This window comes from Hyperolius riggenbachi, chromosome 11, assembly GCF_040937935.1.
Source record: "Hyperolius riggenbachi isolate aHypRig1 chromosome 11, aHypRig1.pri, whole genome shotgun sequence".
Classification (NCBI taxonomy): Eukaryota; Metazoa; Chordata; class Amphibia; order Anura; family Hyperoliidae; genus Hyperolius; species Hyperolius riggenbachi.
This window is the reverse complement of record NC_090656.1, coordinates 28,750,029-28,822,117: the sequence shown is the minus strand read 5'-3', so window position 1 is coordinate 28,822,117 and position 72,089 is coordinate 28,750,029. Positions and strand designations below refer to the sequence as shown.

General features: G+C 46.6%; 1 protein-coding gene across 4 annotated transcripts; it reads left to right on the top strand.

The window, feature by feature from the left end:
* The first annotated feature begins 14,801 nt into the window (after window positions 1-14,801).
* MC1R (melanocortin 1 receptor) lies at window positions 14,802-54,213 on the top strand. Of its 4 annotated transcripts, none has more exons than XM_068260919.1 (3): window positions 14,802-14,956; window positions 21,064-21,411; window positions 52,256-54,213. In XM_068260919.1, the coding sequence occupies exon 3, from the start codon at window positions 52,262-52,264 to the stop codon at window positions 53,213-53,215; it is 954 nt and encodes a 317-aa protein (XP_068117020.1). In that variant the 5' UTR covers window positions 14,802-14,956; window positions 21,064-21,411; window positions 52,256-52,261; the 3' UTR covers window positions 53,216-54,213. The 4 variants fall into 4 exon arrangements, with proteins under 4 accessions (XP_068117020.1, XP_068117019.1, XP_068117021.1 ...); XM_068260918.1 differs by having other exon boundaries at window positions 20,967-21,411; XM_068260920.1 differs by lacking the exon at window positions 21,064-21,411.
* Window positions 54,214-72,089: the final 17,876 nt, after the last annotated feature.

The window sequence follows — 72,089 nt, the reverse complement described above, 5'->3', positions numbered from 1 at the left end:
TACTATCCAATACTCCCTACCTTTTCATTCTACACACTCCTGGCTCCTATATTATGCTCCTCCCATCTATTACTATCCAATACTCCCTACCTTCTCATGCTACACACTCCTGGCTCCCATATTATGCTCCTCCCATCTATTACTATCCAATACTCCCTACCTTCTCATGCTACACACTCCTGGCTCCCATATTATGCTCCTCCCATCTATTACTATCCAGTACTCCCTACCTTCTCACTCTACACACTCCTCTGACATTACGCTCCTCCCATCCATTACTATTCAATACTCCCTACCTTCTCACTCTACACACTCCTCTGACATTACACTCCTCCCATCTATTACTATCCAATACTCCCTACCTTCTCACTCTACACACTCTTCCGACATTACGCTCCTCCAATCTATTACTAATGCTACCCCTTTGCATAGGAAACAGAATGTCCAGTGTGCTCTCCAATGGAAATGAAATACAATATATCAAGTTTACCTAGGCTAGTACTTCACACACACAGCATACAGAACATAGACAAAAGATTTCCCATAAGGTCACACAAGATGGCTTCCATGTTCTGTATACCATTACAGTATGCCATCACACTGCATATATCCTCACAATGATGTCACCGGAAGTGAACCACCAAGACCCGGAAGTCGACGCCTCTAGGTTATCCCAGTGTCCTGCGAGACAGTACAGCAGACGGAGGTGAGCGGAGGCAAAGAGGGGCTACTGGACGAAGCCCCAAAGCTCTCACAACATGATTGTTGCCCGCATTTTCCCCGGAGGCATGAGTAACTTATTGCACACTTGAGAGCGGAGTAAAGGCCCGTTTCCATTACATGTAGTGCGAAAAGCCGCATCGCACTACGGGTGTCCTGAAACCAATGCACGGCAATAGAACAGTTTCCATTACATGCGGAGCGGAGCAATCCGAGAATCTGCAGCATGCCGAGAATCTGCCCCCCATCCCCTCCATACACTTCCGCATCTCCCGATGCGGAAGTGACGTGAACGGCAGCGGAAGTGATGCGATGCGGCGAGGTAACCGCATTCGCATCACTATTCAATGGAAAAGGGCCCTAATCCCATCCTTGCTAATACAGCGGTTGCTTTTTAGCGCACAACGAAGGCCTCACTCAGGGCTGAGGCAGAAGCTAGAGAGTCTCCAGCCCCAGGGCGCAGTGTAATTGTGTTTGAAGCAGAGAGAAATAAGAAAAGGGGATTGTGGCAGTGACTGCAAGCCAGATAACTAGAGATTAATGTGTTGGGGGGGTTGGGGGCCCTGGAGAACCTCTTAGTCTAATAGCAATCAGTGTGTGACGGCTGGGGTGGGAGGGATGGAGGGGCGCACTTTAGTATCTCAGCCTTGGGTGCTGGAGGACCGTGTCCTGGCTCTGGCATCACTTGATACATGACCTCTGCAAGGTACTGTGAGTACCTATGGATTATTACAAGCACTTATTTACATGGTTTATCATACACCATATAAGCCTCAACGGAACTGTATACATTTTCATTGAAACCTTGGAATACCCAATGTTTTTTACCCTACCATGTTTTCTTATTTTTTCCTGTGGGCGCTCACGTCTTGAAACATCAGATGGCTCAGATGTGAATAAAGTATGTATGACAAGAAACCCGAGTGCAATATTATTATGGAGTATACTAAGGTGATGGAACGGAGTACATTAGTATGTGTTAAGGCTTATAAACCGCAACTGTCCTTCTGTATGTAAACACATTTTACGTGATTGGGTAAAGTACAGTGTGTACTTTGTAGCGATATAAATACTTATATTGACTCCTCAGGCAAACAAACTTCAACAAACATCTTATACTTGTGAATAGCTTTTACTTAGTTTACATATACTGTATCTATATATATTTTTTTTTTATGTGAATTTTCTATGAATTAGTTACTGTATTTTTTACATTCATATACTCTGCGAGCAAACAAATACTCGGCAGCCATGCAAATAAAAAACAAACAAAAAAGTGTGCTTGGGCCTACACGCACACACACAAACACAGTGGCGTAGCTCCAAACCTCGGGGCCCCGATGCGGAATTTGGACCCGAGCCCCCCCACCCTACATTAAATAGCCAGGTATAGGTGCCCGCAGAATAGGTAGCCAGGCATAGGGGCCCCCAGTTTTGGTAGCCAGGTATAGGTGCTCCCATATAGGTAACCCAGGAATAGGTGCTCCCAGTATAGGTAGCCACGAATAGCCAGGGATAGGTGCCTCAGTATAGATAGCCAGGAGTAGGTGCCCCAGTGTAGATAGCCAGGAGTACTAGGTGCCTCAGTATAGATAGCCAGGGATAGGTGCCTCGGTATAGATAGTCAGGTGTAGGTGCCCCAGTATAGATAGCCAGGAGTACTAGGTGCCTCAGTATAGGTAGCCAGGAGTAGGTGCCTCAGTATAGATAGTCAGGAATAGGTGCCTCAGTATAGATAGCCAGGAGTAGGTGCCTCTGTCTAGATAGCCAGGGATAGGCATCTCAGTATAGATAGCCAGGAGTATTAGGTGCCTCAGTATAGATAGCCAGGAGTACTAGGTGCCTCAGTATAGATAGCCAGGAGTAGGTGCCTCAGTATAGATAGCCAGGAGTAGGTGCCTCAGTATAGATAGCCAGGAGTAGGTGCCTCAGTATAGATAGCCAGGAGTAGGTGCCTCTGTCTAGATAGCCAGGGATAGGCATCTCAGTATAGATAGCCAGGAGTATTAGGTGCCTCAGTATAGATAGCCAGGAGTACTAGGTGCCTCAATATAGATAGCCAGGAGTAGGTGCCTCAGTATAGATAGCCAGGAGTAGGTGCCTCAGTATAGATAGCTAGGAGTAGGTGCCTCTGTATGGATAGCCAGGGATAGGTGCCTCTGTATAGATAGCCAGGAATAGGTTCCTCAGTATAGATAGCCAGGAGTAGGTGCCTCTGTATAGATAGGCAGGGATAGGTGCCTCAGTATAGCTAGCCAGGAGTAGGTGCCTCAGTATAGATAGCCAGGAGTAGGTGCCTCAGTATAGATAGCCAGGAGTAGGTGCCTCAGTATAGATAGCCAGGAGTAGGTGCCTCTGGATAGATAGCCAGGTATAATTGCCTCAGTACAGATAGCCAGGGATAGGTGCCTCAGTATAGATAGCCAGGGATAGGTGCCTCAGTATAGGTAGCTAGGCGGAGGGGGTTGCAGTGGCATGTGTACCAGCAGCCGCTGAGAGGTCATCAGGGGGCCCTAGGGGGCGCTCTTACTGTGAGCTGGAACGTAAGATAGGTAGAAGTAGATGCAGCGCTTGGATCGAGCCGAAGTGAGTAATTGATGACCTCTCAGCGGCTGCTGGAACATGTGCCACAGCGCTCCCCTATGCAGCACGTGGGGAGAAGAAGCGGGCACCTCAGGGGTTCCGGGCCTGGTCGCACAGGCAACTGCTGCGACTGTGACCCCTACGCCCCTGCACACACACGCACGTATCTACCTGTATATCCCTATATCAAGGAAAAGAGAGGACTTTATATATAGGATATCACAATTTTATTGAAACAGTAATGCACTATTAGGCTAAATTAAAATCAATTAAAAAGATCCTCTATAACAATACCAGCTACAATAGTAACACCACAACATGTATAGTGTAATGATAATCAGGTAGTGTCACTAAATAGGATAATCAACCATATAAAATTATGATATAGAATCACCTGAGATACTCATGAATAGAGTTCCCATAAGGGGCGGAACCATGCTCGAGTTCAGGAAGAGAGTATATAACTACCTGGAGCCACGGAACCACGCTGGAACGCAGAAAGAGAGTATATAACTACTTATATAACTGCCTGGAGCAGCGGAACCACACTGGAACGCAGGCAGAGAGTATATAACTACTTAAAGCAGTGGAACCACGTTGGAACGCAGGCAGAGAGTATATAATTACTTAAAGCAGTGGAACCACGTTGGAACGCAGGAAGAGAGTATATAACTACCTGGAGCCGCAGAACTATGCTGCAATGCAGAAAGAGAGTATATAACTACTTACATAACTACCTGGAGCAGCGGAACCACGCTGGAACGCAGGCAGAGAGTATATAATTACCTGGTGGGGTGGAACCACGCTGAAACGCAGTAAGAGAGTATATAACTACCTGGAGCCACAGAACTACGCTGGAACGCAGGATGAGAGTATATAACTACCTGGAGGGGTGGAACCACGCTGGAACACAGGAAGAGAGTATATAACTACCTGGAGCAGAGGAACCACTCTGTAATGCAGGAAGAGAGTATATAACTACCTGGAGCAGAGGAACCAGGCTGGAACGCAGGAAGAGAGTATTTAAGTACTTAAAGCGGCAGAACCACACTGGAGCGCAGGAAGAGAGTATATAAGTACCTGGAGCGGCAGAACCACGCTGGAACGCAGGAAGAGAGTATAAACTACCTGGAGCAGAGGAACCACTCTGTAATGCAGGAAGAGAGTATATAACTACCTGGAGGGGCGGCAAAACCACGCTGGAACGCAGGAAGAGAGTTTATAACTACCTGGAGCAGAGGAACCACGCTGGAACACAGGAAGAGGGTATATAACTACCTGGAGCAGAGGAACCATGCTTGAGTGCAGGAAGAGAGTATATAACTACCGGGAACGGCAGAACGACGCTGGAACGCAGGAAGAGGGTATATAACTACCTGGAGTGGAGGAACCACGCTGGAACACAGGAAGAGAGTATATAACTACCTGGGTGGCAGAACCACGCTGGAACGTAGGAAGAGAGTATATAACTCCCTGGCGGGGTGGAACCATGCTGGAACACAGGAAGAGAGTATATAACTACCTGGAGCAGAGGAACCATGCTTGAGTGCAGGAAGAGAGTATATAACTACCTGGAACGGCAGAACGACGCTGGAACGCAGGAAGAGGGTATATAACTACCTGGAGCAGAGGAACCATGCTGGAACACAGGAAGAAGGTATATAACTACCTGGAGTGGAGGAACCACGCTGGAACGCAGGAAGAGAGTTTATAACTACCTGGAGTGGCGGAACCATGCTGGAACACAGGAAGAGAGTATATAACTACCTGGAGCAGCGGAACCATGCTGGAGCGCAGGAAGAGAGTATATAACTACATGGAGTGTCAGAGCCACGCTGAAATGCAGGAAGAGAGTATATAACTACCTGGAGTGGGGGAACCACGCTGGAATGCAGGAAGAGAGTATATAACTACCTGGAGTGGGGGGAACCACGCTGGAACGCAGGAAGAGAGTATATAACTACCTGGGTGGCAGAACCACGCTGGAACGCAGGAGGAGAGTATATACAAACACAAACAAACACAGAACATTTATATCGCGTTTTTCTCCTGGCGGAGTCAAAGCGCCAGAGCTGCAGCCACTAGGACGCGCTCTATAGGCAGTAGCAGTGTTAGGGAGACTTGCCCAAGGTCTCCTGCTGAATAGGTGTTGGCTTACTGAACAGGCAGAGCCGAGATTCGAACCCAGGTCTCCTGTGTCAGAGGCAGAGCCCTTAACCATTACACTATCCAGCCACAACACTATATAACTACCTGGAGCAGTGGAACCACGCTGGAATGCAGGAAGAGAGTATATAACTACCTGGAGCAGCGGAACCACGCTGGAATGCAGGAAGATAGTATATAACTACCTGGAGCAGCGGAACCACGCTGGAACGCAGGAAGAGAGTATATAACTACCTGGAGCAGTGGAACCATGCTGGAATGCAGGAAGAGAGTATATAACTACATGGAGCGGCGGGGAAACCATGCTGGAATGCAGGAAGAGTATATAACTACCTGGAGCAGCGGAACCACACTGGAAGGCAGGAAGAGAGTATATAACTACTGGAGCAGTGGAACCAGGTTGGAATGCAGGAAGAGAGTTTATAACTACCTGGAGCAGTGGAACCACGTTGGAACGCAGGAAGAGAGTATATAACTTCCTGGAGGGGCGGAACCATGCTGGAACGCAGGAAGAGCGTATTTATAGATGAAAATTAGGAGGACTTTGTAATTGATTTGAATCTTGCCTAATAGTGTATTATCATTTCTATAAAACTGTGATTTTTTTTGATAATTCATATGTGTGGTGCTATTTGGGCGACATATATATTTCTCTCTTTCTCATATGCTCTCCGCTGCTTGTGTTTTTACAAACATAGATTGCATACTGATTAGCAGTGGATGGAAGACCTTTTTACCCTGTGGGGCCTCCCCTCCATCTGCGTTACTTGTCTCTCCCCATCTCCTCTACTGCTCTCCACCTCCCGTTACTCTCTCCCCATCTCCTCTACTGCTCCCCACTAGAGATGGCTCGAACCTCCACTTTTAGGTTCGCGAACCTCGAACGCGAACTTCCACAAAAGCTTGCATTAGCACGAACCATGCGAACCGCAATAGACTACCCGCAATGGGCAGGCAAACTTTCAAAACTACAAACACTAATTCTGGCCACAAAAGTGATGGAAAAGATGTTTCAAGGGGTCTAACACCTGGAGGGGGCATGGCGGTGTGGGATACACGCCAAAAGTCCTGGGAACATTACGGATTTGACGCACAGCAGGGTTTTCAGAGCAGAAATCACATTGAATGCTAAATTGGAGGCATAGAGTGCTTTAAAACATCTTGCATGTGTATACATCAATCAGGTAGTGTAATTAGTGTACTGCTTCACACTGACAGACAAGACCGCACACTGCTGTTTGAGTAGCGATGGCCATGCTGGACTGGTGCGCACCATGGCGAGAGTGCAGGCGATGGTGCTTTTCAAACCCATATGGTCGGGCTAAGGTAGCTCAATGACAGAACAACAGTGACTGTCCAGCTGATCGAATTTGGTCTGTCCACAATGAAGCAACAACCTTATTATCTTGGGTCAGGTGTGCCCACCAACACACTCCTATAGGTCATTGATTTATTGTGATACGCAAGCCCCTTCACTGCGGCAAGGTAATGATCACGAAGGGGAATTGACACATGTACATACCTTTTGTTTTGTTGTTGCAGCCGCAGTGCAGCCAGAAAAATTAGGCAGGCATGTACACGCACCAGACAAATTATTATAGCGGCCTTAAAAATTCAGGAATCCACCTGGAGTCCTGGACCCTGTTGGTGGTGGTGGAGAGCGGCCTGCAGGCAGAGATGCTGTGTGGGGACCGACTTAGTCTTGGGGCAGGCAGTCACACGGCATACAGGCAGAGATGCTGTGTGTGGGGACTGACTTAGTCTTCGGGCAGGCCTGACCGTGCTTTGCAGACCAGTCCGTGGTCAGATGGACACTTGACCCAACGCTGTGTGCCAGAGATGACACCACTTGCCTTTCAACATCATGGTACAGTTTGGGTATCACCTTTTTTGAGAAATAATTGCGGGCTGGTATCTTGCACTGCGGTGTGTGGCTTTGCTTTTGTGTGCTGCTTTTCCTCAGGTGGTGATCCCATTGCAGTTTGTGCTTTGTCATCATGTGCCTTCGTAAGGCAGTTGTCCCTACATGGGTCTTGGTCTATCCACGGCTCAGTTTTCGGTGGCAGAGAGTACAGATGGCATTGCTCTCACCTGAGGCAGACACACACAAAAATTTCCACACCGCTGAGCCCTGGGATAATGGCACTTTGGTGATGGCTGCCTGAGTGTTGAGTGGGGTGCCAGAATCAGAGCAGGAGGAGGAAGATATGTCACGCTTCCGTGCGGAAGATGAGGAAGATGAGGTGTTCTGTGTGAAATAGTCAAGTACGTCCTGACAATATTTGTGGTTGATGGCACGTGCCTTCTTCTGAACACTGTACTTTGGTCGAGGGCCGCACAAAATCACAACAGCAGGACCTTGAACAGACCTGCCGGGTGGCCTGCCTCTGGCTCTGCCTGTTGTTTTGTCCATATTGGGAGGATGAAGTGAAAGGTATGCACTGACTTGACTAATGCAATGTGCAGTCACACAGATGCAGTGAAAGGTATACACTGACTGCTGGTATAATACAATGTGCAGTCACACAGATGCAGTGAAAGGTACTGACTGCTGGTATAATACAATGTGCAGTCACACAGATGCAGTGAAAGGTATACACTGACCACTGTATAATGATGAGATGAATACACTTGAAATCCTATAACGAGAATCTGTTATGGAGGGCAAGTCTGCCATCCATTCAAGTGAAAGGTATGCACTGACCGGTATAATACAATGTGCAGTCACACAGATGCAGTGAAAGGTATGCACTGACTGGTATAATGCAATGTGCAGTCACACAGGTGCAGTGAAAAGGTATGCACTGACTGCTGGTATATAGAACAGCATGCTGTCACACAGATGCAGTAAAAAGTATGCAGTGACTGTTGGTGGTATAATGCAATGTGCAGTCACACAGGTGCAGTGAAAAGGAATACAGTGACTGGCATACAAAAAAGCGTGCAGTCACACAGATGCAGTGAAAGGTATGCAGTGACTGCTGGTATAGCAATGTGCAGTCACACAGGTGCAGTGAAAAGGTATGCAGTGACTGCTGGTGTAACAATATGCAGTCACACAGGTGCAGTAAAAATGGATGCACTGACTGCTGGTATATAAAACAGCGTGCGATCACACAGATGCAGTGAAAGGTATGCAGTGACTGGTATTATAATACAATGTGCAGCGGTCACACTAGGCACTGAATGTGCTGGGCCTGGCACAGTATAGCAATTAGCAAGGGCCAGCTGCGACAGACAGGGCTGTATATGCAGTGTCAGTGGGCCACAAAAAAACAAAAACACATCACAAGAACATTAGCTCTCAAAAGAGCAGTTTTGTGGTGCTTTTCATGAACAAATATCAGCAGGGAGCAAGCTAAGAGACCTCCTAACTATTGCTTTCCCTATGTCTCCAATGTCTCTCCCTTCTCTCACTAATACAGCAGCACACAGAGTGAGAAAATGGCCGACGCTGCTGCCTTATATAAGGGGGGGGGGGAGGGGCTCCAGGAGGGAGTGCAGCCTGATTGGCTGTCATGTGCCTGCTGACTGTGATGTAGAGGGTCAAAGTTTAGCTCAATGATGTAGTATAGGGGGCGGGTCGAACTCGCATAAAGTTCGCGTTTCGACGCGAATGCGAACCCACGTTGTTCGCATGCAAACCGTTTGGGCCATCTCTACTCCCCACCTCCTCTCCTCCATTACTCTCTCCCCATCTCCTCTACTGCTCTCCACCTTCTCTCCTCCATTATTCCCTCCCCGTATAACTCTCCACACCTCCTCCTCCATTATTTCCTTTCTTGCTCCACACTCTCCTCATGGCGCTCCCCCCCTGTCTCCTGCATTGTTCTCTTTTCCTACCCATCTTACTTCCTCTTCAGATGAAGTAGGTGGAGAAAACAACACAGTACATTCTGTAACTTTTGTTACTCAGCATAATAATATGATTTCATCTGCCTGAAATGAATCCTTTTCATTGAATTGAAGAATTATTTTAGTGACAGCGTTACTTTATCAGTAAGCTTGTTCAGATGATTATCTGCTTTGGGTTTAATGGATGGCTGAATAAATATTTGTTTATCCGTCAGCCCTGATTATGTCCATTCCAATAACGCTGATATCCCCCCATTCCCGATTACCCTTCACTGGCCTGTGTATCCTCTCCACCTGATGAGATGTGCTGCACAGGGCTGATTACCTCCAATGCAGCATCATGCTGGGCAGTAATACTGCTACGCTCTGCTTGACTTTGGCCGGCCTGTGAGAGGGGGGGGGGGGGGGAGGGCAGAGTTCAGCTGGTTCTGTGGTGACAGTTGAAGGTTACTAAGCAGCTACCATACTATGACTAATTAGTAAGATTAACTAGTTACACTGAAAAAGACACCACTCTGTATTCTGTGTCCCATTCCCATCATCTTCTAGATTGTAAGCCTGATGGGACAGGCCATCTTCCCCTCCTATTGTATCCTGTGTTCCCTCACCTCTGCGATTGTAAGTCTGATGGGTCAGGTCCTTTTCCCCTCCTACTGTATCCTGTGCTCCGAAACCTCAGATCCGAGATAAACTTTTACTCATTGCATAATTGTGTTCCTTTCATATAGTTTATAGGGCATTCCTCAAGCCAAATACTTTTTTGTTTTGTTTTAATACTCTAATTCCCTATCACTTAACCCATTCAGGTTCCGCCGTTTTCACGTGAGAAATGTTCACCTCCCATTCATTAGCCTATAACTTTATCACTACTTATCACAATGCACTGATCTATATCTTGTTTTTTCCGCCACCAATTAGGCTTTCTTTGGGGGGTACATTTTGCTAAGAGCCACTTTACTGTAAATGCATTTTAACAGGAAGAATAAGAAAAAAATGGAAAAATTCATTATTTCTCAGTTTTCAGCCATTATAGTTTTAAAATAATACATGCCTCCATAATTAAAACTCGCGTATTGTATTTGTCCATATGTCCCGGTTATTACACCGTTAAAATGATGTCCCTATCACAATGTATGGCAACAATATTTTATTTGGAAATAAAGGTGCATTTTTTCTATTTTGCATTTATCACTATTTACAAGTTTAAAATAAAAAAAATATAGAAATATTTCATCTTTACATTGATATTTAAAAAGTTTAGACCCTTAGGTAAATATTTACATGTTTTTTTTTTTTTTTTTATTGTAATGGTTTTTTTTTTATACTAAACATTTTATTTGGGTACTTTTGGGAGGGTGGGAGGTAAACAATAGATTTATAATGTAAATGTGTGTTAATTCTTTTTGTTTGTTTTTTTCAGGTGTAGTATTACTTTTTGGCCACAAGATGGCGGCCATGAGTTTGTTTACATGACGTCACTCTAAGCGTAGCACGCGCTTAGAGTGACGCATCGGGAAGGAGACGGCCAGAAAAAGCTTAGCTTCCGAGAGAAGCTGTCGCTTTTTCAGCGGGGGAGAGGAATCAATGATCGGGCTCCATAGCCCGATACATTGATTCCTTGGCTACCGAATCCGCGGCCGGGAGTGGGCGTGCACGCGCACGATCGGCCGTGGGGGCGCGCGTTAGCGCGCATGGTTCCTGGCCGTAGAAACTGCGTCCAGGAACCAAAATAGGTTAAACAAGCCTCGCCCATAGCTCCTTTTGTGCCTTGGCACTGTAGCAAGGGCTTATGGGAGCTAAGTCTGGGCAGGAGGAGGAGCAGGTTACTAGCCATTGATTTCAGAGGCAGAGGGGAGGAGGGAGGAGGAGAGGGGGCTGAATTTACACACAGGCAAGCTGATAGCACCTCCAGCCCTCAGCCTGTGACAATGTGACAAACAGAACATGGCTGCCCTCATTGTATAGCAGGAATAAATAATCATAAACTTTTGAAGCTGTTTGCAGCTAGATATGCTGTGTAAACTATCTAAACTGTTGATAATATATATAGAAAAGTCACTTGTTATAGTTAGTTTTTCATCTCAGATCCGCTTTAAGTTTACCTTTAGATGGGTACTCAGAAAGCAGGAACCGTCTTCACTGAAAAGACCAGAACTCACTTAAATGCCAAAAAAGCTCTAAATACCAGGTTTGCATGAGCTTCAAAGGATTTTTTATCTTCAGAATGGGAATACTGACAGTGAGTCACCTGCAGCAGTCAGTGGTGGATCTTGGTACTCTGGAACTAGATAGACTAGCAACACAGTGTCTTTGTTTACCATCGCTGGATAAGAGTTGTGGTTGTTTTTCTGCATTCTTTGCTTGTTTCCTATAATCAAGGCCAGATTTATACTTTTTCCACCCCTAGGCCAAGTGTGTTGTGGATGCCCTTCCAAATGCAGCAGCTCCCCTCCCGCTCCATGTGCAGCCCCCTCTTCCATATGTAACATCCATGTACTGCTGCCCCTCTCTGTCATGTACAGGTCCTTTGAGCATCACCTTCCCTTTTTCATGTGCTGCTCCCCATTCTTTTTCATCTGTAGACTAGATACCCAGGTGCCCTTTGGGATTCATCTGCCCAAGGCCAAGGCCTTTGTATCCCTTCCATAAATCAGATCCTGCCTATAATAAAGCACCTTTTGTTAGTCAGGCCACGAGTCTGAGCCTGTCCATACTGTAGCATATGCTCTGCAGTTGGAGATACTCCCTCAAAATGAATACAGATTGTCCTGAATGTATTGAGCATGCTGCCTGTTACAAAAGTTTCATGGGTGTAGCTAGTAAAGGTAGCCATACATCTAGTGATTCTGATTCAATTGACAAAGCAATCGACTTTATTAAGGAATTGACTTAAAGGATACCCGAAGTGACATGTGACATGATGAGATAGACATGGGTATGTACAGTGCCTAGCACACAAATAACTATGCTGTGTTCCTTTTTTTCTTTCTCTGCCTGAAAGAGTTAAATATCAGGTATGTAAGTGGCTGACTCAGTCCTGACTCAGACAGGAAGTGACTACAGTGTGACCCTCACTGATAAGAAATTCCAACTATACAACACTTTCCTAGCAGAAAATGGCTTCTGAGAGCAAGAAAGAGATAAAAAGGGGGACATTCTTATCAGTGAGGGTCACACTGTAGTCACTTCCTGTCTGAGTCAGGACTGAGTCAGTCATTTACATACCTGATATTTGACTCTTTTCCTTCACTAATTGATCTGAACTGATTTGATTGTGTCTCCATGCTCTGAATACAAAAATCGATTCAGAGTTGATGGAATGACGTGAACAGAACAGTAGCCGATTCCTGTATCCCATATCTTGCATCCTGCTCGATCGATTAAGCTGGTTGATTCGACATGATCTCAGCCACTTTTCATCGATTGGACATACTGGAACACACTTGATTCCCTCCCGATTCTATAAAATGATCGAATCGAGTGGTGGATCGTACAGCCAAGTCTCTAGATGTATGGACACCTTAAGGCTCTCATAGGCTGGTCAAGGTCATGTGATGCTTCTCTTCATTGCTGCAAGTGAGGCGGGTTGTTACCCAGGGTGAAGTATGTGAGGGGGAAGCAGCACAGATGTGGAGGGGGAAAAGTGCTGCCTATGTAGAGAGTGCAGCGGGTCTAAAGCCAAATATAGCCCCCCCCCCAGCATAGGTAGCCAGCTCATGTGCCCCCAGTATTGGGTAGCTAGATGCAGATCCTCCTTAAAGGGAAGGTGCAAGCAAAATAAAAAAATGAGTTTCACTTACCGGGGGCTTCTCCCAGCCCCATGCAGCCATCCTGTGCCCTCGTAGTCACTCACTGCTGCTCCAATCCCCCGCTGGCAGCTTCCTGACCTCGGAGGTCGGCGGGACGCATTGCGTACATTTTTACGCATTCCCGATAGTGCAGGAACATTAACGCATACATTTGTACGCGTTACTGGTTCAATGCGTACATTTTTACGCATTAAACCAGTAATGCGTAAAAATGTATGTGTTAATGTTCCTGCACTAGCGGGAATGCGTAAAAATGTACGCAATGCGTCCCGCCGACCTCCGAGGTCGGCAAGCTGCCAGCGGGGGACTGGAGCAACAGTGAGTGACTACGAGGGCACAGGATGGCTGCATGGGGCTGGTAGAAGCCCCCGGTAAGTGAAACTCATTTTTTTATTTTGCTTGGACATTCCCTTTAAAGAGAACTCAAGGCGGTTCCATGGTGGGCAGATGGGATGCAGAGGCATGTTATCTGCCTTATGACGTGCCTCTGTGTCCCCACACTGCCGCTCTCTTCCCCCTCACCGCCACGCTATGGCCCCCGAGATTATTTGTCTCCATCTATATTTGTCGATATCTCAGAGGTAAACATAGGGGAGAGGGGTTCCCTTTTTAAAACGCCCACCGTTCCTGCTGGGTTTCCAGAGCTGCCATTGGGCAGCTCTCTCTCCCTGGCCGCGCCCCCTGCCGCTCCCCCGCCTTCCTGCACGCTGTGAATGAGAAACAGTCTCTCATCCCTGCGTCGTGACCCAGAGGTCACAAAACTGAAAGTGGGCCAGTGCGGCCCACAGGAGCGGCGGTTTTTGCGGCTACCTGATTCGCTCAGCCCCCCGGATTAGGTAGCCTAGATTTTTTTTAATTCTATGAGCCCACCTCGGGCTCTCTTTAATATAGATAGCCAGATATGACCCCAGGTATTAGGTAGCCAGAGCCCCCATCATGTACGGAGCGCAGTGAAGCAAGGGGTATGTGGCTCACCATCTGGCAACAGGAGAGACGCATGGGATCTGTCTTCTTCTTCGGTGTCCTGGATTCCATGGCTGCAGGGCATCAGTCATCATGTGACCTTCCGCTACCAGTGATTTACGTGATGACCGACAATGCTGCAGCTATTGGAGACCAGGAGGCCTAAGGCTAAGTGCTCACCTTGCGATGCAGGAAGATGTATCCAGCGATGTCTCCCTGACAATGAGCGCTCTCCGAGCCTGTACACATGTCGCGAGATCGCATAAATGACCGGTCGTCAGGAAAATCATCAGAGAAATCGTGAGGTGGGTACAGGCCTTTAGATTTCTTCATACAGTATGTCCATTTTGTCCTCCTCTAGAATCACCCCCTCGCATTCATTGGTATGCAACTCGTTGTTATTGGTTTTACTGGATTTAAAGGAAAAATAACTATGTACAAATAATGTCTAAGTAGCAGTGTAAACATTTTCCTACTTTTCATGTTAAATATCAGAGGCAAAAGCTGTAATTCAATGTGTGAAGGATTTAACTTTATTTGGAATAAATCCGTTGCAGAAAGGGTGTCTGCTTCAATTCACAGCCAGTGTTGCATATCAGACTACAGATTTTTCTCTGAAAGCAAAAAAGTATGAAAAGTTGTGGTGTCAAAGACAATTACAAATGTTTACAAGTTACATTTCCTCTGCTATCTTCAGACACTTCAGTCAGAGACACAGGACACAGCAGCTATAGAAGGGAGTCCCGATCCACCCCTCAGCTCTGCCTGGTACTGATTGGCGGCGATCGGCGGCGAATCAGCGCGGAGCGGCGGCGATCGGAATGCACACGCAGCTAGCAAAGTGTTCTTCATTTCTTTAGGTATGTATTTCTTTAGGTATGTATATTCTATACCCCCCCTCCCTCCCCGTTCCTTTAGACTTCAGATTGTAAGCTCCCAAGAGCCCTCTCACCCTTTTGTGTCTAGGAATTTGTTATTCATCTGTGTCTTTGAATTTGTTATACAATTTAATTATCATGTTTCATTTGTCAATTGTCACTATAATTACCAATTTTGTATTTTGTACCGGTATTTATTTTTGGTGTACGCCATTGTTTTGTTTTATTATGTAGCCCATGTTTGTTTCTAACTTTGCACAGCGCCACAGAATATGTTGACTATTAATAAATCAATAATAATATTATGTAAGTTCTTATGTAAGATCACCCTTTCAAATGGCAAGTAAACTAGGCTGTGAAAAAACACTCACATGTTGATCTAAGAGAACAAGAAATTAGAGCCACTTGAAAAGCAATATCTAACACGCTTTATGACACGGGCATTACAGGTCAGTTTCAAAAAATTAGCATATTGTGATAAAGTTCATTATTTTCTGTAATGTACTGATAAACATTAGACTTTCATATATTTTAGATTCAAATACACACAACTGAAGTAGTTCAAGCCTTTTATTGTTTTAATATTGATGATTTTGGCATACAGCTCATGAAAACCCAAATTTCCTAACTCAAAAAATTAGCACATTTCATCCGACCAATAAAAGAAAAGTGTTTTTAAAACAAAAAAGTCAACCATCAAATAATTATGTTCAGTTATGCACTCAATACTTGGTCGGGAATCCTTTTGCAGAAATGACTGCTTCAATGCGGTGTGGCATGGAGGCAATCAGCCTGTGGCACTGCTCAGGTGTTATGGAGGCCCAGGATGCTTCGATAGCGGCCTTAAGCTCATCCAGAGTGTTGGGTCTTGCGTCTCTCAACTTTCTCTTCACAATATCCCACAGCTTCTCTATGGGGTTCAGGTCAGGAGAGTTGGCAGCCCAATTGAGCAGAGTAATGCCATGGTCAGTAAACCATTTACCAGTGGTTTTGGCACTGTGAGCAGGTGCCAGGTCGTGCTGAAAAATGAAATCTTCATCTCCATAAAGCTTTTCAGCAGATGGAACCAGTGCTCCAAAATCTCCTGATAGCTAGCTGCATTGACCCTGACTGTGGGTACTTGACACTGGACTTCAGGCATTTTGGCATTTCCCTCTCCCCAGTCTTCCTCCAGACTCTGGCACCTTGATTTCCGAATGACATGCAAATGTTGCTTTCATCTGAAAAAAGTACTTTGGACCACTGAGAAACAGTCCAGTGCTAATTTTTTGAAAAGGACCTGTAAAAGCCATCAGAGAAGGATAAAAACACTACAGTGACCCTGAATGGTCCCTAGAGAAGTGCTGTACTTTCTACAGGGCCGGATTTACCATAAGGCACTGTAGACACATGCCTACAGGCACCTGATGATGGAAAGGCGGCTCACTCCCCTCCTTGATGAGAGTGTAAATGAGAGGTTACTCACCCTACTCTCGTCATTCCACTGATAAGATCTCTCTTCAGTCAGAGGCACCTCTAGTTACCTAATATTGAGGATACTTCTGGCTACCCAATACTAAGGGGCACCTGTAGCTACCTGTGACGGGCAAGGGAAGTAAGGGAGAAGTGACCGCTGGGCCAGCCAACAAACTTGCGAAACGGTTTTGTAGGTTCATGGAGGGCGAAGTCTAGGGTGCCAGCAGGGCCGGGCCGAGGCATAGGCTGGAGAGGCTCCAGCCTCAGGGCGCAGTGTAGGAGGGGGCGCAGAATTCATTCAGCTGTCATTCCTAATTGTGTTTGAAGCAGAAAGAAATAAGAAAAGGGGATACATAGCAGTGACTGCAAGCCAGATAACTAGATATTAAGGTGTTGGGGAGGTTGTGGGCCCATGGGGGCCTCTTAGTCTAATAGCAATTAGTGTGTGACGGCTGGGGTGGGAGGGATGGAGGGGCGCACTTTGGTGTCTCAGCCTTGGGTGCTGGAGGACCTTGTCCCGGCTCTGGGTGCCAGATCATCTGTGCCTATAGGCTCCTGTGAGGTAAATCCGGCCCTGACTTTCTATATTTCATATGATCAGCAGTCAGCAGCCATAGGGAAATCCAAATTCAGCAAAGAAAGACAGTACCATACAGTGGAAGAATGGTAGTGTTGGCACATTTGTACAACCAAGTAATCCAAATTGTATAGCATTCCAATGATTATTGTGACATATCCTAGTCCTGTAAGTTGTCCATGTAATCCTAATTTTATCATGGCTATGGATGAAATAATCGTGCATAAAAATATTGACAAAGAGGGTATGGCCAGGGCTGGTTCTAGACTTTTTGCTGCCTGAGGCAAACTTGTGAGGATGCCCCCCCATTTCCCCGATTTGAAATGATCATACAGCACCCAACAATTTACTCTGCTTCATTTATTTTAATGTTCTCACATGACATGCTGCAGCTCAACACAATAGCACACTGGCTGGCTGTGAGTCTGTGACAAACACACTGCTCACCCTCAGCCACTCCATTCCTGCTCAGTCAGGACAGCAGTGCCACCTCCTCCCTTCTGCTGTGCAAGTCAATTGTAACACTGCTGCTCTCCTGCCCCCCCCCCCCCTCCTCACTCACTGTCAGACTCCTCACACAGCACAACAAGCTGCTTTTCCCCAATGATGACCTCTTCACCTCGCTCTCCTCCTACTCTGACTGCATGCTGTTAGTGTAAACAAAATATAAAAATGCTGCCCCTGTAATCTCTGTGCCTGATGCAAGTGTTTCACCTTGCTTCATGAGAGAACCGGCCCTGGGTATGGCATTTAAGGATAATCATAGAAGCCCAAACCCTCCATTATGTTCTTACAACCTGAAATGGCCTAGAAATAGCCTATCAAGCACCCTGCACCCCCCCCCCCCCCATGCTGCTGATAGCTGCTGCCAGACCTCCCTTCATCAGGCTCTAGATTTGGAATAGAAAGGTGCCCATATATTTAGCCAATTATGGGCAAATCGACCTTGAGACAGATCTCCCTCTGATCAGAGAGATCCGTTGCTTGCCCAAACACTGCAGACCGATTCCTGATTATCTGGATGCCGTTTCTACCATCAAAATGTGAAGTGTCCCTCCATGCCCATGCAGTGTAAAATTTCACCTGTCCCGCTGGCCCGAGTCCTGGCCCCATCTGCTGTCACCCCCATGTTTGCCATTACCGTTAGTGCCAGCACAAGGTCACATGTGTACCATGTGGGGCATGTGTGATGTGACACACGCGCCTGGTGCCACGCGGGGTGACATTGGAGGAGGCCAAGAGTTGTACCAGTGGAACAGGTGAGAATTTTACACTTGGGTGGACAGCGATCTGGGGGTCCATTGTAATAGCGCATGCCATTACCGCCATGCACCCAATTGACTTTTCACCTTGATCGAATAATACATTTCACCGGTTTCAGTCCGAAATCAAATTAATCATCAATGAGGAATTCTTGTTGAGGCAACAATTTTAATCCAATTCAGTAAAATTATTGAATGTGATGGTCAACCGGGCAAAACATTCAGTAGATCTATGAGCGCCTTAAGACTGGACGAAGACAAATGCTGTGACCTATTTTCTTTATTTTATAGCGTTTCCCTTTTCTGTAACATAGATGCAACATCTTTTCCAATACTTGAAACTATTTAAAATAATTAAGGCAGATTTCCCTGCTCTGAGTGCAGAAAAGTATTGGACCCTGCCTCTGTAACACTGCCATAAAATCTTGTGCTTCTGCCAGCCCCCTGCAGCCGACCTGTGCCCACACCATTTCAAAACGATCCTCCATTCCCCTGCTGCGGCTCTCTTTTCTTAACATAATGGAAGCCAACTTCTAAGTCGTCATCCACTGAGCCTTGACCACGCGTATCCTCGCACGTGTTCCCGTAGCCAGGAGCATCCTGCGCAGGTGCAGTACGAGAAAATCCCTACTGCGCCTGCGCAGTATGCGCCCGCCGATGGGAGTGTGACTGAGGACGCACGGCACACTGCACTCCAACTGCGTGAAGTGAGAGTGAGCCGTAGTGTGGGAACGGAGGATCGTATGGCAACTTTGCGGGCACAGATCGTCTGCAGGGGACTGGTAGAAGCCCCTGGTAAGTGAAATGTTAGGGAACTTCAGTTCCGCTTTAAGTTTTCTCCTAGGAGATAATTTTTCATCTGTTTTTCAGCACTCTGCATATTAAAAAAGTACCAAAAGAGTAGGTGAAAAGGTACAGTCAAAATTATTTTGAGTATTTTCTTGTTTGCTGGTGACTTAAAGGGAACCAGAGACGAAGACTAGCTAAAAAATGAAAAAAGATTTTATACATGCCTGAGGATCCATTTGAAAATGGCGCCTGCGAATAACGGCGCACGGTGTTGCCGCTTATCAGTTTGTCGCTTATCACTATTTAACATTAAAGCCTTATCGTTATTTGGCGTTAACACACAGAACCTTCTCTGTACCTATCCCTAACCCCTAGACCCCCCTGGTGGTGCCTAACCCTAACCACTTCCCTGGTGGTGCCTTACCCTAACCACCCCCTGGTGGTGCCTAACCCTAACCACCCCCCTGGTGGTGCCTAACCCTAAGATCCCCTGGTGGTGCCTAACCCTAACCCCCCTGGTGGTGCCTAACCCTAAGATCCCCTTTCCCTGTGTGCCATTATTATGCAGTACTAACGATAAATAGCGATAAGCGTATCTTTTTAATGCGGCACCATTCTTATGCATAGGCGCTGTGCGCCATTATTCACTGATCTGATACCTGGGGCTTCCTCCAGCCCCGTCCGCATGGAACGCTCCCACGGTGCCGTCCTCCGCTACCTTTATCGCCGGTACTGGGTGCCGTCACTTCTGCCGGACGCGACCCAAAATGCCCTGAAAAGTTACCCCCTTGGCTAATATGTGAGTCAGTGGAGCAGGATGGATGGTGGAGAAAGTTTTGATGCTGGAAGAGGAGAGTAAGGATCTTGCGCTAGTGACCCTGCTCTTGCCAGTTGGCTCCCACCCCCCGCATCCCCTGCAACATGGTGAGCGAAGAGCACTGCTCAGGAGTGCCTGTTTCCCCTTGCTTGTGGAGCAGAGTGTGCAAGCAACATGTCAGCGGTGCAATGAAGGGTGATTCTTCCTGTGTGGCAATCGCTGTGTCTCATATCTATGTTGTCATCTAGTGTCATCTTGAGACACAGCTGTATCATCCTTGGGGCACATCTGACTATGGGGAGAGAGGCTGACGTACTGGGAGCACATCTGGCTACTATGGCAAAGGGTTATACTCGGGAGGGGGTTTATATGCGAGTCAATCACTTTTTCCTGGTTTCTGAGGGAAAAGTGGGTACCTCAGCTTATACACGGGTCGGCTTATATGCGAGTATATATACGTAGGAGAAAAAGTGAATTGAATAAGGTCCTCTGTGTCATTCTGTCAGGAGCGCCGCAGGTAGTGTCACAGGCTTTGCTTAACAAGAGGATTGCCAACAAGAGCTGAATTGCTAAACTGATGTGTGGGTTGTGTTTCTGCTGGAAAGTTGTGGTGGCAGATATTTTTGTATTTGTAGGCAAAGGTGTGAATTGCACTGCCTGTGACATTTCTGTCAGCTTGGTGGCACTTTAGAAGTTTAGATGATCATCCTGAATGCTAAAAAATGAATGCACAGGGAAAAGCATGAGAAGGTCATTGTCACCCAGGATCACTTATATTCTCCAATGTTCTCCAACTTGAGTGCATCAACCTCATTGTCTTCTTGACATATTTCAAGACATAATCCGTAATTCTGAGTGCATTGTACCATTAACCTTGACAGTTTACAGACATGAGGATGCTGGCTGTAGGATGTGCTTAGGAATGCGATCTATAAATATCCATTATGAAATCAGTCCGTAAAAGAGACCAGTAAGAGCTTCTTGTTTTTAATTAAAGGGTGGTGGATCGTACACTGCATGCTTTTTAAGATGTTTCATAACTATCCACTGCCTCTGGCCTCCTCAGTCATGTGTGTCCTTCCTGCTGTCTAGGAGGGGCTGGGAAGATGCCTTTAAGGACTACAGAGAGGAGAAATGATAAGTCTTTATTGTAACCTCAGCTGAAAAAAACCCACATCCTTCTCTATAGTGGACATTGTGCAACGAGAGGGCGAAGAGGAGAAAGACAAAAAGGTGAGGGAGTCCCACCGGGAGACCTCTTAAGGTTCGACCTGGGAACCCTGCTGTCCGTAGGAGAAAGTCTGAGCACCTAATCTACCGTGAGGCTATCCAAGCAGAAGAACATCAACCTGGTATGTCAGTAGCACAGTGGGAAACAGTGTTATATGCAAGCAGAAGCAGAACTATAAAAACCACAGAGACTATAAGGACACCAAAATGTGCAGAAAGCTGCCACAGGACTAAGCATAAAGAGCCCCAACCCTGAATGAGGCAAAAGGACAAGTTCACTAGCTGGACCCCCTGATCTTCACACAAGGTACGTTTTCTGTGTCTGACAATAGCAGAGTCACCTGAACATACCATCATTGGTGGACTGGTGATACCACCCAGATTTGGGGTCTACTTCACATGAGAGACACCAGGTGCGCAGAAGGTACCTCCTGCCTGCGCTTCTCTGTGGTTCTTCTGGTTGCCCTGTCTCCTACTCCCTAGGTTCTCAACGTGTGGTATGTGTACCCCAGGGGGTACTTCTGATGGTTCCAGGGGGTACTCGGGCTTGATATACTTAACCAAAAATAACAAATTTAAAGTTTTAGAAAATGATAAATGTTATTTAAACAACACCAATTTAGTGTTTTAGCTATTTAAAAGCAATAGTAAGTGCTTGGAAATTGTTTAGAACCAATGATCATGAACTACGATTGAATTTGCATTTGTCAAGGGGTACTTGTGATAATGTCTACTATGCTAGGGGGTACTTGGTGTGTACAGGGTTTTAAAAGGGGTACATACCAATAAAATGTTGTCCTACACCATGTAGAATCAGATCTTTTCCTAGAAGTCATCGCGTAGAGAATTATCTGTGTTTCCGGTAGCAAATAGTGGAATTTTGCTAATGCAATTTTAATGCTTTATTTGCAGATAGGATGTTTTTTTTTTTTCTTTCCATTTTGAAGCTACCTGGTCCAAACTTTTCAAGGGTGTTTTTTTTTTAATCTCTATCTGAATCAGCTGGGATTCTAATGGTGATCGATAGACAAATGTTTTCTTATTCAGTCAGCCTATGCACAAAATAACTAATTGTTACTTTTACAATCTGTAAGGAAAAAAAAAAGTGCCCCTATAGGGTACTTACCTCGGGAGGGGGAAGGCTCTGGGCCCCAATAAGGCTTCCCCCGTCCTCCTGTGTAGCTACAATCCAGCACTGGCTCCCCCCGAAAATCTGCCGACAAAATGCGCGCAGTGAGGTGTGGTAGCGCCTGCAGCATGCAGCGATATTTACCTTTAGGATCCAGTGCAGACGCAGTACCTTCTTCCCCCTCAGGCTCCAGTGGAGATAGGCAAAGGCACGAGATGCCTGTGCAGTAGAGCGGAACCCGATCGGACATGGCTATTTTCGCTGGAGCCCGAGGGGGAAGCCGGTACAGCGCCAGGGGTCCCAGCGCTGGATCCCTGCTGCACAGGAGGAAGGGGGAAGCCCTATTAGAATTCAGAGGCTTTCTTTTTTTCTTACAGGTTCTCTTTAACTAGATTCTGACAAGAACCACTGACAGCCATAAGAGCGGACCCAAACTAAACACTGATCATGTCTCACAAATGCAAAATAGTTACCATTACAGTTTAATATGAAATCCTGAATCTTTTTTTAAAGTATTAAAGGAATACTTAAGTATCCTAAAAAAAATGACTTGTACTCACCCGGGGCTCCCCTCAGCCCCCTGCAGCTGAACGGTGCCCTCGCCGTGTCTCTCCAATGCAGCTGGACTCGCCGGCGGCCACTTCCGGTTTGGCCGTCACCGGCCGACAGGCTGGGAACGCGGCTGATTAGACGCGTTCCCGGCCGCAATAGCGCCTTCTTTAATGCTATTGCGGTCGGGAACGCGTCTAATCAGCCGCGTTCCCAGCCTGTCGGCCGGTGACGGCCAAAACGGAAGTGGCCGCCGGCGAGTCCAGCTGCACCGGAGAGACACGGCGAGGGCACCGTTCAGCTGCGGGGAGGCTGAGGGGAGCTCCGGGTGAGTACAAGTCATTTTTTTTAGGACACTTAAGTTTTCCTTTAAGTTCCTTTCACACTATGCACATTGCGTTGCGATACCATCGTTGTGAGTTTGCTGTACCGCACTGTATGTGAAAGCACCATAGGAAGATCATTGTGCTGCGATGTGATGGTATCGTCCGTTACAACAATCTGCAATGAACACAGAGTGAAAGGACCATAAACAATCATTTAACTAATTGTAGACTGAAGCCTCTTCCCCCAGGGCAGGGGCAGGATCGTTTTGCATCCTGGGACAAGGACGGGTTTATTCACTAGGTTTATCCATTCACGTTTAGTGGGTACCTCTGTCTGATTCCAATGTTGCAATCTCACTTTTTTGGCTTGGTGACAGAGCGTGAAAAGAAGGGTTTTCAAAATCAGATACTTACCTGAGAAGACAGAGGGAAGCAGAGCCAGGACAAGGTCCTCCAGCACCCAAGGCTGAGACACCAAAGTGCCTCCCCACACGATATTAGAGTAAGAGGCGCCCCAGGGCCCCCACCCCCTCAACACCTTAATCTATAGTTATCTGGCTTGCAGTCACTGCCATGTGTCCTCTTTTCTTATTTCTCTCTGCTTCAAACACAATATAAGAATGATAGCTGAGTGAATTGTGCGCCCCCTCCTACACTGCGCCCTGAGGCTGGAGCCTCTCTGGCCTCTGTCTCGGCCCAGCCCTGGAGGGAAGCCTCTGGATCCTAATGAGGTTCCTCTTGGCGTCCTCTGGTCCTGTCACCAAGCGCAGACCCTCCTAAAGGACAACTGTAGTTAGAAGAATATGGAGGCTGCCATATTTACTTTTAAAGGATACCCCAACTGAAACGTGACAGAATGAGATAGACATGTGTATGTACAGTGCCTAGCACATAGATAACTATGCTGTGTTCCTTTTTTTTATTTTTCTGCCTGAAAGAGTTAAATATAAGGTATGAAAGTGGCTGACTCAGTCCTGACTCAGACAGGAAGTGACTACAGTGTGACCCTCACTGATAAGAAATTCCAACTATAAAACACTTTCCTAGCAGAAAATGGCTTCTGAGAGCAAGAAAGGGGTAAAAAAGGGGAATTTCTTATCAGTGAGGGTCACACTGTAGTCACTTCCTGTCTGAGTCAGGACTGAGTCAGCCACTTGCATACCTGATATTTAACTCTTTCAGGCAGAGAAAGAAAAAAAGGAACACAGCATAGTTATCTGTGTGCTAGGCACTGTACATACACATGTCTATCTCATTATGTCACGTTTCAGTTCGGGTATCCTTTAAACAATACCAGTTGCCTGGCAGCCCTGCTGATCTAGTGGGCTGCAGAAGTGTCTGAATACCACCAGAAACAAGCATGCAGCTAATCTTATCAGATCTGACAATAATGTCAGAAACACCTGATCTGCTGCATGCTTGTTCAGAGTCTATGGCTAAAAGTATTAAAAGGCAGAGAATCAGTAGGACATCCAGGAAACTGGTATGGCTTAAAAGGAAATAAATATGGGAGCACTACAGTTATCCTTTAAGATAACAGATAAGGGCTTGTCAGTAATCTGATCGGGGTCTCATTGCTCTTCAAGCACGAGGACGGCAATGGTGCATCTGAGCCCGCCCCCGGTCAGCTGGAGGGTCCGCAAGTGGCAATAGGGGGACCAGATGACAATGAGGGAAGCAAAATGTTCAGCCTTATTTCTTCTATCCTATAAGTTCCTATACATGTTCTAATGTGGTCTGGCGTACTGCAGCCTTTCCTAGTTGCACAGTGGCTGTATTATCTCTGTTATATAATCTAATCTTCTTTCCTCTGATGGCTTTGTCGGGCTCAGGCACTCAGGCAGGAATGTGCTACTCTGTTTGTGTTAGGATAGAAGCTATACACACCCTCTCCAGGCCCCCTGCAGGCTCTGTATGAGTCACAGACTGAGCTCCTCTCAGCCTATCACATGCCATGTCTTTTGTTAGTAAACACTGCCTAAAACTAGCAATTACAAGCCAGGATTCCAGCAGGGAGTGGCAGAAACAGCACAGAGGGGCCCAGAAGAACATAATGAATAGAATGGTATGCTTTTTATTGTAAGAATTTTACAGTAAAGATTCTCTTTAAGATCCAGAGGCTTCCCTCTCCTTAGGCAAATATTTGTTTTTTAAAATAATATTTTTCAGCCTCAGATTTTTTTTTTAAATAAAAGAGCAGAGAGTAAAGGAAATGGATATACAGCGCTGCGTGATATGTTGGCGCTTTATAAATACAATAAATAATAATAATAATAATAATATACAGTTTGTACCCGCCATAAAGTGCTAAGTTTACTGTGCTATATGCAGGAACAACATACAGACAGAAGTAACATACAGTATATTTCTCCCGTTGATGCTGAGCACTGCAGTGTGATATGAGATGCACTACTGCACACATTTCTCTCTATTTCTGCTGCTCTATCCAGCGTAATGATTGCAGTCAGTATCGCAACAGACAGCACAGCAGGTGCCGGAGTATGTTACCAACTTCAATCCGTTATAGCCTTAAGGTGCCCATACACTCGTCAGATTGGCAGCAGATAGATAAGAAATGCATCTGATGATCTATCTGATGCGTTTTTAGAACATTTTTTACCAGGATAGAATTCCAATAGATTTCAGTTTGAAATCTATTGAAATTCGATCTGATGGCATTTTTTTGCCATCAGATTTCCATTAAGGCCAATGCAAACTGATAAGCAATCTCATCAGATCGACCTAAATTTTCCACCCAGCCAGTTCGATGGAAATCCATCGAAATCGATCGAAATCGGCCATCGATCGGTCGATTGGCCAACCGATTTGCAAACGATCAATCGATCGATCGGGATCGATCGGTCGGCCAGAAAATCGGCTGAGTGTATGGGCCCCTTTAAAGAGACACTGAAGCGGAAAAAAAAAGTATGATATGATTTGTATGTGTAGTACAGCTAAGAAATAAAACATTAGGAGCAGAGGCATAAGTCTAATCTTTGTTTCCAGTACAGGAAGAGTTAAGAAACTCCAGTTGTTATCTATGCAAAAGAGCCACTGAGCTCCACAACTTTCAAAGTCGCAGAGAGCTCTGTCTTCTGAAGCTTATTATCTCAAGTGTCTGTAAATTTATTTTCTTTCTCTCTGCAGAGAAGGGGTTTAATAGTTCACTGGCCTGCTCTGTAAAATAATTTAGAATGCTGAGTAGCATGTAAACTGCAAATATTAGAGAATGAAGCAATGTTATTAAAATAACTATATAACTGAATAAAAACATGAGACTATTTTCTTTGCTCCTAATGTTCTAGTAATTATCCGTACTACACAACCAATTCATTATATCACAATTTTTTTCTTCGCTTCAGTGTCACTTTAAAGCGGATCCGAGATGAAAAACTAACTATAACAAGTAACTTGTCTATATATCTTATGTACAGTTTAGATGGTTTAAACAGCAAATCTGTCTGCATACTGCTTTAATAGAATATGATTATTTCTTCCTGTGATACAATGACAGCAGCCATGTTGTCTGTAAACATTACACAGAGGCAGGCTTATCTGCGCCATCAGCACTCAGACTGAAAAAAACCTAATCCCCCTCCTCCCTCCTCCCCTCTGCCTCTGAAATCTCTGGCTAGTAATACCTCCCCCTCCTCCTGCCCAGACTGAGCTCCCATGCCAAGGCTCTCTGAAAACTGTGGGTGGGGCTTATTTAGTTTATAGGGAATTAGAGTATTAAAACAAAAAAGTATTTGGCTTGAGGAATGCCCTATAAACAATAGGAAAGGAACACAATTATGCAATGAGTACGGTGGCGTAGTGGTTAGCTCTCTCGCCTTGCAGCGCTGGGTCCCTGGTTCGAATCCCGGCCAGGGCACTATCTGCAAGGAGTTTGTATGTTCTCTCCGTGTCTGCGTGGGTTTCCTCCGGGCACTCCGGTTTCCTCCCATATTCCAAAAACATACAAATAAGTTAATTGGCTCCCCCTAAAAATTGGCCCTAGACTACAGTACGTACACTACATAATATAGACATATGGCAATGGTAGGGATTAGATTGTGAGCTCCTTTGAGGGACAGTTAGTGACAAGATATATATATATATACATTGTACAGCGCTGCGTAATATGTCGGCGCTATATAAATACTAAATAATAATAATAATAATAATGAGTAATAGTTCACCTCGGATCCACTTTAACGTGTACTATGCAATTCATACTTTCTTTAATTATTACTAATATTTATTTGTTCATACTGTAACTGTAATACTGCCCCCCCCCCCCCACACACACACACACACTCAATGTCTAACGAGTGCTAAATGGCAGTAATTGGTCATTAATAAGTGGAAGATAGGTGACATTTCTGGTAGAACTGGAAAATCTGCTGTTGTACGGTGGCTGCCATCAGCCGCAAGACAGACAGATAACATTTATATTTCGCTTTTCTCCTGGCAGACTCAAAGCGCCAGAGCTGCAGCAACTAGGGTGTGCTCAGTAAATCACCCTGCAGTGTTAGGGAGTCTTGCCCAAGGTCTCCTTGCTGAATAGGTGCTGGCTTACTGAACAGGAAGAGGCGAGATTTGAACCCAGGTCCCCTGTGTCAGAGGCAGAGCCCTTAGGCCTCTTTTTTTGAAAAATATGCAACAAAACCAGCATTTTTAAAAACACATATTACAAAACGCACACCTATGCGGTTCTTTATGCGTCCCATTGAGCATTACACGCATAAACGCTGCGTTTTACGCAACGCTATCGCTTCTGCCTAGTGTGTTCCCAGCCTCACAACTGCTTGTTGCTGCCTGGCTACTGTTTGTTTTTACCTGGTAACTGCTCACTGCTGCCTGGTAACTGCTCAATTAGCATAAAATTTGCTTCAACTCTAAATTATTTGCATCTCATTTCATTTACCATTCCTAGTTTAGAGGTTGGGGCCAGGAACAATGAGGCCTCTTTTCCATGATCAGTTGAACTGTGTGCTCAGCAAGCCGTTACCAGGCAGCAGTGAGCAGTTACCGGGCAGCAGCAAGCAGCTGTGAGAGTTTGAGAAGCATTTCACTGCCTATCAATAGAGTTGGGCCGAACGGTTCGCCGGCGAACCTGGTTCGCGCGAACCTAGGTGGTTCGCGTGCGGGTACCGCACGCGAACTTTATTGCGGAAAAGTTCGCCCCATTGCGGTTCGCCCCATAATGCACTGAGGGTCAACTTTGACCCTCTACATCACAGTCAGCAGGCCCAGTGTAGCCAATTAGGCTACACTAGCCCCTGGAGCCCCACCCCCCCTTATATAGGCAGGCAGCGGCGGCCGTGGCCACTCGTGTGCCTGCATTAGTTAGAGTAGGGCGAGCTACTGCAGTCTCTCATAGGGAAAGATTAGTTAGCCTTAGCTTGTCCCTGGCTGCATACCTGTTCATTGATCCTGCCACTGCATACCTGTTCATTGATCCTGCCACTGCATACCTGTTCATTGATCCTGCCACTGCATACCTGTTCAGTGATCCTGCCACTGCATACCTGTTCATTGATCCTGCCACTGCATACCTGTTCATTGATCCTGCCACTGCATACCTGTTCATTGATCCTGCCACTGCATACCTGTTCATTGATCCTGCCACTGCATACCTGTTCATTGATCCTGCCACTGCATACCTGTTCATTGATCCTGCCACTGCATACCTGTTCAGTGATCCTGCCACTGCATACCTGTTCATTGATCCTGCCACTGCATACCTGTTCATTGATCCTGCCACTGCATACCTGTTCATTGATCCTGCCACTGCATACCTGTTCAGTGATCCTGCCACTGCATACCTGTTCATTGATCCTGCCACTGCATACCTGTTCATTGATCCTGCCACTGCATACCTGTTCATTGATCCTGCCACTGCATACCTGTTCAGTGATCCTGCCACTGCATACCTGTTCATTGATCCTGCCACTGCATACCTGTTCTGTGAACCCACCACTGCATACCTGTTCTGTTCAGTGGACCCGCCACTGTATACCTGTTTAGTGAACCCGCCACTGCATACCTGTTCTGTTCAGTGGACCCGCCACTGTATACCTGTTCAGTGGACCCGCCACTGCATACCTGTTCTGTTCAGTGAACCCGCCACTGCATACCTGTTCTGTTCAGTGGACCCGCCACTGTATACCTGTTTAGTGAACCCGCCACTGCATACCTGTTCTGTTCAGTGGACCCGCCACTGTATACCTGTTCAGTGGACCCGCCACTGCATACCTGTTCTGTTCAGTGAACCCGCCACTGCATACCTGTTCTGTTCAGTGGAGTTTGGTGTGTCAGTGTGAAGCAGTACCTTAATTACACTCCCTGATTGATGTATACACATGCAAGATGTTTTAAAGCACTTTAGGCCTGTCATTTAGCATTCAATGTGATTTCTGCCCTTAAAACGCTGCTTTGCGTCAAATCCAGATTTTTCCCGGTGACTTTTGGCGTGTATCCCACTCCGCCATGCCCCCCTCCAGGTGTTAGACCCCTTGAAACATCTTTTCCATCACTTTTGTGGCCAGCATAATTTTTTTTTTTTTCAAAGTTCGCATCCCCATTGAAGTCTATTGCGGTTCGCGAACTTTAACGCGAACCGAACCTTCCGCGAAAGTTCGCGAACCCGGTTCGCGAACCTAAAATCGGAGGTTCGGCCCAACTCTACCTATCAACTGCTTGTGGAAAAGAAGCCTTAATTTGATCAGCTGATTCTAGACTTTCAGGGGGATGTAGAGGTCAAACTATTTTGAATTAATGAATTAAGTTAAAACTATATCCCAATCTGCAGTTCTGAATTACTAGATGACTTTAATGTGAGAGACCTTCAGGTACAGCAGTAATGTATTTATGGAAAATCACAGAGAGGTGATTCTGACCTTTTCAGCAGCTCAAAAGTTAGAAGACACAGCTGGAGAGTTTGACACAAGAACTTGTCAAAGAGAAACTCTACCTCCTGCTATGTAGTGTGTTCATACAATGGGGAATTGACTAGAAGAGACAGGAGAAGAATTAGGGCTCATTCACATTATTTTTTTTCTTTACAACATTGAATTTTATTGAGAAAAATACTCAACTAGCATAGTAATACATAATGCGTACATGTATAAAACCAATACATTCCTCATTCCTTTATACAATAAAACATGATTGCAATGTTTCATGCAGTACCATGTGTCCAAACTGCAAGTAAAATCCAGAACAAAACAAAAAGGAGAGATAAAGAAGAAAAAAGAAGGAAAAAGGGAAAAAAAGACCAAAAATAAAAAAATTAAAAAAAAGAGAAGAACAAAAAAAATAAAATAATGAAGAAACAGAGCAAAAATCCCAAAGAGGAAAAGTCCTTATCATGCAGGAAATCCATCAGGGTGAGATTCCAAATGGGTCAACTCCAGCACGATATCATGGTGAGTTAAGCCTCTTTTCCACGGACTGTTGATAGGCAGTGAAATGCCTCTCAAACGCTCACAACTGCTCACTGCTGCCTGGTAACTGCTCACTGCTGCATGGTAACTGCTTGCTGAGCACACAGTTCAACAGTCCGTGGAAAAGAGGCCTTAGGCCTACTGCTGCCTGGTAACTGCTGCCTGGTAACTGCTCACTGCTGCCTGGTAACTGCTTGCTGCTGCCTGGTAACTGCTCACTGCTGCCTGGCAACTGCTTGCTGAGCACACAGCTCAAATTTCTGTGGAAAAGAGGCCTAAATCACAAGAAAAAATGAGAAACCCCTCCTCCTTCTTATAAAGGCATGTGCTGTGATCTCTTAAGGCAGTGCTTCCCAACCTTTTTGAAGTCGTGACATATCACACCAAACGTTCAGATCTCTGTGACACATCACATATGTACCGTATATTAGATAAATACTAATAACCACGAAATGGATGGAAAGAGTACATTATCCTGAATACACTTAAAAATGAAGGCTAGAACCTTTCAGGGGGACAATTAGGGCCCCCCTCCAATTTGGAATGATAGCATTGTACCGACAATTTGCAAATTTTTAGTATAGGTAGCTAGTATAGTTAGTTGTCCCCAGTATAAATAGTATAGTTGCCCCAGTATAGGTAGCTAGCAAAGTTACCTCCAGTATAGGTAGTATAGTTGACCCAGTATAGGTAGCTAGCATAGTTACCTCCAGTATAGGTAGTATAGTTGACCCAGTATAGGTAGCTAGCATAGTTACCTCCAGTATATGTAGTATAGTTGCCCCAGTATAGGTAGCTAGCATAGTTGCCCCCAGTATATGTAGTATAGTTGCCCCAGTATAGGTAGCTAGCATAGTTGCCCCCAGTATATGTAGTATAGTTGCCCCAGTATAGGTAGCTAGCATAGTTACCTCCAGTATTGGTAGTATAGTTGACCCAGTATAGGTAGCTAGCATAGTTACCTCCAGTATATGTAGTATAGTTGCCCCAGTATAGGTAGCTAGCATAGATGCCCCCAGTATAGGTAGTTTACTTGCCTCGTTGCCTCAGTGTAGGCAGCTAGTAGTGCTGCTCAAATCCGGAACTGGGAGACATCCGGATAGTTGCTATCTGGTTATCTCCCAGTAAACCTGTGTGGGGTGGGCGGGGTCAATCTTACCTGTCTGACGTCTTCTTCGTCCATCCCTCGGTGCCTCCCACGATGCGCTCGACATGCGTCACGTGATGACAAACACTTCCTCCTTAAACCTGGAAGGAGGAAGTGTTTGTAATCACGTGACCACCGCTTGGACCGCATCGTGGGAGGCGCCAAGGGACGGACCGAAGAAGACGTCAGACAGGTAAGATTGACCCTCCCGCCCAGCCCGCACAGGTAACTGGGAGATATACGGACAGAATAATCTGGATGTCTCCCGGTTCGCAGCTCTTGTAGCTAGTTTAGTAGCTCCCAGTATAGGTAGTATAGATGCCCCAGTATAGGTAGCTAGTATAGTTGCACCAGTATAGGTAGTATAGCTGCCCCAGTATAGGTAGTGTAGCTGCCCCAGAATAGGTCGTATAGCTTCCCCAGTATAGGTAGTATAGCTGCCCCAGTATAGGTAGCTAGTATAGCTGCCCCAGCATAGGTAGTATAGCTGCCCCAGCATAGGTAGAATAGCTGCCCCAGCATAGGAAGTATAGCTGCCCCAGCATAGGAAGTATAGCTGCCCCAATATAGGTAGTATAGATGCCCCAGTATAGGTAGTATAGATGCCCCAGTATAGGTAGCTAGTATAGCTGCCCCAGTATAGGTAGTATAGCTGCCCCAGCATAGGTAGTATAGATGCCCCAGTATAGGTAGTATAGATGCCCCAGTATAGGTAGTATAGATGCCCCAGTATAGGTAGCTAGTATAGCTGCCCCAGTATAGGTAGTATAGCTGCCCCAGCATAGGTAGTATAGATGCCCCAGTATAGGTAGTAATGTTGCCCCAGTATAGGTAGTATAGCTGTCCCAGCATAGGTAGTATAGCTGCCCCAGCATAGGTAGTATAGCTGCCCCAGTATGGATAGTATAGATGCCCCAGTATAGGTAGATAGTATACTGTAGCTGCCCTAGCATAGGTAGTATAGATGCCCCAGTATGGGTAGTATAGTTGCCCCCCCCCCCCCCCCCTCCGGTATAGGTAGCTAGTATAGCTGTCTTCAGGTGGTGGCCAGCTTGTTTCCCCCTCCCTTTCCACAGCCGCCGCTCGTGTATCCTAAGCTGGAGGCCGCTTCCTCTATCCTTGTACCTGCCAGCTCCTCTCCTCCTTCACAGGCATCTTCTCTTCCTGCTTCTCCCCACCTCCTCTCCGGCTGTAGTTAGATAGCTACAAAAAAATTGCCGCTGATGTCCGCATTTGTGGACATCGGTGGCCATTTTCTTGTAGCCAGCCTCTAATTACAGCGCAGGAAAGGCTGGGAGAAGCGTGGAGAGACAGAGCGGGCGGCAAGCGGCGACACTTACCCGATGCTGTGTCGCGGCACATGGGTTGGGAATCAGTGTCTTAAGGTCTTTTTTCCACGGACAGTTGATAGGCAGTGAAATGCCTCTCATACTCTCACAACTGCTTGCTGCTGCCTGGTAAATGCTCACTTCTGCCTACTAACTGCTCGCTGCTGCTTGGCAACTGCTTACTGAGCACACAGTTCAACTGCCCATGTAAATTGCCCTAAAATTGGTTGCTGAGGAAAGGTCTACACTGTGAGAAGAAGTTATTGACCGAGTGGAAGCCGTTTCCCATATTTTCTTCCCATTCTTTTGTTGCTTGCCCACCCTTAGGCTGTACATCCCCATTCTTGCCTAAAAGGTGGCCATATGTAAAATTTGGTAGCTGAGTTTGTACGAATTTTTCTAAGCTTGATTAGGGCCAATTGACTGCAAGACCAAACTTGTAAAGGTTGCTCGCACATCCCTAGTGACCTCCCGGGGTAACGCACACAGGGGCGGCCTTAAGTTTCACAGTGCCCTGAGCAAAACCTGATTTTGGTGCCCCCCCATCCTCCTTACACACACCCACACACGCCCATATGCAATTCACCTTTTCTCCTGAGATATCTCCTAGGACAGTGGTTCCCAACCTTTTCGAAGATAGCCAAGCATAGGTGCCCTCAGTATAGGATCTCATGTGTAGGTGCCCCCAATATAGGTAGCTAGTATAGTTGCCCCCGTATAGGTAGCATAGTTGCCCTCAGTATAGAAAGTATAGTTGCCCCCAATGTAGGTAGTCAATTTGCCCCGTATAGGTAGTATAGTTGCCCCGAGTCCCCCCGTTCTGTGGCAGCAGCAGCAGCGGGTCGTGAATGACCCACCTGACTTCTGCGTTCCAGTGCTGACATCACTCTTCTTTCCCTGCCTCTGCTCCATCTGTAGTTAGAGTGGCGCTAGAAGAAAATGTCAGCCGATGTCCGCATTTGTGGACATCAGCGAGCATTTTCTTGTAGCTCTGCTTTAATTACAGATGGAGCGGAGGTGGGGAGAGACAGCTGGGCGGCGAGGGGCGGACACTGTCCTGTGCACATGCGCCCTTGAGAGGTGGCGCCCTGAGCGACTGCTCCGGTCGCTCAGGTGCAAGGCCGGCCGTGAACGCACACATTGCTAAGGTAGCGCATGTTACGATAGGAACATGTGCTGTACCCCGGTAATGCTTTGGGCCAAATGAGTAGCTGTTGCTGCTCTCTTGGCGTTAGTACCAGTAAAATTACCATATGCTGCCGGCGTGCAGCAAATTTACTGGGCTTTCAAGCATCAAGCCCAAGAAAAGAGAAATTATGTCAAACTTAAATATATAGTGGGCCAGAATTTAAAACTAGGACCAAGTCACGGGCCATCCTCAATATCGTATGTCATTAATGTCTTTATATTGTTTCCTGGTGTCATGTGGCTTCCTTCCATCTCCTATACAGTTCTCAGATGTCTAATGTCCTCCTAGCACACCAATACTGTTCCCTGGTGTCTAGTTGTTCCCTTTCTCCTCTACACAGTTCCTTGTTGTCTAGTGTACCCCTGCATCCCCTACACAGTTCCCTGGTGTTTAGAGCCCCCCCAGTTCCTTGGTGTCTTGTTGTCATCGTTCCCCTATACATTTCCCTGGTGTCTAGTGCCCCCCTCTAGTTCCCTGGTGTCTTCTAGTCATCCCTCCCCTATATAGTTATCTGTTGACTAGTGCCCCCCTAATGGTTCCCTGGTGTCTAGTGCCCCCCAATACAGTTCCCTGGTATCTTGAGGTCCTCCCTCCCTATACAGTTCCCTGTTGTCTAGTGGCCCCCTTCCTCCCCTATACAGTTTCCTGGTGTCTAGTGGCAGTCACATTAGCATATGTGACAGCATACAGGTGCCCGGGCGGAGCTCCGCCCACCTAATGTCTGTCCCTTTCTTGACACTTCCTATTGGCTTGTGTCCCGCCGCCCCTCCCTCTCTCTTCATAATTTCAGTACTTAGCCATATAGGCACCCGGGCCAAAAATATTACAAACTAGGGAAACCACTAGCGACCCAAATCATGTATATGATAGACAGATAAGGAGAGAGAAATCATGAGATAAGTAGATATTGCCCCATATTCAATTAACACTTCTCCTAAGTTTTCTCCCAAAAGATATTTTCACACCTTTTCAATGAAATTCCTGATACTCATGCGCTGTGCTGTCGGCCCACCTCCCTCCTCCATAGCAACAGAACATGTCACTAGTCTGCAGGCTAGGGACATGTCTGTACAGAGTCAACTCCAAGGGACTGAGTCCCGACTCCTGCCAGGCGACAGTCCTTGCACCTGTGTACAAAGCTTACCATATCCATGTGCCCGAAAGCAATGTAGGACTCTCTCCGTTCTTAAAGGATACCCGAGGTGACATGATGAGATAGACATGTGTATGTACAGTGCCTAGCACACAAATAACTGTGCTGTGTTCCTTATTTTCTTTCTATGCCTGAAAGAGTTAAATATCAGGCATGTAAATGGCTGACTCAGTCCTGACTCCGACAGGAAGTGACTACAGTGTGATCCTCACTGATAAGGAATTCCAACTATAGAACACTTTCCTAGCAGAAAATGGCCTCTGAAGCAGGAAAGAGAAAAAAAAAGGTTCAATAGTTCCTAGATTTTAGCTCTGGCATACTTCATTGAATGTGTCATTGAGCAAAAACAATAAAACAGTTAAAACTTAAAAAGTAGATTTAAACATAAAATAAAACTGGAATATCTTAAAAAGTCATTGTTAGGAGAAGGAAGATAGATACAATTGTTTATTACATTAGTTTATTTTCTACTCAGGTGTCCTTGAAGCCTGGTACACACATCCAATTTTGATTGGCCAGTTTTACCACTTCCATGTACTATAAGAGCTTACTTACAAAATGTGTTCATAGACGTCAAAATCTGTTGGCACTTATGCTACATGGATGGTGGTAAAATTGGTCATTGATTGGCCAATCAAAATTGCATGTGTGTATGCAACCTAATACAATCGGCTAGGAACAATGTGGAATTACTGCACATACAGCAAAGTCAGCAAGCTGAAACACCATTATCTGTTAGGCTTTGCGATGGATGTAGCTGAACTGAAAGCGCTGTGGTTTTTACAATAACAAATGGAACGTCCCCTTGAAATCAATGAATTGCAAAATCTCTCCATCTGAAGCGTTTAATCTGACTTGTGTAACCCAGTGTAAGCTCTAATCTCCGTGTCCTGGTTTTCAGCTTCTGCTGGTTTCATTTCATTCACACTTAGAAGGTGATTTCAGGGCAGACAGCTGTGACTGCACTGTATCTGGGATCATGTCGGTGCAATTCCAGTCTGTACCACCAGGTGATGCCACAGGCCTCCGCAGGAAAGGCACCCCAATGACCCAATAAAATGCTGCCTCTGGCTGCAGTCTGATATGTTGCCAAAATTTCAGCTCAGTGATGAGCTCATTGCTGCTTGTAGAAGGATTACAGATTCATACTGTGAGATCCGGGAATTGCAGTCAGTGTGTTATGTAAGATGTAGCGGTGCAGAGGAGCTAGCCTATCGCTCACCTCTATCCACCCCTCTGCATCCTCTATCCACCCCTCTGCATCCTCTATCCACCCCTCTGCATCCTCTATATACCCCTCTGCATCCTCTATCCACCCCTCTGCATCCTCTATCCACCCCTCTGCATCCTCTATATACCCCTCTGCATCCTCTATATACCCCTCTGCATCCTCTATCCACCCCTCTGCATCCTCTATCCACCCCTCTGCATCCTCTATGTATCCCTCTGCATCCTCTATCACCCCTCTGCATCCTCTATATACCCCTCTGCATCCTCTATCCACCCCTCTGCATCCTCTATCCACCCCTCTGCATCCTCTATCCACCCCTCTGCATCCTCTATCCACCCCTCTGCATCCTCTATATACCCCTCTGCATCCTCTATATACCCCTCTGCATCCTCTATATACCCCTCTGCGTCCTCTATCCACCCCTCTGCATCCTCTATCCACCCTCTGCATCCTCTATCCACCCCTCTGCATCCTCTATATACCCCTCTGCATCCTCTATCCACCCCTCTGCATCCTCTATATACCCCTCTGCATCCTCTATCCACCCCTCTGCATCCTCTATATACCCCTCTGCATCCTCTATCCACCCCTCTGCATCCTCTATCCACCCCTCTGCATCCTCTATCCACCCCTCTGCATCCTCTATATACCCCTCTGCATCCTCTATATACCCCTCCGCATCCTCTATCCACCCCTCCGCATCCTCTATCCACCCCTCTGCATCCTCTATCCACCCCTCTGCATCCTCTATCCACCCCTCTGCATCCTCTATCCACCCTCTGCATCCTCTATATACCCCTCTGCATCCTCTATTTACCCCTCTGCATCCTCTATCCACCCCTCCGCATCCTCTATATACCCCTCTGCAATCTCTATCCACCCCTCTGCATCCTCTATCCACCCCTCTGCATCCTCTATCCACCCCTCTGCATCCTCTATCCACCCCTCTGCAATCTCTATATACCCCTCTGCATCCTCTATCCACCCCTCTGCATACTCTATCCACCCCTCTGCATCCTCTATATACCCCTCTGCATCCTCTATATACCCCTCTGCATCCTCTATCCACCCCTCTGCATCCTATATATATACCCCTCTGCATCCTCTATCCACCCCTCTGCAATCTCTATCCACCCCTCTGCATCCTCTATCCACCCCTCTGCATCCTCTATATACCCCTCTGCATCCTCTATATACCCCTCTGCATCCTCTATATACCCCTCTGCAATCTCTATCCACCCCTCTGTATTCTCTATCCACCCATCTACATCCTCTATCCACCCCTCTGCAATCTCTATCCACCCATCTGCATCCTCTATCCACCCCTCTGCATCCTCTATATACCCCTCTGCATCCTCTATATACCCCTCTGCATCCTCTATATACCCCTCTGCATCCTCTATCCACCCCTCTGCATCCTCTATCCACCCCTCTGCATCCTCTATATACCCCTCTGCATCCTCTATCCACCCCTCTGCACCCTCTATCCACCCATCTACATCCTCTATCCACCCCTCTGCATCCTCTATATACCCCTCTGCATCCTCTATCCACCCCTCTGCATCCTCTATCCACCCCTCCGCATCCTCTATCCACCCCAATCTATTTAGGGGTGTGGTCCTGGTCAAGACAATCTCCTGAACTCCAAACCAAATGTCAGAAGGGAAAGAAAGGCGAGTTAAGCAATTTTGAGCGTGGCATGGTTGTTGGTGCCAGACGGGCCGGTCTGAGTATTTCACAATCTGCTCAGTTACTGGGATTTTCACGCACAACCATTTCTAGGGTTTACAAAGAATGCTGTGAAAAGGTGAAAACATTCAGTATACAGCAGTCCTGTGGGAGAAAATGCCTTGTTGATGCTAGAGGTCAGAGGAGAATGGGCCAACTGATTCAAGCTGAAAGAAAAGCAACGTTGACTGAAATAACCACTTGTTACAACCGAGGTATGCAGCAAAGCATTTGTGAAGCCACAACATGCACAACCTTGAGGCGGATGGGCTACAACTGCAGAAGACCCCACCGGGTACCACATATCTCCACTACAAATAGGAAAAAGAGGCTACAATTTGCACAAGCTCACCAAAATTGGACAGTTGAAGACTGGAAAAAAGTTGCCTGGTCTGATAAGTCTCGATAGAGTCAGAATTTGGCGTAAACAGAATGAGAACATGGATCCATCATGCCTTGTTACCACTGTGCAGGCTGGTGGTGGTGGTGTGATGGTGTGGGGGATGTTTTCTTGGCACACTTTAGGCCCCTTAGTGCCAATTGGGCATCGTTTAAATGCCGGTGGCTACCTGAGCATTGTTTCTGCCCATGTCCATCCGTTCATGACCACCATGTACCCATCCTCTGATGGCTACTTCCAGCAGGATAATGCACCATGTCACAAAGCTCGAATCATTTCAAATTGGTTTCTTGAACCTGACAATGAGTTCACTGTACTAAAATGGCCCCCACAGTCACCAGATCTCAACCCAATAGAGCATCTTTGGGATGTGAAAGAACGGGAGCTTCATGCCCTGGATGTGCATCCCACAAATATTCAGCAACTGCAATATGCTATCCTATCAATATGGGGCAACATTTCTAAAGAGAGATTTCAGCACCTTATTGAATCAATGCCACATAGAATTAAGGCAGTTCTGAGGGCAAAAGGGGGTCAAACACTGTATTAGTATGGTGTTCCTAATAATCCTTTAGGTGAGTGTATACTCCTCTGCCACCACTTTTCACCTCTCTGCCTCTTTGTATTCACCCACCACTTTTCACCTCTCTGCCTCTTCGTATTCACCCTCCTGCAGTGGTGTAGCTAAGGCGCTATGGGCCCCGGCATAGGCAAACGCGCGCGGGGGGGGGGGGGGGGGGGGAATTACAGCTGCCCAGAATCCCCCCTCAGACCAGGGCCGGTGCAGTGTCTGGTGACAGGCACGAGTTGATACACCAGAATATCTGCAGATATCCTGCAGCTCACAGCACTGCCCCCTTTCTTTCTTTGCTACAGTTGACTTTGGGTGGAGCAGCAGTGTGTGTACAGAGCATGGAGCAGCTCTGAGGAACATGATAGCGCACAGACAGGTATGAGCACAGCCCTGTGCCCTGCTGTATAAATGCTTCACTTTCCCCTTCATTACCAATGTCGGCTGTCCTCATTATGATCTGTATCCAAACTGCTCCTGATCAATCCCATTGTCGACGGGAGCAGATTGCACATTTAGGAAATAATTGTCAGATCCTGTCAGTCGGACAGGAAATAGCATTATGTGTACCCAGCATGATGTCCTACCACATTATTATACTGTATTGTGCGTGGCTGAGGGAGACCTTTCAGGAATCCCCCCCCCCCCTTATAAATCCTGGGTTTGCCCCTGCCCAGTGCAGGTTTTACATTGGGCCCCCCAAGTACTCTATACTTAATTGATACAGCGCACCAAAACCTGCCAAGGACAACCACAGTGTCAGAGGTGCAAGAAGGGGATGGGGAACAGGTTGTTAATTATCACTGCTACTCAAAGCATCTATAGAAGTGATCATTACCAGCACAAGTAGTATAAGATTGAACAGAGGCGCCAAAAGTATAAAAACAGAAATTAAAATATTAAAACATTGCTTAGGAGGCAGTGGTGGACTTACCTCCCTTAAGCAGACACAAGAAGCTGTGTGTTTCAACAAAAAAGTCAATTTATTGGTACACTCCAGGGTATTGCTTACAACGCGTTTCGCAGGTCTGTACCCGCTTCATCAGGCAGTATAGGTAGCAGCACACAACACAATGTCAAAACCACACCTGGCGCCAGGTACACTATATTGGGCTCTCGGTTCTCTCGTTTTTATATTACCAGCACAAGGGCCAATAGAGCGCTAATACTGCAGTTGAGGGAGGGCCCCTCTGGCCCAAGGGCCACAGTGCGGTTGCAACCGCTGCATCCCCTATTGCTACGCCCCTGCCCTTCTGCTAACTCTATTCACCCTTCTGCCACTTATATCCACCCCTCTGCCAACTGTATTCACCCTTCTGCCAAATCTATCTACCCCTCTGCATCCTCTATTCACCCTCTGCCTCCTCTATCTATATCATGATTGGGTGTTACATATGTAAAAATAAAATACAGTATAATCTTGCTATAGTAAACTCTGATATAGTAAGCATTTGGGTATAGTAAAATAATGTCCAGGTCCTGGCCAAGCACCATTTTAAGTATATGGGAGTAACAACCAGGTATAGTAAACACTGATATAATAGAACTTCTGTTATCAGAAAAGGACTAAGATGAATGAGGCCCTAGGCAAGATAACAGTTTTTGCCCACTGCTGATGGGCCATCTAGCTTTATTAGCTAGATTTTGTGGGGGTGGCATCCGCCAGGCTCCTATACTCTCTCTGGGCCCTAATCAGCTGCCTAGGTTTGCCTTGTGGATGATCCGGCCCTGCCTCTTATAGTAAACATGTTACTTAGCCCCTGCCAAATTCTGAATCCATTTATAATGGAAAGTGGACGTGCCCATGCGTCATACGTCAGTCAGAGACCCATGAGCCGTGGTCGGTGGGTGGGCTGGCTGCCGCTTGTAGCCTGCTCGCTATCTGCTCACTACTCTGGGCCTGCGTGGATTACCCCAAAAACACCAGCCGGTGAGACCTATCCTTCCTGTGTAAGCTGCTGCCGGATTACTGAGGAAATTGCCTGTCATCTGTGACTTGCTTGTGCATGGCTGCAATGCTACGGCATCATCCAGGCTGCACAGAGATATGTACAGACGAAGTACTGTACCTGCATTAACTAGTGAGACCTATGCTTCCTGTGTAAGCTGCTGCCTGATTACTAAGGAAATTGCCGGTCATCTGTGACTTGCTTGTGCATGGCTGCAATGCTACGGCATCATCCAGGATGCACAGACATATTTACAGACTAAGTACTGTACCTGCATTAACTGGTGAGACCTATGCTTCCTGTGTAAGCTGCTGCCTGATTACTGAGGGAATTGCCTGTCATCTGTGACTTGCTTGTGCATGGCTGCAACGCTACAGCATCATCCAGGCAGCACAGAGATATGGACAGAGGAGCACACTATCAGTACTGTACCTGCATTAACAGGTTAGACCTATGCTTCCTGTGCAAGCTGTTGCATGATTATTGTATGCAAATCCTTGTATATTGAGCACTGCACATTTTGTCTGTGCTTGCTTGCTGAAGCGTTGAAAAGAAAAAATTACTCAGAATTATTGACTCAATTAAGATACAATACTATAGTATACTTTATGAGCTTGAGTTTGACTATTTCTGATATATTAAATATCCAATATAGTAAACTACTTTTCCCAATCCCTTGGAGTTTACTTTAACTACCTAAAGGCCGCGTCATGCCAATGGGCGTGACCGCGGCGGCAGCCCCAGGACCGCCTAACGCCAATTGGCGTCAAGTCCTGGGGCCGGCTACTGCAGGAGGGTGCGCACGCTGCTGCCGCTTGGAGACTGTTAGACTTCTTTTATCACTGTACAGCGCTGTGATCTGCAGCAGCGCTGTACTGGGGACAGCCGTGTGAAACGGCTGTCCCCCTGGGAGACAGGAGAGGGAAGGAGAGGGATCAAAAAAAAAAAAACGGAAATTCATTTCAAAATAAATAGTAAAAATATCTGCCACACAATAAACAAACATCTGGGGGGCGTTTAGACCCCCACCAACAGAAAGCTCTGTTGGTGGGGAGAAAAGGGGGGGGGGATCACTTGTGTGCTGAGTTGTGCGGCCCTGCAGCTTAGCCTTAAAGCTGCAGTGGCCTATTTCTAGGAAAATGGCCTGATCTTTAGGGGGGTTAGCACTGCGGTCCTCAAGTGGTTAAAGAGACACTGAAGCGAAAAAAAACGTATGATATTATGAATTGGTTGTGTAGTACGGATAATTACTAGAAGATTAGTAGCAGAGAAAATATTCTCATATTTTTATTTTCAGTTATATAATGTATTTTAAACATTGCATCATTCACCAATATTTGCAGTTTACACACTACTCAGCATTCTTAATGATTTTACAGAGCAGGCCAGTGAACTATAGACCTGTCCTCTGCTGAAGAAAAAATAAATACAGTGACTGACAGTTGAGATAACAAGCTTCAGAAGACAGAGCTCTCTGCGATTTTAAAAATCGTAAAGCTCAATGTCTTTTTTGCATAGATAACAACTGGAGTTTATTAACTCTTCCTGTACTGGAAACAATATTAGATGTATGTCTCTGCTCCTAAAGTTTTATTTCTTAACTGTACTACACATACAAATCATTATACTATAATTTTTTTTTTTGCTTCAGTGTCTCTTTCTTCTGTATTATGAAAAAGAGTAAATAGTGATCCCATCACCAGAACTGTTGTGATTCTGCATAACTGAGTTATCCTAGAACTATTTGCAGTGGTGAAGCTAAGAAGCTATGGGCCCCAGTGTGAGTTTTACAAGGACTACCCCAGAATCAGAGAGGTGTAAGTAAGGGAAGAGAACAGCCCAGGACAGCCACTGTGTCACAGAGGTGTAAGCAGGGGAAAGGACAGCTGCAGTGTCAGAGAGGTGTAAGCAGGGGAGGGGAACAGTCCAGGACAGCCGCAGTATCAGAGAGGTGTAAGCAGGGGAGGGGAAGAGCCAAGGACAGCCGCAGTATCAGAGAGGTGTAAGCAGTGGAGGGGAATAGTCTAGGATAGCCACAGTGTCAGAGAAATGTAAGCAGGGGAGGGGAAAAGCTAAGGACAGTCGCTGTATCAGAGATGTAAGCAGGGTAGGGGATGAGCCAAGAACAACCACTGTGTCAGAGAGATATAAGCAGGGGAGGGAAACAACTAAGGACAGCTGCAGTGTCAGTGAGGTGTATGCAAAGGAGGGGAACAGCCACAGTGTCAGAGAGATGTAAACAGGAGAGGGGAAGAGCCAAGTCAGAGAGGTGTAAGCAGGGGAGGGGAACAACTAAGGACAGTCGCAATGCCAGATAGATGTATGCAGGACAGGGAAAGAGCCAAGAACAGCCGCAGTGTCAGAGAGATATACGCAGGACAGAAGAAAAGCCAAGGACTGCCACAGTGCCAGAGAGATGTAAGCAGGAGAGTGGAACAGCCGCAATGCCAGATAGATGTACGCAGAACAGGGGAAGAGCCAAGGACAGCCGCAGTGTCAGAGAGATGTACGCAGGACAGGGGAAGAGCCAAGGACAGCCGCAGTGTCAGAGAGATGTTAGCAGGACAGGGGAAGAGCCAAGGACAGCCGCAATGCCAGATAGATGTACGCAGAACAGGGGAAGAGCCAAGGACAGCCGCAGTGTCAGAGAGATGTAAGCAGGGGAGGGGAAGAGCCAAGGACAGCCACAGTGTCAGAGAGATGTAAGCAGGGGAGGGGAAGAGCCAAGGACAGCCGCAGTGTCAGAGAGATGTACGCAGGACAGGGGAAGAGCCAAGGACAGCCGCAGTGTCAGAGAGATGTACGCAGGACAGGGCAAGAGCCAAGGACAGTCGCAGTGTCAGAGAGAAGTACGCAGGACAGGGCAAGAGCCAAGGACAGCCGCAGTGTCAGAGAGATGTACGCAGAACAGGGGAAGAGCCAAGGACAGTCGCAGTGTCAGAGAGATGTACGCAGGACAGGGGAAGAGCCAAGGACAGCCGCAGTGTCAGAGAGATGTACGCAGGACAGGGGAAGAGCCAAGGACAGCCGCAGTGTCAGAGAGATGTTAGCAGGACAGGGGAAGAGCCAAGGACAGCCGCAATGCCAGATAGATGTACGCAGAACAGGGGAAGAGCCAAGGACAGCCGCAGTGTCAGAGAGATGTAAGCAGGGGAGGGGAAGAGCCAAGGACAGCCACAGTGTCAGAGAGATGTAAGCAGGGGAGGGGAAGAGCCAAGGACAGCCGCAGTGTCAGAGAGATGTACGCAGGACAGGGGAAGAGCCAAGGACAGCCGCAGTGTCAGAGAGATGTACGCAGGACAGGGCAAGAGCCAAGGACAGTCGCAGTGTCAGAGAGAAGTACGCAGGACAGGGCAAGAGCCAAGGACAGCCGCAGTGTCAGAGAGATGTACGCAGAACAGGGGAAGAGCCAAGGACAGTCGCAGTGTCAGAGAGATGTACGCAGGACAGGGGAAGAGCCAAGGACAGCCGCAGTGTCAGAGAGATGTACGCAGAACAGGGGAAGAGCCAAGGACAGCCGCAGTGTCAGAGAGATGTACGCAGGACAGGGGAAGAGCCAAGGACAGCCGCAGTGTCAGAGAGATGTACGCAGAACAGGGCAAGAGCCAAGGACAGCCGCAGTGTCAGAGAGATGTACGCAGGACAGGGGAAGAGCCAAGGACAGCCGCAGTGTCAGAGAGATGTACGCAGAACAGGGCAAGAGCCAAGGACAGCCGCAGTGTCAGAGAGATGTACGCAGGACAGGGGAAGAGCCAAGGACAGCCGCAGTGTCAGAGAGATGTACGCAGGACAGGGGAAGAGCCAAGGACAGCCGCAGTGTCAGAGAGATGTACGCAGGACAGGGGAAGAGCCAAGGACAGCCGCAGTGTCAGAGAGATGTACGCAGGACAGGGGAAGAGCCAAGGACAGCTGCAGTGTCAGAGAGATGTACGCAGGACAGGGGAAGAGCCAAGGACAGCCGCAGTGTCAGAGAGATGTACGCAGGACAGGGGAAGAGCCAAGGACAGCCGCAGTGTCAGAGAGATGTACGCAGGACAGGAGAAAAGCCAAGGACAGCCGCAGTGTCAGAGAGATGTACGCAGAACAGGGCAAGAGCCAAGGACAGCCACAGTGTCAGAGAGATGTAAGCAGGGGAGGGGAAGAGCCAAGGACAGCCGCAGTGTCAGAGAGATGTACGCAGGACAGGGGAAGAGCCAAGGACAGCCGCAGTGTCAGAGAGATGTACGCAGGACAGGGCAAGAGCCAAGGACAGTCGCAGTGTCAGAGAGATGTACGCAGGACAGGGCAAGAGCCAAGGACAGCCGCAGTGTCAGAGAGATGTACGCAGAACAGGGGAAGAGCCAAGGACAGCCGCAGTGTCAGAGAGATGTACGCAGGACAGGGGAAGAGCCAAGGACAGCCGCAGTGTCAGAGAGATGTACGCAGAACAGGGCAAGAGCCAAGGACAGCCGCAGTGTCAGAGAGATGTACGCAGGACAGGGGAAGAGCCAAGGACAGCCGCAGTGTCAGAGAGATGTACGCAGAACAGGGCAAGAGCCAAGGACAGCCGCAGTGTCAGAGAGATGTACGCAGGACAGGGGAAGAGCCAAGGACAGCCGCAGTGTCAGAGAGATGTACGCAGGACAGGGGAAGAGCCAAGGAAAGCCGCAGTGTCAGAGAGATGTACGCAGGACAGGGGAAGAGCCAAGGACAGCCGCAGTGTCAGAGAGATGTACGCAGGACAGAGGAAGAGCCAAGGACAACTGCAGTGTCAGAGAGATGTACGCAGGACAGGGGAAGAGCCAAGGACAGCCGCAGTGTCAGAGAGATGTACGCAGGACAGGGGAAGAGCCAAGAACAGCCGCAGTGTCAGAGAGATGTATGCAGGACAGGAGAAAAGCCAAGGACAGCCGCAGTGTCAGAGAGATGTACGCAGAACAGGGCAAGAGCCAAGGACAGCTGCAGTGTCAGAGAGATGTACGCAGGACAGGGGAAGAGCCAAGGACAGCCGCAGTGTCAGAGAGATGTACGCAGGACAGGGGAAGAGCCAAGGACAGCCGCAGTGTCAGAGAGATGTAAGCAGGAGAGGGGAAGAGCCAAGGACAGCCGCAGTGTCAGAGAGGTGTAAGCATGGGAGGGGAAGAGCCAAGGACAGCCGCAGTGTCAGAGAGGTGTAAGCAGGGGAGGGGAAGAGCCAAGGACAGCCACAGTGTCAGAGAGGTGTAAGCAGGGGAGGGGAAGAGCCAAGGACAGCCGCAGTGTCAGAGAGATGTACGCAGGACAGGGGAAGAGCCAAGGACAGCCGCAGTGTCAGAGAGATGTACGCAGGACAGGGGAAGAGCCAAGGACAGCCGCAGTGTCAGAGAGATGTACGCAGGACAGGGGAAGAGCCAAGGACAGCCGCAGTGTCAGAGAGATGTACGCAGGACAGGGGAAGAGCCAAGGACAGCCGCAGTGTCAGAGAGATGTACGCAGGACAGGGGAAGAGCCAAGGACAGCCGCAGTGTCAGAGAGATGTACGCAGGAGAGAGGAAGAGCCAAGGACAGCCGCAATGTCAGAGAGGTGTAAGCAGGGGAGGGGAAGAGCCAAGGACAGCCACAGTGTCAGAGAGGTGTAAGCAGGGGAGGGGAAGAGCCAAGGACAGCTGCAGTGTCATCAGGGTGTAAGCAGGGGAGTGGGAGAGCCAAGGACAGCCGCAGTGTCAGAGAGGTGTAAGCAGGGGAGGGGAAGAGCCAAGGACAGCCACAGTGTCAGAGAGGTGTAAGCAGGAGAGGGGAAGAGCCAAGGACAGCCACAATGTCAGAGAGGTGTAAGCAGGGGAGGGGAAGAGCCAAGGACAGCCGCAGTGTCAGAGAGGTGTAAGCAGGAAAGGGGAAGAGCCAAGGACAGCCGCAGTGTCAGAGAGGTGTAAGCAGGAAAGGGGAAGAGCCAAGGACAGCCACAATGTCAGAGAGGTGTAAGCAGGACAGGGGAAGAGCCAAGGACAGTCGCAGTGTCAGAGAGATGTACGCAGGACAGGGGAAGAGCCAAGGACAGCTGCAGTGTCAGAGAGATGTACGCAGGACAGGGGAAGAGCCAAGGACAGCTGCAGTGTCAGAGAGATGTACGCAGGACAGGGGAAGAGCCAAGGACAGCCGCAGTGTCAGAGAGATGTACGCAGAACAGGGCAAGAGCCAAGGACAGCCGCAGTGTCAGAGAGATGTACGCAGGACAGGGGAAGAGCCAAGGACAGCCGCAGTGTCAGAGAGATGTACGCAGGACAGGGGAAGAGCCAAGGACAGCCGCAGTGTCAGAGAGATGTACGCAGGACAGGGGAAGAGCCAAGGACAGCCGCAGTGTCAGAGAGATGTACGCAGAACAGGGGAAGAGCCAAGGACAGCCGCAGTGTCAGAGAGATGTACGCAGGACAGGGGAAGAGCCAAGGACAGCCGCAGTGTCAGAGAGATGTACGAAGGACAGGGGAAGAGCCAAGAACAGCCACAGTGTCAGAGAGATGTAAGCAGGAGAGGGGAAGAGCCAAGGACAGCCGCAGTGTCAGAGAGGTGTAAGCAGGGGAGGGGAAGAGCCAAGGACAGCTGCAGTGTCAGAGAGGTGTAAGCAGGGGAGGGGAAGAGCCAAGGACAGCCACAGTGTCAGAGAGGTGTAAGCAGGGGAGGGGAAGAGCCAAGGACAGCTGCAGTGTCATCAGGGTGTAAGCAGGGGAGTGGGAGAGCCAAGGACAGCCGCAGTGTCAGAGAGGTGTAAGCAGGGGAGGGGAAGAGCCAAGGACAGCCACAGTGTCAGAGAGGTGTAAGCAGGGGAGGGGAAGAGCCAAGGACAGCCACAGTGTCAGAGAGGTGTAAGCAGGGGAGGGGAAGAGCCAAGGACAGCCGCAATGTCAGAGAGGTGTAAGCAGGGGAGGAGTACATGTCAGGACTGCCACAGTGTCAGAGAGGTGTAAGCAGAAGATGGGAACAACCAAGCACAGCTGCAGTGTAAGCATAGTTTAAGCAGAAGAGGGGAACAACCAAGGACAGCTGCAGTGTCAGCATGGTATAAGCAGGGGAGGGGAACAGTCGAGGACAGCCGCAGTGTCAGAGAGGTGTAAGCAGGGGAGGGGAACAGTTGTTGCTAATACAGGGGTCAAAAGAGGGCCCTTCTGATGTATGGGCCCCTGTGTGATCACAGGCTACGCTCCCTATGCTACACCATACACCACTGACTGTTATCCTTCTCCAGCCTAGTCTCTGACACGCCCTTGAAGACACACACACACTCTATTAATGTCACCCTTAACAGTCATTACTCGATTGTTAGAGTGACATCATGGGGCATGATAACTGTACAAACCCGCTGTTCAGCTATAGCCACCAGAGTGTACTGTGAACAGAAAGGTGAGGAGGGATGACAGTGGCTCAGAACTGAGAAGTGTTTGGCACACAGTTAAGTACGAGCACAATGTGGGGATCCCAAACAACATTGTATACATGCTAGATTCTGGGCCAAGGCACCATCAAACTACATGAGGATCCATTCTAACAGCCCATTTACCCACTTTTACCAAACCCCAAGACACCACGTCTCCATCGCTGACTCATCACTGTCCTCTGTCATCTTGTATCTCTCTACATCGCTGACTCATCACTGTCCTCTGTCATCTTGTATCTCTCTACATCGCTGACTCATCACTGTCCTCTGTCATCTTGTATCTCTCTACATCGCTGACTCATCACTGTCCTCTGTCATCTTGTATCTCTCTACATCGCTGACTCATCACTGTCCTCTGTCATCTTGTATCTCTCTACATCGCTGACTCATCACTGTCCTCTGTCATCTTGTATCTCTCTACACCAGATTCCATCCTTTTGACCCACCTGCCCTCTGTTACCAAACTATAGACAATCCAGGCGCGTCACTGACTATTGCATATACCGTTCCTTCTGTCTTCATGCGACCCAGCTAAAACATTCTCCACCCTACTATGCAACCTACCCAATGCCACCAACCAGGAGGACACTAAGGCCCCTTACTGATATCCACTGCCCTTTGTATTCACATTATGCAGCTACAGCGTCATCCAGCCAAGAAACCAAAAGAGATCCATATTTCCAATTATCGCTCTCTCGGAACATTGGTTTCTTCCAGTAGGTACACCACAGGTTACAGCAATAGTCCTACTCTGCATGCAAAATATTTAGTTATGTATTCAAAAATACTGAGAAGAAAAACATCTGTCCTGATAATCTATTGTTTTGGACCACCGGCCGGGTCAATCTGAGCTTCAGCTTCACTGCAGATGTCACTCCATCCATTCCCTTGGACAGTGTCCTCACTACAATACCAGCTAACTGTGGGTAGAAGTCTGCTCTAATCCCAGAGTCCCCCTGTTGCAGCTGCATCTATTCAGTTATTTTCACTGGTCTCACTCTATTGCTAATCACAGGAGTGACACTGATTAGCATCTGAACAGTGAGCTATTCAACCCAGCTACCTGTCCTGACACCTGAGCAGGGACTGCAGCCATAAACATTATGCTGGGGATACACGGTACGTTTCTGTTCCGTGTATCTAGCAGCTGATGCTGGGAGCTGATAATATTCATCAGGTCCGATGACCCCGCTCGATCCCCACCCGCTCGATCCCCGCCGGCGGACAATGGCGGGGAATCGAGCGGCTGATAATGAAGCGCCGGTGGGGACGAGCGGGAATCGATCCAGGCGGCCGCAGGGACACGGCGGGAGTCGATCCGGCGGCTAATCGAGCCGCCGGATCGCTCCGTGTATGCCCCCAGCATTACACTGAACAGCATTTGAACAACGGAGTGCTGGTGTTTATTCAGCCTAGCCATCAATCCTGTTATTGATCCAGGGATTGCAGCTATAAACATACCAGCACACAGTGGATGAACTTGTACACACTAGGATTGAGGACTCCCTGAGTGATTTGGATACAATTAAAGAGACAGCATCCCTCAACAATACTATCCATTGAATGATAAATACTTTTGATGCTCTCATTTTTAATTTTTACTTATTATATCTTTTCCTCTTTATATATATATATATACATACTGTGTTTCCCCGAAAATAAGACACGGTCTTATATTAAGTTTTGCTCCAAAGGATGTGCTAGGGCTTATTTTCAAAGAATGACTTATTTTTGAGGAAAACACTGATAGTTTTCCTATACAAAATGTATATACTTCATGCCATGCTGAAACACAAGCAGCATGCACAGAGCTGTGGTTTGCAGATAGTGGCTTTCACTTACAAGAAATTGATTCTGATGATCATGTGGGTATGAGTCTATCTCTTGCAGGCAGAGAACTCTGTCAGGCTCCCCAGAGCTATGATAGGATAAACTGTGTCCTGGGAAGAGGTGAAGTGCTGCTGATGCTTATCAGGACAGATCAGGAGGGATGGCTCCAACAAAGACACAAATTGCCTGACGCATATACAGGACTGTAGAACTCACATTATACTGTTGCTCTCCTGTATCCAGGCTTTGTATTGAGCGTGACTTGCTGGGGTCATGCGGGCTGCTCCTAGGGCTTACATTCGGGGGATGTCTTATATTTCAAGCGTACTAGGAATTCCTGCTAGGGCTTTTTCTCAGGGGATGTCTTACTTTAGGGAAAAACAGTATATATATATATATATATATATATATATATATATACATACATACTATATATATATATATATATATACATACTATATATATATATATATACATACTATATATATATATATTTATATATGTATATATATACATATACATACTATATATATATATACATACATTCACACATATACTTTTTTTTTTTTGCAGACACCTATGTTTTCACTGCAGTGAGTGTAATTGTACAGTGTGGATGTGAGTGTGACCTAACCTATTTTAGTTCCTGGACGTAGAAACTACATCCAGGAACCATGCGCGCCCCCGTGGCCGATCGCGCGTGTGCTCGCGCGCTCCCGGCCGCAGTTCGTTAGCCAGGCAATCAGTGAATCGGGCTATGGTATCACTGATTCCTCTCCCCCCGCTGACAAAGCGACAGCTTCTCTCGGAAGCTTCGCTTTTTCTGGCTGTAGCGTCCCCCATGCGTCTCTCTAAGCGTAAACTCATGGCCGCCATCTTGTGGCCAAAAAGTAAAACTACAACTAAAAGTAAAAAAAATAAAACTCAAACACACATTTACATTATAAATCTATTGTTTACATCCCACCCTCCCAAAACTACCCAAATAAAATGTTTAATATAAAAAAAAACAAAAAAACATTACAATAATAAAAAAAACATAACATGTAGATATTTACCTAAGGGTCTAAACTTTTTAAATATCAATGTAAAGATGAAATATTTTTACATTTTTTATTTTAAACTTGTAAATAGTGATAGATGCAAAACGGAAAAAATGCACCTTTATTTCCAAATAAAATATTGTCGCCATACATTGTGATAGGGACATCATTTTAACGGTGTAATAACCGGGACATATGGGCAAATACAATACGTGAGTTTTAATTATGGAGGCATGTATTATTTTAAAACTATAATGGCTGAAAACTGAGAAATAATTAATTTTTTCTGTTTTTTTCTTATTCTTCCTGTTAAAATGCATTTACAGTAAAGTGGCTCTTAGCAAAATGTACCACCCAAAGAAAGCCTAATTGGTGGCGGAAAAAACAAGATATAGATCAGTTCATTGTGATAAGTAGTGATAAAGTTATAGGCTAATGAATGGGAGGTGAACATTGCTCAAGTGAAAACGACGGAACGCGAATGGGTTAAAATCACCTTTCAGGATCCTATTTGTATGCATATCATTTGTATTTACAAGAATTGTCACCTGCAGTAATATAGACCATTTTTAACTTGTGCAGCCTTGTGTAGAATATATCTGTTGATTGATCATTGAAAAAAAAGTTTTGTATGCATATCAATTGTATGCATATCATTTGCATTTACAGCAATTATCAACTGCAGTAAGATAGACCGTTTTTTGTGCAGCCTTGTGTAGGACATAAGCGTTGATTGATCATCTATTCTTTTATCTCCACAGCTCACCATGACCAACTTTTCATTTCTACTGACAGATGGCAACAATACAAACTTCAGTCTTCACCCAGCACCCGATTTAAAGCCCAATGAAACCACCATCATTCACATTGAGGTCCCCAAAGGTGTCTTCCTGTTCTTCTGTATCCTCAGCTTGTTGGAGAACATTTTGGTTATCGTGGCAATTGCCAAAAACCACAACCTGCACTCTCCGATGTATTACTTCATCTGCTGCCTGGCTGCTTCTGACATGCTGGTCAGCATCAGCAATCTAATAGAGACAGTCATCCTAATTCTGCTAAACCATGCTGTCATAGAAGTCTATGAGCCCATAGTTAGGATGATGGACAATGTCGTGGACACTATGATTCTCTGCTCACTAGTGACGTCACTTTCTTTTCTTGGAGCCATTGCAGTGGACCGTTACGTCACCATCTTCTATGCTCTAAGATATCACAATATAATTACCCAAAGAAGAGTGGTCAATTCCATTGCTGGAATCTGGTTGGCCAGCACCGCCTGCAGCATCACGTTCATTGTGTTTTCCAACAGTCAAGTGGTCATTATGTGCCTTATCAGTTTCTTCATCTTCATGGTGCTCTTAATGTTGGGCCTCTACATCCACATGTTTGTTTTGGCGAGGCGTCACTCCCAAATCATTTCATCCCAGCAGAAAGGAACGAGGAGAAGACTTTCTCCACATCAAGTTGCCGCTAAGCTTAGGGGAGCCATCACCCTAACAATGCTTCTTGGCACCTTCTTCCTCTGCTGGGGACCATTCTTCCTCCATCTTACCTTGATTGTGTCCTGTCCGAAACACCCTTTCTGCCTTAGCTACTTCAAATATTTCAACATAAACTATGTCCTCATCATATTCAATTCAATTATTGACCCGATTATCTATGCCTTTCGGAGTCAAGAGTTGAGGAAAACCTTGAAGGACATTGTGTTTTGCTCTCAATGACGGTGTCTGGGGGATGGGGGGAAAAGAAGCTTGGAGGACATCTGAGCTTCTTGTAAATTCTCTCCTTCCCCCACAATAACAATAATGGATGCCAAATAATGTGCTACACAATTGGAGCTCATAATTTGCACTTATAAGACTGACGAACAACACACTTTACCTCTGCTGGCAGTCAGCACAACACTGATATCATTAGGTTTTATGGATCAGAAGACTTCCAAATAACTGTAATGTGATGGTGACTTTGCGTCAGGATAGATGATTTTTATTATGGACTTTCTTGTATATTAGGACCACTAATGAGGTCCAACGTGTCCTTGCTATTAGCATCACCAAAAATAATCCAGAAAAACAGGAATTCTGGGTCTCACTACCACGATTGCAAGCCTTCTATCGTCTCTGAGGATAGAATTGGTCTTCTAGCTCTTATTTAGATTGAGACTACGTTCTATGGGGGCAGTATGGGAAAAACGAACAAAAGAATCCCATTGGCTGATTTTGGGGAAAGAAGAATTTTATGTTTAGTTACTTGCAGGACCGTCACCCATAGGACTGAGTAATAAATGAGATTTCTGGTGCAGTCTGCAGAAAAATCAGAAAGGTGGGCAATCAGGTCCAGTACAAAATCATTATGACCCGTTTGATCAGGAAAGCTGCGCTCACGGTAAAACTCCATAGCCTACAGAACTTTTTGATTGGGTAAATAGAGACTCAACATCTCAAAGGGGTGTAATTACAGGGGAGCAACTGCAGGGGGCCCGGTTGTGTGGGGAGGTCCTAACTACTAACCTTCCCTGCCTCTGATACTCCATATCAGGTGTTTTTGTAACTCCACATGTTATGGGTGTGACACATGTTACGGGTGTCAAGATCATGATGGCCACACTGTTTTTATGACACTTGTGAGATGGTCCCCCAGGGGGAGGCAAGGAAAAAGGGCACTATGGCGAAACATTGTAAAATTTAAAATATGTAGAAATATATACAAATAAGAAGTACGTTTTTTTCCCAGAGTAAAATGAGCCATAAATTACTTTTCTCATATGTTGCAATCAATTACAGTAAGTGGTAGAAATCTGACAGAATCCCCCATGAGGAGATGGGCTAGTCCAAAACCTGTCAGTTCTGTCAGATTTCTACTACCTACTGTAAGTGAAAGCAACATGGGAGAAAAGTAATTTATGGCTCATTTTACTCTGGAAAAAAACATACTTCTTATTTGTATATGTTTGCACATATTTTAAATGTTACAATTTTTCGCCATAGTGCGCCTTTATGGGAGCCCAATCAAGGTTTTGCAGGCCCCCCCCCCCCCCCCCCCGATTTGTAGTTATGCCTCTATGGTGGAAGATATATCAGAGCAGAACAGTTCTGATTGATGGATAATGTCACAAGGTAATGATGATGAGCAGACATGATGAGACCTTCCTGTGCAACTAACAGAAATACGTGGGCAGCATCCCTGACCGACCACCCGTGAAGATCCCCAGAACCACCTTTTTTCCTGAGCAACACATGATTTTCCCAACACCTTCTCCGGGGGAAGTGAGACTGTCAACCAACCAATCAGTCAGTCAGTGAGTCAGTTAATTTACGTCTGTTACACTGTATTTCATCTGTAGGTTAGAAAATGCAAACTGACACCTGACTTCTAGGTTACGCTTCCAGTTCTCCACCTTTTGTAACCCCCATAGGTCTGTTCAAGGGGAATGAGTGATATAAGCTACTATGTTTTCTTGCGGATTGTAATAAAATAGTACCACACATGATGATGAACAAATTTTTACAAGTTATGTATTTATTGTGTTGTTTTTTTTTGCTGTTTGTCAGAATATTAACAGAATTGAGAATTAGCAGTTGTGAATGGTAAATGATACAGTACAGAACCTGTTTGCACTGCAGGGCCATCATCTTGCTGAGCACAAAACAGTGCACACTGAGCATAACTATAAATGTGTATGTACTGCAGAGCCCACACTGTGCTGAGCGCAAAACATAGTGCACACTGAGCATCACTATAAATGTGTATGTACTGCAGAGCCCACGCCGTGCTAAGCGCAAAACATAGTGCACACTGAGAATCACTATAAATGTGTATGTATGTACTACAGAGCCCACACTGTGCTGAGCGCAAAGCATAGTGCACACTGAGCATCACTATAAATGTGTATGTACTGCAGAGCCCACACTGTGCTGAGCACAAAACATAGTGCACACTGAGCATAACTATAAATGTGTATGTACTGCAGAGCCCACACTGTGCTGAGCGCAAAGCATAGTGCACACTGAGCATCACTATAAATGTGTATGCACTGCAGAGCCCACACTGTGCTGAGCGCAAAACATAGTGCACACTGAGAATCACTATAAATGTGTATGTATGTACTGCAGAGCCCACACTGTGCTGAGCGCAAAACATAGTGCACACTGAGCATAACTATAAATGTGTATGTACTGCAGAGCCCACACTGGGCTGAGCGCAAAACATAATGCACACTGAGCATCACTATAAATGTGTATGTACTGCAGAGCCCACACCGTGCTGAGCGCAAAACATAATGCACACTGAGCATCACTATAAATGTGTATGTACTGCAGAGCCCACACCGTGCTGAGCGCAAAACATAATGCACACTGAGCATCACTATAAATGTGTATGCACTGCAGAGCCCACACTGTGCTGAGCACAAAACATAGTGCACACTGAGCATCACTATAAATGTGTGTGCACTGCAGAGCCCACACTGTGCTGAGCGCAAAATACAGTGCACACTGTGCATTATTATAAATGTGTGTGCACTGCAGAGCTCACACTGTGCTGAGCGCAAAACATAGTGCACACTGAGAATCACTATAAATGTGTATGTACTGCAGAGCCCACACTGTGCTGAGCGCAAAACATAGTGCACACTGAGAATCACTATAAATGTGTATGTACTGCAGAGCCCACACTGTGCTGAGCGCAAAACATAGTGCACACTGAGAATCACTATAAATGTGTATGTACTGCAGAGCCCACACTGTGCTGAGCGCAAAACATAGTGCACACTGAGAATCACTATAAATGTGTATGTACTGCAGAGCCCACACTGTGCTGAGCGCAAAACATAGTGCACACTGAGAATCACTATAAATGTGTATGTACTGCAGAGCCCACACTGGGCTGAGCGCAAAACATAGTGCACACTGAGATGCTCAGTGTGCACTATGTTTTGCGCTTAGCCCAGTGTTGGCTCCCCAGTACGTATACATTTATAACGATGCTCAGTGACATTGAGCATCATTATAAATGTAAATGTACTGGGGAGCCAACACTGGGCTAAGCGTAAAACATAGTGCACACTGAGCATCACTATTAAAGTGTATGTACTGCGGAGCTAAAACTGGGCTGAGCGCAAAACACAGTGCACACTGAGCATCACTATAAATGTGTGTGCACTGCAAAGCCAACACCATGCTGAGCGCAAAACAGAGTGCACACTGAGCATCATTATAAACATGTGTGCACTGCAGAGCCAACACTGGGCTAAGCGCAAAACATAGTACACACTGAGCTTCACTATAAACGTGAATGTACTGTGGAGCCCACACCCACTGAGCCCACAGCCCACTGAGTCCAAAACATAGTGCACAATGAGCATCACTATAAATGTGTGTGCACTGCAAAGCCAACACCATGCTGAGCGCAAAACAGAGTACACATTGAGCATCACTATAAATGGGTATGCACTGCAGAGCCCACACTGGGCTGAGCGCAAAACATAGTGCACACTGAGCATTACTATAAACGTGTATGCATTTCAGAACCCACACTGTGGTGGTAAGCGCAAAACATTTTTTTTCACGCACACTGAGCATCACTATAAATGGGTATGCATTGCGTGGACAGCCAATACCGTGCTGAGTGAAAAACGTAGCCGGAGTCATATCAGGCCATGGTGAGTGAGCAAAGTTGGTGGGGGGATCGGGGGTTGGGGTTATAGTTAAGTATATTGCCTTCTTTGTGGAACGGAATACCAAAAGTTTATTATACCAAATGTTACAAAAGGGGAAGACAAATAATACATTACAATGATATATATATATAAAAACACTCCCACACTGCATCCTTCAGCTTGTTACTGTATAGCGCAGGGAAAACTGCTCAGACCTATATGACTAGTGCATTTGCATCCATATACAAATCTGCACCACCATAAATGTAAACATGAGAATTTAAGATGAAGTTCAGTCCATCAATGCAGTAAGTACATCCAAAAGCATCTAGTGGAACAGAAGATCAAAGCTATTGCTTAGCAGTTCCGAATTGACCACAAGTGAAAATAGACTCAGCCTAAGCATACATAGTGTAAGCAGGGGCAAATTTCTGGAAAGGCCCAGGTCTTGGGCGGCTGCCGAAGCGCAGCTGGACATGGAAAAAGCGTTGCTGAATATGTAAGAGAAGCCTACAAATGTAAAAAGGAGGCTGCAAATTGAGATCTTTATACCGTAGAGGGCAGGCACTGCTTAAAGGATACATCCGGGGTGTTTAAAAAAAGCAGATCTACTTGCCCGGGGCTTCCTCCAGCCCCTGGCAGCTTATGTGTGCCTCACCGACAGCTCCGCTCCCAGCTGGTGGCGAGGTCGTCAGTCTCTGCGTGAACGCAGCCGCACCGCTCGTCATCACGCTGACCTAGCGGGGAGCGTTCTGCGCAGACGCTGCCTATCTCGCCAGGTTGGCTGCTGCAACGGAGGGGACCCTTCTGACAGTTACTCCCCTATTATCTGAGGAAGCGGACGTGACCCGCGAAACGCTATATCTATACTGATATAGACCCATTGGCCTCAATTCACTAAGCTTTATCAAACACTTTACTGAACGTTTGATAATTTACCTCATGGGTAAAATCTCATTTTGAATTCACTAAGGTGTTACATAATTATCAAATATTTTATCGATAAAACATTCAACAAATCTATTACACCTTAGTGAATTCAAAATGAGATTTTACCCATGAGGTATTATTATAAGTGTTTGATAAGTGTTTGATAAAGCTTAGTGAATTGAGGCCATTGTGTCATCTGCTGGGAGGTAAGCCCATCACTGCCTCCCACTACTGTTTTAATGTATTTTGTTCTTTCTGGCGTCTCTGTTTATCCTATATAATTTTCTCTGATTATCAGAAGCGCATTCTACCATCCCCACAGAATTCACCGGACACACAGCAGCCCTTCCAGCACACAGCATCCCAGCCAGAGGTGACCAGGCCGGGGCAGTCCTGCTGCAGAGGACAGGATGATGTGTGGCGTGAGGAGGAGAGACCAGCTTTAGTGTCCCCCACCCTGCATGATTGCTGGAGATCACAGATAAACGTCCAGTGACTTCTCTGGAAGACTCAGCAATCCCACTAATTGGCAGCCTAATCCTCTCCTGCTCTGCTGTTTATTTCTCTCATGTGACTCAACTAGCTTCTAGATGAAAGGATGATATAAGTTTAGTGATGAATGGATAATATATGTGTATGTGTATGATGACTGTGCCTCAGCCTTGCACTACATTATAGAGACCCTGAGCAGGAGTCTGTTTATACAAGAGTGACTGCTGGATACCCCCCTCAACTCTTACAATACAATTCTCTGCACACCCCACATGCCCCCCCCATACCTCCCAACTTTTTGAGATGAGAAAGAGGGCACTTAAGCCACGCCCCTGCCACACCCCTGATCACGCCCCATCACTCCCCTAGTCACGCATACCGTAACGATTTCATAAGAAAAATATGTTGTTTTATAATTCAAACCTGACTGGTCCTTTCTATCCTGGTGCATTTTCCTTCATATATTCATATGAAAATAAGAAATATATCAATTTAAAGGATGGGAATAAAGTTTAGAGTCAATCCAACACATTTGTATTAGATAAATATATATATTTACATAGAAAGAGGGACAAAGCCCTGAAAGAGGGACAAATGAAGAGGAAGGTGGGGCAGAGGGATAGGGCTCCCAAAGAGGGACTGTCCCTCCAAAAGAGGGACAGTTGGGACATCAAGGAGCTATTTTTTAGCAGACTGTGCTTTATTGCACAACTGCTAGTTCCAGGACATGGATGAATGCTAATGTAACACCACTGCTTAACATAACAGATGTTGCCTGAATAGCATAACAATGATTGGCAGGTACTTTTTCATGAGCTAATTAAAGGGACACGTAATGCTGGGAATACACGTCACGTTTTTGCGGAGAATCGTTTCGATAGATAAAATTCCGACATGTCCGATTCTCCGCTCGATTCTGTTCCGCTCGATTTCTCATAGAAGTGAATGGAAAAAAGATAAAAACGAGCGGAAGATAAGAGAATCGAATGGCTAATAGATCGTGCGGAGAATGGAGTGCAAAAAACGTAACATGCATTCCCAGCATAAACCAGGAATGAAAAATCAGTTTTACTTGCCTGGGGCCTCTACCAGCCACCTGCAGCCGTCCCCTTCTACCAGCCCCCTGCAGCCGTCCCCTCGCAGTCACTCACGGAGCTTCCAGTCCCCCGCCGCCAGCTAGTTTTGTTTTTGCTGACAGGCCCTGACAGGGAGTCAGCGGGCTTTCGGCACCTGCGCAGGCCTGACCACACGTATCCTTCTTCCTGTTCCCATCCTCAATAGCGTCCTGCACAGGCGCAGGGTGCTATTGCGGATGGAAACGCGAAGAAAAATACGCGTGGCGAAAACGAAACTAGCTGGCGGCGGGGGAACGGAGGCTCCGTGAGTAACTGCGGGGGCACGGGATGGCTGGAGGGGGCTGGTAGAAGCCCCAGGAAGGTAAAACTGTTTTTTTTTATTGCCGGCTTAAAGGGGAACTAAAGTAGGAGGTATACGGAGGCTGCCATATTTATTTCCTTTTAATCAATACCAGTTGCCTGGCAGCCCTGCTGGTCTATTCCTCTGCAGTAGTATCTGAATAACACCAGAAACAAGCATGCAGCTAGTCTTGTCAGATCTGACATTAATGTCAGAAACACCTGATCTGCTGCATGCTTGTTCAGGGGCTATGGCTAATAGTATTAGAGGCAGAGGATCAGCAGGGCTGCCAGGCAACTGGTATTGCTTAAAAGGAAATAAACATGGCAGCCTCCATATACCTCTCTCTTCAGTTCCCCTTTAAGTGTCCCTTTGAGCTGTTTGTTGTTTTCATTTGGTCTATATTGATTGCTGTAACTAACTCTTCTGGATTCCCAGGACACAATTTCATCCTGTGAAGACCCAGACTACACTCAGCAGCTACACACCTCTCTTTATAGGAAGGGCTTGTCATGTGGGTTGAGTGAGTTTGTGCCAGTGAGGTTTGATCTGGCCGGATAATAATACGTATATTCTTTATAGACTTGTTTTGAGAAACAATATTTTTGTATCTAACCTATCAATTCGTCATTGCTGTCTGCAAAGCCAATGAAGGCCAGGTTCACACCGCAATGCAAGTGCAGTGGATGTGGAAATGGTGGCCTAGCGGATAGCACTCTTGCCTTGCTGCGCTGGGTCCCTGGTTTGCATCCCAGCTAGAGCCCTATTTGCCCAGAGTTTGTATGTTCTTCCTGTGTCTGTGTGGGTTTCCCCGGGCACTCTGGTTTCCTCCCACATCCCAAAAACATACAGAAAAGGAGCATTGTGTGCTACAAGTAGCTAATTGAAATTTAAATTATATAGTGCTGCCCATGGCAGAGGAGGGGTTAACTCCACTACTTCTCCTTCAAACCTGCTGGAAGAAGTGGAGTTACATGGAACGCATGGATAGATTACAAGTAGCTACGTACTCGTAGCCCACAACACTAAAGATAAGTTAATTGGCTTCACCCTAAATTGGCTGTAGACTAAAGGCTCATACACACATCAGACTATAGTCTTTGGAAACTGAAAGATCACAGACCAATCTTACCACCCTTCATGTAGTATGAGAGCCATACTCTACACAGTCTTTTCTATGGAGCTGAACTCCCCATCAGGAAAAAATCTTTGCAAGATGCTGCACACAAACATGCTGTACAGACACAAAAGATCAGTATCTGCAAAAGATCTGTTCCTGCCAAAAATCCATTCCTGCAAATTGCAATGATAGTCTATGAGATCTGCAGATCATCATACACACCTTGTTTAACTGACATTCATCTGCAGATCAAGCAATCATCTGCAGATCTGAAAATCCATCCTGGTGGATCTGATCTGCAGATGAATGTCAGTTAAATCATGTGTGTATGATGATCTGCAGATCTCATAGACTATCATTGCAATTTGCAGGAATGGATTTTTGGCAGGAACAGATCTTTTGCACATACTGATCTGTTGTGTCTGTACAGCGTCTGTGTGTGCAGCATCCTGCAAAGATTTTTTCTGATGGGGAGATCAGCTCCATAGAAAAGACTGTGTAGAGTATGGCTCTCATACTACATGAAGGGTGGTAAGATTGGTCTGTGATCTTTCAGTTTCCAAAGACTATAGTCTGATGTGTGTATGTGGCCTAAGATACATACATTACACAATACATAAATAGATATATGACTATGGTAGGGACTAGATTGTGAGCCCCTCTGAGGACAGTCAGTGATATAATATACACTGTACATCGCTACGTAATATGTCGGCGCTATATAACCCTCTGAGGACAGTGAATGACATGACAATATACTCTGTACATTGCTGCGTAATATATCAGCGCTATATAACCCTCTGAGGTCAGTCAGTGACATGACAATATACTCTGTACATCGCTGTGTAATATGTCGGCGCTATATAACCTTCTGAGGACAGTCAGTGACATGACAATAAACTCTGTACATCGCTGTGTAATATGTCGGCGCTATATAACCCTCTGAGGACAGTCAGTGACATGACAATATACTCTGTACATCGCTGTGTAATATGTCGGCGCTATATAACCCTCTGAGGACAGTGAATGACATGACAATATACTCTGTACATTGCTGCGTAATATATCAGCGCTATATAACCCTCTGAGGTCAGTCAGTGACATGACAATATACTCTGTACATCACTGCGTAATATATCAGCGCTATATAACCCTCTGAGGTCAGTCAGTGACATGACAATATACTCTGTACATCGCTGTGTAATATGTCGGCGCTATATAACCTTCTGAGGACAGTCAGTGACATGACAATATACTCTGTACATCGCTGTGTAATATGTCGGCGCTATATAACCCTCTGAGGACAGTCAGTGACATCACAATATACTCTGGAGTGGCCCATGCTTCTTCAGGTCTGTGATCCCTGCGGTGGATCAAACAGCGGCGGCGGAACCAAATCCATGGGACAGGTGAGCGGTTTCCATGTGGTGAACAGCCTAGTGAGAACCGACACTGATGCCATAGACTTCCATTGCGTCCGATTTGTGACGTTTGGGTCACATTCGTGATACAGCTGTGGAAAAATGCAGCAGGTCGGGACTTTGCATTTGCAGTCCAGCTGTGCATTTTGCGTTTGCCTTCCCATTGACAGTGTGAATGCATCCTGTTAATAATGATGTGTTCAGAGGCCAATGTTGCGTTTCCTCCGGAAAACGCTGTTTCCTGTAGTTTGAACGGGGCCTAATGCAGGCTACAGACTTCCTATTCATAAGTCTAGGTGGTGGGGTCAGGCAACAGCTGCCTTGCCTTGGGCCTGAAACTGCCCTGCACACATTAATAGGGAATTCCAGCCTAAACAAACATACTGTCGTTAAGTTACATTAGTTCTGTTAATTAAAATAGATAGGTAATATAATCTCTTACCCACCCTGTTTTAAAAGAACGGGCAAATGTTTGTGATTTCATGAGGGCAGCCATCTTTTTGGTAGAAAGGAGGTGATGGAGCATGAGACACAGTTCCAACTGTCCTGTGGCCCTGATCACCCTTCCCAGCTGTACCAGCTAGGCTTCAAATCTCAAATTCAAAATTTAAAAAACAAATTGCACCAGCAGAACGAGATCAGAAATCCTATCATGCTTTGCACAGCATCAGGGGAAAAATGCCCAGGTAGTTTTCTTCTGTGCAGCTAAAAATGAGGCTTGGGTAAGAAAAACAAAGTTCTGATGCTGTGAAACTGTTAAAGAAACACCAAGCCTTTTCAGTTCTGCTGAGTAGATTTTTAGTCTGGAGGTTCACTTTAACTATGTATGTCTTGTAGTTGTATTACTGGTTGTCCTGATACTGTGGGTTGAACTACTCATGTACAGTATCTATGCCATGGCCGGATTTCAGGCAAGGCCACATAGGCCATGGCCTAGGGCACCAGGAAGCAAGGGGTGGGTTGCAGGATGGCACACTCATGCAGTCAACCTGCCAACATGTGAACTGCAACAGTTGGGCAAGTGTCTGGAACTCAGGGAGTGAAGGGGAAGCAAACATGGGCAGCTTATTGTTTGTGACCTGAGCTGTCACTCATCGCTTTTCGAGTCCAACTCCACGCTCCACCAGCTCCAACCTATCAGAGTGGAAAGTATCGATTTGGTCCATAAATGGAATAAAAATGATTAACCATTCCGATCATTTCAAATATAATGGATCCACAAAACAGACCGATAAAACAATCGATAGTTGGTCGTTTGTAGTAAAATTGCATCGTTTATAAGCATCTTTAAATACATTGATTACTGGGATCAATAAAAGTGGTGTGTGTGTGTGTGTGGTAGGGCGTTAGTTGTTTTTTCAGGAGGCAGCTGGTGATAGTGGCCTTGGGTGGTAAAAAGTACAAATCCGGCCCTGATCTATGCTCCACACTTTAATAATAATAACATAACAATAATATAAAAAATGCAAATAAATATAATAATGCATGAACATCAGTGTGGGGAAGCAGAGTGCAGGTGGATATTGGATAGCTGTAGCCTGTAGTAATTATAGGATACTGCAGGAAGAGGGGCTTGTGGTAAATACAGGAGGCGGGCACCTCTGACTTTTACACAGCAACATGACTCAGCCACACTCTCCCATCCCCCCTGAACATCTGCCTCAGCCCTTTCCCAAATGTGACCCCCCTCCATCCTCCAGCGAGGCTCCCATAGGTAGTGGTGTGATCATTAGCAGCATCTTCTGCTGTTTCCAGAAATCTGTGCTCCGCCTCCCAGTAAATAGGAGGCAGCTCTGTCTGTGAGGGGCAGATCACACAATATTCATCATCTATAAGTGCTGCTTTCATCTGCCACCCCCCCCCCCCCCTTCTCTCAGGAGGATGATGGGGCTGTATTCTGTAATGATGCTGATTATCTCAGCCTAGCAGTGATTACCAGGCCTCAGTGACAGTGCTGAGTAACATGATCACATTACGCAGCAGTCTCATCTCTCCTGCATGGGAGGCGGCTGCACATTTCCGATATGTGGATTATGAAGGCAGAGATCATGTTTTCTACAGGTGATTGTCAGCCTGACATGACAGGTCCTCTTTCCTGCTCTGTGTCTCACTAACATCTCTACTATACACCCTCAGGGCTGCAAGAATTTTAAATCAGGATGATACCATTTATTGGCTAACTTAAAAGAATAAACATAAGCAAGCTTTCAGCTTTGCAGCCTTCGTCGGGCTTACAATCCTGTATGCTTGCAAGCTGATGGCACAGACTGCTATATGCATGCAACATCAAAAGGGGATACATAGATTTTTTTCAAGCATAAATACATGACATTAAGCTGCCTTAAAGAAAACCAGAGCTAAAGTAAAGAAAAGATTCTATACATACCTGGGGCTTCCTCCAGCGCCATACGCGCTGATCAATCCCACGCCGCCATCCACCACTGCCCACATCTACGAGAACCGGCTCCCCGCTCTTCAGTCAGTCGGAGCCAGTCTAGCGTAGCAGAAGTGCGCTCTTTGCATATCTCTGCAGCAGCCGCTGGAGAGATATGTAGCACTTACGTAGCACTTCTCCAGCGTAGCCCGGCTCCGATGACGTCAGTGACAGGAGCCGGTTCTCGTAGATGCGGGCAGCGGTGGATGGCGGCGTGGGATCGATCAGCGCGTATGGGGCTGGAGGAAGCCCCAGGTATGTATAGAATCTTTTCTTTACTTCAGCTCTGGTTCCCTTTAAGTGAAACAGAACATCTAAATATAGTGGGAGGTTGTTAGCTGAGATAAGATTCCTTGTTTACACAATATTCATAAACTTGGAAGTCAAACTGTCACAGAGGCATGGTAAATTCCGAGTTCACAAGTTTAGTTATATAGGCTGAGGAAGAGTTTTGGCATTAAAGAGACACTGAAGCGAAAAAAAAATATGATATAGTGAATTGGTTGTGTACTATGAATAATTACTAGAAGATTAGCAGCAAAGAAAATATTCTCATACTTTTATTTTCAGGTATATAGTGTTTTTTCTAACATTGCATCATTCTATAATATGTGCAGATTACACAACACTCAGCATTCAAAATGAGTCTTTCAGAGCAGTCTGTGAAGTAATGACCTCTCCTCTGGCAGAGGAAAAGTAAATAGTCCAGGAACAGTTGAGATAATAAAAGTCAGATAACAGCCCTCTCCATGACTAAAGGTAGCCATACACTGGTCGATATGCCATTAGATCGACCAGCTGACAGATCCCTATCTGATCGAATCTGATCAGAGAGGGATCGTATGGCTGCCTTTACTGCAAACAGATTGTGAATCGATTTCCGCCTGAAACCGATCACAATCTGTTGAGCTGCTCCTGCCGCCTGTGCGCCCCCCCGTATACATTACCTGACGCTGGCTCCCGGGCGTCTTCTCCACGCTGCACCGCACTGTTCCGGCTCCATCCCGGCGCTTCCTGTGTCACTCCGTGACCAGGAAGTTCAAATAGAGCGCCCTCTATTTGAACTTCCTGGTCACTGCAGTGACACAGGAAGCGCCGGGATGGAGCTGGAACAGAGCGGTGCAGCGCGGAGAAGACGCCCGGGAGCCAGCGTCAGGTAATGTATACCTGATCGGATCGGCCGCCGCTAGCGACGCGCACCCTACCCACGGGCGATCGAGGGTAATTTCCCGCACGGCGCGATCGACGGACCGATCCGATTTCGGGAGGAAATCGGATCGGCGGGTGCGTTTAGCGCGAACGATTGGCAGCAGATTCGATCCCAGGATCGAATCTGCTGTCGAAACGGCCGCGAATCGGGCCAGTGTATGGTCACCTTAACTTAGTCTGAGCGCTTAATGGCTTGTTTGCATAGAGATAACAACTGGAGTTTCTCAACTCTTCCTGTACTGGAAACAATTACACTGATGTATCTGATCTTAATGTTTTATTTCTTAGCTGTGCTACACATACAAATCATAATATCATCATTTTTTTTCGCTTCAGTGTCTCCTTAAATATCATCAGCCTCATACCAGTATAGAACGTTTTTGTCCTTATCCAAGCCTTTGTCCACCGCTTTGAACCAATTTATACATTTTGTCTGCTATTAATCTATCATTTGACGTTTTGAAGCCACCCTTCAGGCCAGTAACACGAAGATCATCCATGCTGTGTCCATTGGAACGAAAGTGTGTAGCAACTGGGAGTTCAGATTTGGTATCATTAATAGTGTGCCTGTGTCCATTCATACGTTTGCGCAGTTTGTCCAGTTTCTCCCACGTACATAACATAGGGGCATTTAGCATACATGATCAGATATACCAGATTGGTGGATTCACAGGAAAATGTGCCGTGTACTCTGTACTCCTGTTGTGAACCTGGCATTGATATCCTGTTAGTGGAGTAAATGTGTCTGGAGGTCCCTCACCTTTTTTTGTCGGCAGGGTGATATTCTGTTTTGTTGTGGCCTATTCAAAGAACTCCTGACAATCATCTGCTTTAGATTGGGTGGTTGCCGATATGACAAACGGGGAGGTTTGCAGTGGTTCCCAACCTTTTCCGGCCCGGGGAACACTTTCTGACCAAATTTTTCTCCGGGGAACGGCAGGGGGGGTTGGGTGTTTGCGCGACCTAGTGGACAGTGCCTTGCGCAGCAGGCTATGGGGGGGGGGGGGGGGGGGCTGGGGTGCGGCTGCATAGCTAGCATACTTACCCCAGTATAGGGAGTTTAGTTGCCTCAGTATAGCTAGTATAGTGCCCCAGTAAAGCCAGTATAGTGCCCCAGTATAGCCAGTATAGTGCCCCAGTATAGTGCCCCAGTATAGCCAGTATAGTGCCCCAGTATAGCCAGAATAGTGTCCCAGTATAGCTAGTATAGTGCCCCAGTATAGCCAGTATAGTGCCCCAGTATAGCCAGTATAGCCAGAATAGTGCCCTAGTATAGTGACCCAGTATAGCAAGTATAGTGCCCCAGTATAGCCAGTATAGTGCCCCAGTATAGCCAGTATAGTGCCCCAGTATAGCCAGTTTAGTGCCCCAGGATAGCGCCCCAGTATAGTGCCCCAGTATAGCTAGTATAGTGCCCCAGGATAGCCAGTATAGTGCCCCAGGATAGCCAGTGTAGTGCCCCAGTATAGCTAGTATAGTGAGTATAGCTAGTATAGTGCCCCAGTATAGCTAGTATAGTGCCCCAGTATAGCCAGTATAGTGCCCCAGTATAGCCAGTATAGCCAGAATAGTGTCCCAGTATAGTGCCCCAGTATAGCAAGTATAGTGCCCCAGAATAGTGCCCCAGTATAACCAGTATAGTGCCCCAGTATAGCCAGTATAGTGCCCCAGTAAAGCCAGTTTAGTGCCCCTGTATAGCCAGTTTAGTGCCCCAGGATAGCGCCCCAGTATAGTGCCCCAGTATAGCTAGTATAGTGCCCCAGGATAGCCAGTATAGTGCCCCAGTATAGCTAGTATAGTGAGTATAGCTAGTATAGTGCCCCAGGATAGCCAGTATAGTGCCCCAGTATAGCCAGTATAGTGCCCCAGGATAGCGCCCCAGTATAGCTAGTATAGTGCCCCAGAATAGTGCCCCAGTATAGAAAGTATAGTGCCCCAGTATAGCCAGTTTAGTGCCCCAGGATAGCGCCCCAGTATAGCTAGTATAGTGCCCCAGGATAGCCAGTATAGTGCCCCAGGATAGCCAGTATAGTGCCCCAGGATAGCGCCCCAGTATAGTGCCCCAGTATAGCTAGTATAGTGCCCCAGGATAGCCAGTATAGTGCCCCAGGATAGCGCCCCAGTATAGTGCCCCAGTATAGCCAGTATAGTGCCCCAGGATAGCCAGTATAGTGCCCCAGTATAGTGCCCCAGTATAGCTAGTATAGTGCCCCAGTATAGCCAGAATAGTGCCCCAGTATAGCCAGTATAGTGCCCCAGGATAACGCCCCAGTATAGTGCCCCAGGATAGCTAGTATAGTGCCCCAGGATAGCCAGTATAGTGCCCCGGTATAGCCAGTATGGGTAGGTGGTGCCCCCCGCCCATCCCCGCCGCTGTTATTACCTTAACAGCGGCCGCTCTCCTCTCTCCGGCGCGTGTATTTATTCAAGCAGCGTATCTCCAGGCTGCTCTGTGTGATGCGGCAGGAAGCAGGGCAGTGGCTTCCTGTAACGCCGATATGTATCGCCGTTACTATGGTAACCGAGCCCTGCTTCCTGCACATCACACACAGAGCAGCCGGGAGATACGCTGCTTAAATAAATACATGCCCTGGAGAGGGGAGAGCGGCCGCTGCTAAGGTAATAAAAGCGGCGGCCGCAGGGATGGGCGGGAGGTGAGGGGAAGAGGACAGTCCTGCGTCCCGCGGACCACAGGTTGGGGATCCCCGCACGGCACACCAGGGAACATCCCGCGGCACAGCGGTTGGGAAACACTGGTTTAGGGAATATCTTCCTCAGTCTGTGATCCTTGTGTAAAATGGGATGAAGTTCCTTAGCAATCCTCCTTAAAGGGAACCAGAAGCGAAGCACCCTCGTGTATTTTAGCATATAGATCAGTGGGAACATTAGAGAAAACACATACCATGCTCTCTGTTTCATTCTGCACTGCACAGCTTGTTTCTTATCAGACCTGATAAAATCCCCGACTGAGCATTCAGTCTGGCTTTGCTATAATGACTCAGCTATAATGATTCTTGAGCAGAGCCAGCAGGGGGCAGGCTTGGGCTTGAAAAGACATGAGAGAACACAGACTAAGCTATAAATATTCCTAAGCAAAATCAGACTGAATGTCAGTCGGGGATTTTATCAGGGCTGATTAGAAGCAAGCTGTGCAATGCAGAATGAAACAGAGAGCAGGATAGGTGTTTTCTCTAATGTTCCCACTGATATATATGGTGAAATACATGAGGGTGCTTCGTCTCTGGTTCCCTTTAAGATTCCAGGTGTGGGCTGACCCTCAGGGTTGGTTCACATTTGGCGATTCTTCAGCGCTTTGCTGATCGCCTGCGAGCAGCAAAGTGCTGCTACTAATGTATCCCTATGGATACATTAACATTGCAGCATTTGCGATTTCGATCAATCGCAAACGCGCTGCATGCAGTGTTTCGAGGTTGACTGCGCTGTGATTCTTATTCTATTGAATGGGAGTTACAAGCGCAAATCGCGAGATTCTGGCCGCTGAATGCGATCGCGGGCCAGCGGTACTCCAAGCGCCGAGTGTAAACTAGCCCTCACTCATTTATTGTCCATTTCTCTGTGATATGTTGGTGCTTTCTATATACAAAGGAACGCCATCTCTGCTGGACTTGGTTGGGGGCGCTGGGTACACAGGGGCAGAATGTATTCTTATTGCCAATTTCCTGTACACTAATCAGCCACAACTAGCGGCAAGGAGGTTAAATTATGGTGCCTGGTAAACAGCGGTCGCTCGGGACCGCTATTTGTCAGGTGCCATAATTTAATCTTCTTGCCGCTAGTTGTGGCTTCTACTATTGCCACTTGCAGCGGCGCCATTTTTCTCTGCGCTCGTCCTGCACCATTTTTATCAGCTCCGTGCCCTACCAGCTACTGTCTGCAACCCATGTTGTGTACAGCGGGCAATTATTTGCTTTGTTACTCTATAAAATTCCAGCCATCCTAACAGGAGCACCAAAAGCATCAGCACAGAAGATGACTTACGGTACCCAAAATCCATATTCCCAAACCATCTGGCCCATCAATATACAGTTTCTGCATTGTATAAGGGCTGGTGCACACCAAGAGCGCTTCCAAGCGCTTTTAAAAACGCCAGTGCTTTGAAAAGCGCTTGGCTAATGTATTTGAATGGGAAGGATCACACCAGAGCAATGTGATTTTCTCCCAAACGCAAACACGGGTCCTGCAGTATTTCTGCTGATTTCTGAGGCGATTCAGCCTGTATGTTAAGTATAGGAGAGAGGAAAATCGCTCTGAAAAGCGCTAGATCAGAGTGAATTTCCAAGCGTTTTTGCTACAGACGCTGTTCAGTTACAGCTCTACTGTCACAAAAATAAAAACGCTGCACCTAAACGCTCCACAAATCGCTAGGCATGATAAGAAAATTGCTAGGCACATGCCTAGAAGAATCACTTCAAAAAGCGCTAAGGGCCCTTTTCCACTAGCGATTGCAATCACAAATCACAAACGCCAGCGATTGCCATTTTTCATTTGCATTGCATCATCATTCTAAAAATCGCTCCAGAAAGCGATTGTGATTTCCACATCGAATCACTATAGTGGAAAATACTTCTCATGATTTCTAGGATAAAGTAACAACCCTAGCGATTTGCTATTGTGCAATTCAGCTGTGCAGTGGGAAAAGGCCCTACGCGTTGGCGATGATGCTTGCGCTTTTTGGTGTGCACTGGCCCTCAGGGCCCTTTTCCACCAGCGCATTTGCGCTGGCTGAATCGCAAAACCGCAAACCGCTAGCGATTTTACAATCGCTACGGTTTGCTTTTTAACATAGGAATCGCGGTAGGTCATTTCCACTACCGCGATTCGCTTTTGTCAGGGAACGCGAACGCGCGGCGGAGCGATAATTGCCGCGATTTTGCTATGCAGTGCATAGCATAGCAAAATCGCGGCGGCGAACGTCGGGGAATCGCTGGTAATTGCGATTCAGCAATCGCTAGCGTTCAGCGTGAACGCTAGCGATTGCAAGTGGAAAAGGGCCCTCAGTCAGATCTGTAAAGCTGGGATTTCTCCCTCATACAGAACAGATGTGTGAGTTTTATTGCATAAGCCTGAATGGCCAGCATGTTTTGTGTATTTTACTACTGGTTTTACTAGTGGTGAGGTCCAGGTGGCCACTCGTGTGTGGCAGCTTGTAGTGACCCCCCCCCCGGGGCAAGAAGCGTGTGTGTGTGTGGGGGGGGGGGGGGGGTCACTCCAGTGTGTGTCACACTAAGAGCATGGCATGCCACCTGTCACACCCCTGCCATTTCCATTCAGGTGGGGATAAGTGTCAGGAGAAAGCATAATACTCATTCAGCTCAAAACTATCCCTCGTTTTATTATTTATATTTATTTTTATTTATTTATTGTATTTATAAAGCGCCAACATATTACACAGCGCTGATAATGCTAACATCTTCTACAGCCCTTTCACAGAGTGCATATACTGTAGTCCTGTCACTAACTGTCCCTCAGAGGAGCTCACAATCTAATCCCTACCATAGTTATATGACAACTGTAGCCTAGGGGCAATTTTAGGGGGAAGCCAATTAACTGTATGTTTTGGGATGTGGGAGGAGCACTCAGAGGAAACCCACACAGACATGGGAAGAACATAAAAACTCTATGCAGATAGCGCCCTAGGGACCCAGAAATGCAAGGCAAGAGTATGCTTTTCACTACACCTCATGCAGTCCCCTGTACTTTTTTCTGAGTACATGTAAAAAAAGCGCCTGGAAAAAGGGCATGGGGGGTTGCCGCCAGTAAAATGAACAATATTCTACTACTTAAAGTACCACTATCGCAAAAATTGTAAACACACACAAATAAGTAATATGTTTCTTCCAGGGTAAAATAAGCTGTTGTTATCAGTTACAGTAGTTACTAGAAATCTGACAGAACT

Excerpts from the sequence above, each read along its gene's own strand:
- MC1R (XM_068260920.1), top strand. The coding sequence starts at position 52,262 with ATGACCAACTTTTCATTTCTACTGACAGATGGCAACAATACAAACTTC.